The 72,089-nt window shown below is 42.4% G+C and overlaps 1 protein-coding gene across 2 annotated transcripts; it reads left to right on the forward strand.

Moving 5' to 3' along the window:
- The first annotated feature begins 585 nt into the window (after positions 1–585).
- epb41a (erythrocyte membrane protein band 4.1a) lies at positions 586–56,109 on the forward strand. Of its 2 annotated transcripts, none has more exons than XM_053862661.1 (20): positions 586–727; positions 18,326–18,645; positions 18,723–18,983; positions 19,726–19,830; positions 19,934–19,976; positions 21,211–21,286; positions 21,344–21,562; positions 29,577–29,664; positions 31,210–31,362; positions 32,955–33,052; positions 37,464–37,639; positions 41,125–41,372; positions 41,479–41,553; positions 42,224–42,286; positions 47,335–47,505; positions 52,701–52,829; positions 52,893–52,991; positions 53,513–53,593; positions 53,673–53,783; positions 55,203–56,109. In XM_053862661.1, exons 2-19 carry the CDS (start codon positions 18,331–18,333, stop codon positions 53,769–53,771), a joined length of 2,499 nt encoding a protein of 832 aa, XP_053718636.1. In that variant the 5' UTR covers positions 586–727; positions 18,326–18,330; the 3' UTR covers positions 53,772–53,783; positions 55,203–56,109. The 2 variants fall into 2 exon arrangements, with proteins under 2 accessions (XP_053718636.1, XP_053718635.1); XM_053862660.1 differs by having other exon boundaries at positions 53,673–53,767.
- Positions 56,110–72,089: the final 15,980 nt, after the last annotated feature.

The following is a 72,089-nucleotide window of genomic DNA, read 5'->3' on the forward strand; positions in this document are numbered from 1 at the left end:
GCCACAGGCAGACTGCCTCCATGCCACGTCGCATTGATGCAGTAATCCATGCAAAAGGATTCCCAACCAAGTGCTGAGTGTATTAATGGACATTTTCAAATGATTGATTTTGTTTTGCTTTGATAATTTTTTTTTTTTTACTTGGTCTGAGGAAATGTTGAAATATTTTGAGACAGGGTTTTTGAGTTCTCTTGAGCTGTAAGCCATAATCAGCAATATTACAATAATAAAAGGCTTGCAATCTTTCAGTTGATTTTTTATGAATCCAGAATGTATGACATTTTGTTTTTTTAATTGCATTACAGCAAATAAAGAACTTTATCACAATATTCTAGTTTTGTGAGGCAGTCCTGTATATCATGTCAGACAGTCCTGTATATATATATATATATATATATATATATATATATATATATATATATATATATATATATATATATATATATATATATATATATATATATATATATATATATATATCTTAAATCTTGAATCTATATTCAAGATTCAAGATTTAAGTCTAAATTTGTTAATGTCATAATCAGGGCGCGATGTCCAAAGTTGTGCCTGTCAGACAGAACGGAGGGTATCGTAGACTTGCTGAGCACCGACATATTGTTCAGAGCCCCTCTGCCGCGCTCACGAATCGTCTCTCTGTTATCGTCTGACCCGAATTATCCCCTGTTTCACACGGGAACGTGTCTGTCGTCGATGTGGTGATCCAACGGTGAGTGACATTTCAGAAAGACTCATTAATTCTCCGTTATTCTGTACGTTTTACGGTCCGTTTGGAAAAATCCACCGCCCCCTTTGTTGTCCTGAGGGAGGTTCATATGTACGGTGATGCATCTATCTTTCTGTCTGTCATATAGATATTTAAATGTATGTTTTCAGTGAGGCGAATGCTGCTTTCGAGAACAAACTCAAAGCATGAAAATGAAGTAGTTTATGGTGTTCGTATCAGGAATATTAGCCATCGATTACATCAGGGTCAGGGTGTAATGTCTTGTCAGGATTTTCTGCAAGTGCGCGACTGTTGATGCGTTGGATGAGCATGGTTGAGCGTCTCTGCCCACAATGTCAGTCTGCAGCAGCCCTTAATCCTGGTTAGTGCCAAATTAAATGTATCTGTTCGCCGTCGCTGCCAGCCTTGACACTAGCTATCTGACATGTCGTTTCACTTTCAACTCATTCCTGTATAACAACCTATCATCATAAAGCTATTGTTTTAGAGTTCTCAGATTATTTGGAATGTAGACTGTGTGCTACATGCAGTATCTTATTATTGATTGGACCTTTGCTGTGCATTCGACTCTTCTGCCAATATATTTATGAATAGAAAGTTTCACTTCCTGCTTTATTATGTTGGAATGGGAAAGGTTGTGCTGGAGCCAACGTTCTGAACCGTCTCAACTGGTTGGCGTTTCTGTGCAGACCAGCCAACTGCATGTCAACTCGGGAACAAAACTCATTTTATTGATCATGATGCATGATCTGTGAATGCTGATCACTGCCTGTCCGTGCCGGTCACAAAGTCTGGTTAAGTGCAGGTTCTGACTGCTCCTTCAAAATAAAAGTATTCAACCAATGAAGTGGTGCTAATTAAACTAGCAGAAATGCACTTCATGTGAAATCCTCGACTGGTAATAATGAGTGCGTTCGGGCACAGCCAGGTGGACGCAGCACCGATCGGCACAGATTGGTGTGCTATGCACTGTGGGAAGTCAGGCTGTTGGCTCTGTCGGCTCTGACCGATGCTGCCACCTAAATCTCGAGAGAGAGAGCACAGGCGGCCTGAGCCAGGCGCTGTCCAATCACCTCCCCTCTCCTTGGGTCGCGTAATTTGTGACATCACCGCATTTACTTCATTGACTCACCGGTCCAGCGGAAGTTCCGGGACTGGAACTGGATGTTAGTAACACGCATGTGCAGGTTCTACGAATTGTGTTTACTGGTTATATCGCGTAAAGTAGTTAAAAAAAAAGACAGGCTGGGTATCGATTCTAATTTCAAGAATTGATTCGATTCAGATTCTCATGACTTAGAATCGATTATCACGATTCAATTCGTATATAGAATCGTGATATATATATATACACATTCTTAATCACATTTTCTGTTGACTAAGGGACAAATTTTTTTTTAAATGTGTTTGTTGTATTCTCAAAGCATACGCTATTTTTTCTAATTTATGGATTTCTTGAACTATTGAATACCAATTTTCCACTGTTGGTGGTTCAGCCTTCCGCCATTTTTTTGTTATGGCCTTTTTACTAGCCGCAAGGAGTATTTGTAGAAGTTTGATATCTTTCTTGGACTTCAAAAATGTAACTTCGCCCAAATATAAAATCTTGAAATGTAATGGAAAATGAACTCCAAATACCGTATTGAGTGTGTCAACCCTTTGCCACGTTTTTATTGTTACTTGCAGACAGGGGTTTTCAGTCTCCTCTAATTGCTTTGCCAGATTTTTATCTCCTATAGTTGCTTGAAGAGGAAATTTTGATGACATACCAAATTCTATCTCTTTCCATCTTGCTTTGTATTCTTCACAGCACCAATATAATAAAGGAGTGAGTTGAGCCGCTTAGTAATACTTTTTAAGGTAGGGTAAAGATATCCTTCCGTTTTTTTTTGCCTAATTGAAGAATTCTGTACTTGATTCTAGGTTTTTTCCCGTTCCATATAAAAAGCGATATCCATTTGTCCCATTCTTTAACTTGGTTATCGTTTAAATCAACTGGTAATGTCCTGAACAGATACAGCAGATGTGGAAATATATTCATTTTTATAGCACAAATTCTTGAATTTCTTGATAAATAGGGGAAAAGACATTTGTGTAAGTCTTCTTTCACCTTTGTTGACAGTGGCTCATAATTAGATATGGCTAATTTTGTTGGGTCACTAGTCAGAGTTACTCTGAGTTACTTAAGTAGGTTTTTGTCCCATTTCAGATTATATTTACTCCTAATGCTCTCTGAGGCAATATAGTTTAAGGTCAAAATCTGTGTTTTTGGTATATTTAGTTCGTATCCACACAATCCGTCAAATTGTTTAATTAATGCCATCAAATTTTCAAATGACCTCTCGGGATCCTCCAAATAAACCAAAACATCATCTGCAAAAAGAGCTACTCGATGTTCCACCCCTCCAATTGAAATACCCTTCACCTCCTCACTCTGTCTAATGATTTAGGCTAGAGGTTCAATAAATAATGCAAAAAGTAGCGGAGATATGGGGCAGCCCTGTCTGGTTCCTCTCTTTAGATCAAAAGAATCTGAGAGGTCCCCGTTTATTTTTACTCTTGCAGTTGGCTTACTGTAAATTATTTTTATTGTGCTAATGAATTTTTCATGAAAACCAAATTTTTTGAGAACTTCATATGGAAATATCCAGCTCACCGAATCAAAAGCCTTTTCTACGTCTAATCCCACAATCATTGCTTTAGTCTTATTTTTTGTAATCTGGGATAAAATATGAATTGTCCTCCTTACGCTATCTGATGTTTGTCTGTTTGTTATGAAACCAGTCTGGTCAATATGAATGATATCAGGTAGAAGTTTTTCTAGGCAAAGTTGTAATCCAAGTTGAGTACACTAATTGGCCTGTAGTTGCAGCATTCCAATCTATCTCTATCTTCTTTTGGTATTACTGAAATAATAGCCTTCCACCAGGAAGGTGGAATTTCACCATTATCAAGTATTGAATTGAACGTACTCAATAATAACAGGGCTAATTGCAGCTTGAAAATTTTATACCATTCAGCACCGTAACCATCCCAACCCGGGGACTTCTCTGATTTTAGTCTTGAAATTGCATAATTCAGTTTCATGAGTGTTATGGGCTTTATCAAATTTGTATTCTGTACATCAGTCATCACAGGAAGATGTAATTACTTTAAAAATTATTTTACATGTAGTTTGCCGAGGTGGTGGTTCAGTGTATAATTCCTGATAGAATAGTTCAAAAGTCTTTTGAATTTCTTCCATTTTTTTTTCAATAACTTTAGTTTTCGAGTTTTTTTGTACGACATCTTTAATTCTCTCGTTGTTGACGTAACTAGTACGATGGATATTTTGCAGATTTCCCCCCGGCCTCATAGAATTTTTGTTTAAAGAAAATCATTTCCCTTTGTGTTTCTAATGTGTAGATATCATTTATTTCATTTTGTATTTCTCTAATTTCTTGTTTTAATTCTAGGTTTGGATTAATACTCTCTGCAAGCTGAAGCCTTTTTAATTTTCTATTTAAGTCTGTCAGTCTCTGTGTTCTAATCTTTTTTCTATAGGCTCTGATGGATATAATTCTTCCCTTATAACTGCTTTCATTGTGTCCCACACCATTATTTTTGGTACATCGCCTGTGTCATTGAGTTCCCTATAATCCCTGATATCCACTATTTCTGTATCGTTACGTATGTTTGAGTTCAGTTTCCATTGTGTCCTCTTAACTTTCCTCTCTAAATTTACTCTTAAAGAAATAGGGCTGTGGCCAGATAAATCGATCGTTCCAATCTTCCATTCTGTTATCTTTGATCGATCGACCCTAAAAGTAAAAAAAAAAAAAAAATCTATTCTTGAGTAAACTGAATGTGGGAATGGATAATGTGTATCATCCCTACTATTTTGATGTAATTCCCTCCATATATCCACAATCTCCAACTCCTCCATATATTTCTTCATCTTCTTAGTTAGTGGTTTATGTTGCCAAGTTGTTCCGGATGAGTCCAAATTTGGGTTAAGTCTTATATTCAGGTCACCTCCACAAATAACTACCCTCTGAGACTTCACCATTAAATCAAATATTTGTCTGTAAAATATCCTTGTCCCGACTTATTAAAATAATTTATATTATAAATGAAATGACAAAAACTTTATCAAGAATCATGCAAACGATCATTGTCTGCCTACTTTACATTAGTGATGTCCGAGTGCTTTCTGTTTTAAATACTATTTGTCTGTTTGATCCCTTCTGTAAACCTGGAGCTTCTCCTTGTATCCTTGGCCAGCTTGTGTTGAATTCTTTCATGCTCCGTCTGATTCTCCCCATCAATGATTCCAGCTGCGCCATCACCTTCGCAATCCTCTTTTCTCCAGAGCCGACGTAGTTTCCTCCACAGTGTTGAATATAATAGTTCCACTTTCAAAAAACACCTTCAGCTGAGCTGAATACAGAGTTTGAAAGCAAATGTTATTTTCTTTTAGGACCGGCGTACTCCCTCCTCTTAGCAAGAATTTCTGGCGGGTAGTCATTGTCCAAAGTAATCCTTTCCCCTTGGATTTCAAAACTCTTTTTTTGCCATGCCGTTCTCAATACCTCTTCTTTCGTTCTGACGCTGAGAAACTTAACGGGGATGGATTGGGGTTTTGCCGAACTTGTTGGCCCGCATACCAGGTGCTCGATGCACTCTTTCGATTTGTAAATCCTTTGTCTCAGGAATGCCAAGGTGATCTTTCAGAATGTTTTCCATAAAAACCTCCATAGACCTGGCGTTGTCTTCCATTCCTTCCGGGACTCCATAAACTCCATAAACATATTTTCCCTTGCTGCCATCTACTCTATAACCCGGAAGCTCTCCTCGACCATGAATTTCTAATCAAAACGATGAGTCCTTCTGTGTGCATGATTGGAACCATTAAATCATTTAAATTCAGACACGTTTTTATATACCTATTCAAGGAGGGAAAAAAAACTGAAAAATGCACACATCAGCTCAGAATCGAAATCACTTTATTTATCCGGAGGGAAATTGCTTTTCGTTAAAACCACAACTCCTGCTCAAAATAAAAGAGTAATGGAGAAATGGAGAGAGTGGATAACATGGAATGTTAGTCAACAAACATGCAAGATATAGATATGATATATACTACTAAGCGCAAAGAATAATCTAAACTGTATTTACAGTGTATTCACATATACAAATAAAGGCATAATATATCCTAAGTTCGAATAAACACAGTATTAACAGTGTATTCACATACTGTTAGCGGGTTATTGCACTGAAATGGTTATTGCACATTGCAAATAAATGTAAATGTGCATGTGCGTGCGTGCGTGCGTGTGTTTCAAAAGTTTCAATCAGTTCAGACAGCGGTGCTTACTTGAAGTTACAGTATATCCGATATATTGTACCGTATGTCTAGTTATTGTACATATTGTGTATTAGCCTACTGCCATTAGCAGTATAGGTTCATTTAAATATCAGTTTGTGCTGTTTTGAGATCTGGGGAAAGAGATGCAAGTTGCTCAGTGAACAGTGTGTTAAATATTTGTATTCCTGTTATGTTCTTATATTGTGAAACACTTTATGTTGCGCTCACTGACTGTATAGTTGACATGGCTAAGTAGGCAGATCCAAACGCAGTGGTTGCTGGCCGACAGATGACTCGGAGGACGAGGTTAAATTAACAATTTAATGACAGACGAACAATATATATTACACAGACGAACTGAAGAGAACAAAAGGCGCCGGAACCCAAAAAGTGGACCGGGAACTACACGTAGGGACTGGGAAAAAATCTGAAACGAAAGAGAGGCGAATTAGAATCGAGCCTATTAAAGAGGAGAACACAAAAACGCTCGGAGATCAACTCACGAGACTGACTAAACAAAAAGCGCTCGGTGGTGGCCAAAACACACACTCACACGAGGATATAACGATCTCTACGATAAATGAGAAATGAGCTTAGCAGAAAACGCTCACACGCGGGTAGGTATAGCGGAGGAGAGAGAGAGGAGTGAACAGAAAGCGGAGCGAGGAGGAACGCGGAACAAAGGAAGCGGCTGAGACGGAACTCGAGCGCGCACAGGAATTTAGAAGGTTCAGAAAGTCAACGAGAGAAATTGAGTCTTGAGAGAATTTACCATTGGTACGAGACGAAACGAAACCACCTGGTAACTCGAGCTGGCGTTGACGGGAAGATATCCATGAGAGCGCTGATGAGACGATGAGCGCCAGCTGAGTTGCCAGTGAAGCTGGGGAAATACAGGGAAACGGAAACAAGACACAACCGGGAATCACCAAAATAAAAGTGTGACGAATGTGCGCATGACAGTACCCCCCCTTTAAGGAGGGCCTCGAGGCACTCTACCAGGTCTATCAGGGTGACTAGTGTGGAACTCAGAAATGAGGGTAGGGTCTAAAATGAGTGACCGAGAAACCCATGAACGCTCTTCAGGGCCATAGCCCTCCCAGTCTACCAAATACTGGACCCCCCGGCCACGACGTCTGCTATCCAGAATCTTGTGGACCGTGTAAGCAGGGTGATTATCAATGGTGAAAGGAGGGGGAGGAGGAGTTTCAGAGGCTGCATGGAGTGGGGATGAGGAGACTGGCTTAAGCAAGGAAACATGGAAGGTTGGGTGGATGCGAAGAGAGTCTGGAAGTTTCAACTTGACTGCAGAGTTGTTGATTGTCTTCTCGATCTTGAAAGGGCCAATGTATCTGGGAGAGAGTTTTCGTGACTCACCCGGAAGCTGTAGATCACGCGTAGAAAGCCAGACCTTGTCGCCGGGTTGGTATGAGGGCGCAGGGATTCGGCTCCGGTCTGCTAGTCTTTTATTGCGTTCCGAGGTGAGAGATAGAGCTGCTCTGGCGCGGGACCAGGTCTCTCGGCAGCGTTGTAGGTGGTGGGTCACTGACGGAACGGTGGTCGCAGCTTCTTGGGAGGGAAACAAAGGAGGCTGATAACCAAAAGCGACCATGAAGGGAGACATGCCCGTAGCAGATGAGATGAGGGTGTTATGGGCGTATTCTACCCATGGAAGGTGAGATGACCAGGAGGAAGGGTCTTGAGCAGAGACGCATCTCAGTGCAGACTCAAGATCCTGGTTAGTCCTTTCCGTTTGTCCATTGGTCTGAGGATGATGGCCGGAGGAAAGGCTTGGTGATGCTCCCAGAGCCTTTAGGAAGGAGCGCCAGACCTGGGAGGAGAATTGTGGTCCCCTGTCTGAGACCACGTCACTGGGGATCCCGTGAAGGCGGAAGACGTGTAGAACCAGCAGATCAGCAGTCTCAAGAGCGGATGGCAGTTTCGGCAGGGGGATGAAGTGTGCCATCTTAGAGAAGCGGTCCACCACTGTCATGATAGTGGTCATGCCTGCTGAAGGAGGAAGACCAGTTACAAAGTCCACGGCTATGTGGGACCAAGGACGACCAGGAAGTGGTAGTGGTTGAAGGAGACCAGCTGGAGGACGGTGGGAGGACTTGGCTCTGTTGCAGGTGGTACAAGCCCTGCAAAAGTCCTTGATGTCCCGAGTCATGCCTGGCCACCAGAAACGTTGGCTGATGAGATTCAGTGTGCGGAACATACCAGGATGGCAGGCGAGTTTGGAAGAATGACCCCACTGGAGGATCTGTGGTCTTGTCGGTTCGGGGACGAACAAGCGATTAGGGGGACCAGAGCTGGGAGCTGGGTGATGTTTCTGGGCTTCCAGGACAGCCCTCTCCACGTCCCAGCTGGCGGCTCGGATGAAACAGGACGCTGGAAGAATGGTCTCCGTCTTCTCAACAGGATCAGCGGGATCATGTAGGCGAGAGAGAGAGTCGGGCTTGAGGTTTTGGCTCCCTGGACGGTAAGTGATGGAAAAATTGAATCTTCCCAGGAAAAGAGCCCACCGGGCCTGACGAGAGTTAAGGCGTTTAGCGTTCTGCAGATAGGTCAGGTTCTTGTGGTCGGTAAGTACCATGAAGGGGGTTTCGGTGCCCTCTAGCCAGTGCCTCCACTCTTGTAGGGCAGCCACCATCGCCAGTAACTCACGATTGCCAATGTCATAGTTCCGTTCAGCAGGAGTCAGTCTTCTAGAGAAGAATGCGCAGGGATGTACCTTTTGGTCGTTGGGGTCCCGCTGGGAAAGCACCGCACCCACCCCAGAGTTTGAAGCGTCCACTTCCACGATGAATTGGAGTCTTGGGTCTGGATGACGAAGGATGGGGGCGGAGGAGAATAGAGTTCGTAGGTTAGTGAAGGCTTGTTCAGCTTCAGGAGTCCAGGAAAATTCCTTCTTGGTCGAAGTAAGTGAGGTCAGTGGGGCGGCAACCTTGCTATAGTTCCGAATGAATCGGCGGTAAAAGTTAGCAAATCCAAGGAACTGCTGGAGCTGTTTGCGGTTGGTGGGAGTTTTCCAGTTTGAGATTGCTTCAGTCTTAGCTGGATCTGGAATAAGACGTCCCTCTCCCAGAATAAAACCCAGGAAACTGACCTGTTTGGCGTGGAATTCACACTTCTCAGCTTTGCAGAATAACTTATTCTCCAGCAACCTCTGAAGTACGAGGCGGACATGTTCCTGATGTTCCTCCTCCCCTCTCGAGAAAATCAGGATGTCATCCAAGTACACATACACAAAGTGATTAATCATGTCCCTGAGAACATCATTAACTAAAGCTTGAAAAACAGCTGGGGCGTTGGTTAAACCAAAAGGCATGACTCGATATTCAAAGTGTCCCAGGGGGGTCTTAAAAGCAGTCTTCCACTCGTCTCCCTCTCGTATGCGAACCAAGTGATAGGCGTTACGGAGATCGAGTTTGGAGAAGATTGTGGCCTGATTCAGAGGTTCAAAAGCGGGGTCGATGAGAGGAAGGGGATACTGATTTCTGATGGTGATTGAATTTAGGCCACGATAGTCAACGCAAGGGCGTAAGGTCTTGTCTCTTTTACTCACGAAGAAGAATCCCGCCCCCAGGGGGGAGGAGGAGGGACGGATCAGGCCTGCCGCAAGAGATTCGTTGATATAGTTTTCGAGTGCTTCTCTCTCAGGTCGAGAGACATTATAGAGTCTGCTAGCGGGAAAAGGAGCCCCAGGAACCAGATCAATGGCGCAATCGTAGGGACGATGCGGGGGGAGAGACAGGGCCTGATCTTTGCTAAAAACCTGCCCCAGATCGTGGTAGCAAGAGGGAACACGTGAGAGGTCGGGAGGGGAGGGAGGAAGTGGATGAGGGAGAGCGGAGTGCGCAGAACGGAGGCAGTGAGAGTGACAAAAAGTGCTCCAACCTGAAACCTTGGATGTAGACCAATCGATGTGAGGATTGTGAAGAGAGAGCCAGGGAAAACCAAGGACCAATGGGGATGAGGAGGCCGGAAGAACCAGGAAGGAGATCACCTCAGTGTGGTTGCCAGACAGGGTGAGAGTCAAAGGTGAGGTGCGGTGCGTGACACACGGAAGAGGACTGCCGTCAATTGCTGAGAGGGAACGAGGAGTGTCCAGCCTGATGAGAGAGAGGGACATAGAATCAGCAAAGGCGGCGTCTATAAAATTGTCATCAGCACCGGAGTCAATAAAGGCTTCAACGGAGGTGCATGAATCATTTTCACGTAGTGAAGCGGAGAAGATGATTCTACCTACTCTGGTGGTTAAAGGAATACTGACCTCTTTATCGGAGACGAGAGGAAGACGGGGGCCCCTGGGACGGGTTGGACAGGCACGGATTATGTGGCCAGGTCGACCACAGTACAAACAAAGTCCGCGAGAAATTCGAAGCTGGCGTTCTTCTGGTGTAAGTCTCGTTCTCCCCACCTGCATAGGCTCAGATTGATCTACTGGGGAATCTGACTGGGAACAAGGTTCTGGTGGTGAGAACGGGACTGAAGGCACCAGGTGAGGGATGGACCGTCTCCGCCGGGCATGCTCTCTTATGCGGTTGTCGATTCGAATAGCGAGGAGAATTAGCTCCTCCAGGGAGTTAGGCTCATCGCGTAAGGACAACTGGTCCTGGACATTACTGGATAGGCCGTTAGAAAAAGCGGACATGAGAGCCGACTCGTTCCAGTCGGCCTCTGCGGCTGCTATGCGGAAGCGAACAGAGTATTCGGACACAGACTCGCTCGGCGTGTTCTGAGCCATGGAGATGAGACGCTGAGAGGCACTGGGTCCACTCTTAAATGGGGCGTCAAAAACCCTTCGCATCTCCAAAGAAAAGCTCTTAAAGCTGTAGAGAATGGGAGAGTCTGATTCCCATAAGGAGACAGCCCACTGACTGGCCTTGTCACGCAGGAGGTTCATGCAGTAAGCTACTCTGGCTCGGTCCGTCTTAAAGTAGGATGGTTGTAAATCAAAAACTAGTGAACATTGGATTAAAAAATTTTTACAAAAGCCTGGCTTACCTGCATAAACCTCCGGCGTGGGAATGATCGGTTCACGTCCGCTGGTAACAGGTCGTTCTGGATCAGCTGCAGAGGCTGTTGCTGAGACCGGCGCGGAGGCGCCTGATTCAGCAGAAGAGGCAGACATGCGCTGCAGCTGGTCCAGGACGCTCTGGGTCGCTCTCTCAAGAGTCGTGAGTCTCGAGTCCTGAATGCCTATAGCCCTCTGTAGGTCAGCAACAACTGCTGGATCTGGGGACTGACCAGGTGGTTCTGACATGGCTAAGTAGGCAGATCCAAACGCAGTGGTTGCTGGCCGACAGATGACTCGGAGGACGAGGTTAAATTAACAATTTAATGACAGACGAACAATATATATTACACAGACGAACTGAAGAGAACAAAAGGCGCCGGAACCCAAAAAGTGGACCGGGAACTACACGTAGGGACTGGGAAAAAATCTGAAACGAAAGAGAGGCGAATTAGAATCGAGCCTATTAAAGAGGAGAACACAAAAACGCTCGGAGATCAACTCACGAGACTGACTAAACAAAAAGCGCTCGGTGGTGGCCAAAACACACACTCACACGAGGATATAACGATCTCTACGATAAATGAGAAATGAGCTTAGCAGAAAACGCTCACACGCGGGTAGGTATAGCGGAGGAGAGAGAGAGGAGTGAACAGAAAGCGGAGCGAGGAGGAACGCGGAACAAAGGAAGCGGCTGAGACGGAACTCGAGCGCGCACAGGAATTTAGAAGGTTCAGAAAGTCAACGAGAGAAATTGAGTCTTGAGAGAATTTACCATTGGTACGAGACGAAACGAAACCACCTGGTAACTCGAGCTGGCGTTGACGGGAAGATATCCATGAGAGCGCTGATGAGACGATGAGCGCCAGCTGAGTTGCCAGTGAAGCTGGGGAAATACAGGGAAACGGAAACAAGACACAACCGGGAATCACCAAAATAAAAGTGTGACGAATGTGCGCATGACAATAGTGTCAATACCGTTACATTTGGATTTTCAAATGTTAAGAATTAACATCGTTAAATTTTTACAATTTGCGTGACAATGTATCAGTTGGACATGGGCATGAAAAAGCATTACTGTATTTTCCGGACGATAAGCCGCGACCTTTTTCTCACGCTTTGAGCCCTGCGGCTTATCCAACGGTGCGGCATATGTATAGATTTTTACGGCGTGCTTCATACCGCCAATACGTTTTTGCCTGATTGCAGCGGACCAATGAAATTACAGGTGTGACAGGTGTGCTCAATCGTCTGGAAATTAATGGTAAAGGCAATTTGTTGATCGCAACAGAAACCCTGCACAGAGCAGTAAATAGAACCTGACGCTGACCCAAATCCTCCCCTCTCTTTACTGTCATCCCTCCAGGGATGACCCTTCAAAAGACATCTCCACAGTTCACTTCAAGTTTGATTATGATTCTGTGTTGATTGAATGAGTACAAATGAAAGAGTCAATTATTAGTCTGGCCATGAACGTCTTTCTTTTTGTGGAAAATGGCTTCGCAGAAAAAAATCAACAAAACTGAGTTAAACACGGTATCATTATATTGCAGAGATGAATTATAATATGCAAGGACCTTTTCTCTGTTAAAATAGCTGGTTGACGCTTGAATGAGCAGTTATGGTGCACTGGTAACTGTCCACGAGGAAGAAGCATCATCTGTGACAAAACGTATGTGGTCGAGGCTGTGCTCCTGGAAGTGGACGGTCAGGCCAACACGAATGCATTTGGTGATGAATGAGTCGTCTGTTACCGTATTTCAACATAATACTAAACATACATGGCTATGTAAATATATATGCGTTGATAATCATTTAACAAAGTATTTATCATACAACAGTACATTTACCTCACAGGATAAGTAGTTGCATTGAACTGACACAATGCATTTAAATGTAGGATTAATGTTTTACCACAGAGTGGCGCTCACTGACAAGACTCAGATAAAACATAACTATTGTAAATACACTAGTTTTCCGAGCACAAATTGACAATGACGGATTATGTATCTCTGAAAATTACTTACATACAGCAAATACGACTGCAGAGTTCAAGAATTGTCGACCGAAAGACTTCACAATCACGACACAATTCGGTGTACATAACTACACATTGAGTTGCTTACCGAAGACAGATGTTTGCCAGAGCACAGGCTGCGGCGTCCAACTGGCGGCGGTTTCCTCTGAAGTACCGCCTGAAGCTGGCCGACGCCGCTGGAGGAGGTGGTTAAATTCAACAGTGTGAGCGCCTTTGGCGAATGCTGCCAAACGAGAGACATCTCTTTTTGCATGTTTTTATTTAAGTAGCAATAGTTTGAGCGATAGTTTCAACAACTTGGGACCATGCTCCCCAGCGATTTAGCTACTTTGTCGATGTGTTCATACTGGGCAGGTGAGAATGAATCACAACTTGAGCAAGCAATCAGTGACTGACGACTGGCGCGACCACTACTAAAAAGTAGCTGCCAGTGGGAACGTACCTTTACTTTTCCCTCTGCCCCTTTTCGACTTGCTGTTGTACGCTTGTTGCAAAGTGGGATTGAAATAAACTTCTGCTGTCCTACTCTGCCATAGAGCATGAGTGACCGTGGGTTGCGTTCCATGGATAAGAAAAAAAAAAAAAAATATGCAGAAATAAAACACAAAACGCCAATCTAATAAGAAGTCAGTGATAAACAAAAATAACACTGGCATGGCATTCAAAGATCCCTGGCAAGAAAGAAAAAATTGGAACCATATATTTTGCTGTATGGTAAGCAAGTCTCCTTCTTCTTTTTCTTCTTCTTCCTCTTCTTCTTATTTTCCTTTTGGCTTCACCTTTCAGGGGTCGCCACATCAGATCCTTTTCGTCCATCTCACCCTATCTTGTGCTTCTTCTTCTTTCAAATCTACAAACCTCATGTCCTCCTTCACCACATCCATAAATCTCCTCTTTGGCCTTCCTCTTGACCTTCTGCCTGGCAGTTCAAACCTCATCATCTTCCTACCAATGTACTGGCTATCACTCCTCTGTATATGTCCGAACCATCTCAATCTAGCCTCTCTAACATTGTCTCCTAAACACCTGACATGTGCTGTCCCTCTGATATACCTGATCATCATCCTATCCATCCAGGTCGTCCATCCATCCAGAGAACCTCAACATCTTCATCTCTGCGACCTCCTGCTCTGCTTCCTGTCTTTTCCTCAGTGCCACTATTTCCAAACCGTACAACATTGCTGGCCTGACCACTGTTTTGTACACCTTCCCTTTCATCCTTGCTGACACCCTTTTGTCACCCATCACACCTGACACTTTTCTCCAATGGGTCCATCCTGCCTGCACCTGCTCCTTCACCTCTTTCTCACACTGTCCATTGCCCTGGACAGTTGAGCCTGACTTAAAATCATCCACCTTCTTTATCTCTGTTTTCAGTAACTTCACCTGTCCACTTGTGTCCCTCTCATTCACACATGTATTCTGTCTTGCTGCGGCTAACCTTCATTCCTCTCCTTTCTAAGGCATACCTGCACCTCCCTAGCTTATCTTCCACTTGCTCCCTGTTCTCACCCCAGATCACAATGCCATCTGCAAACATCATTGTCCATGGGGCTTCTTGTCTAACCTCATCTGTTAATCCCCATCACAATCAAAAAGCGGCTCAGAGTTTAGCCTTAGTGCAGTCCCACTTCCACCTTGAACTCCTCTGTTACACCTGCAGCACACCTCACCACTGTCTTACACCTGACAAACATGTTCTGCGCCTCTTGAACATACTTCTCTGGCGCATATTTCCTCATGCAATACCACAACTCTTCTCATGGCACTCTGTAGTACGCTTTCTTCAGGTCCACATAGACACAATGGAGCTCCTTCTGACCTTCTCTGTACTTCTCCATGAACATCCTCAAAGCAAACATTGCATCTGTGGTCCTGTTTTTTGGCATGAAGCCAAACTGTTGTTCACATATGATAACTTCTGCCCTTAGTCTACTTTCCACTACTCTTTCCCACAACTTCATTACATGGCTCATCAGCTTTATCTCGCTATAGCTGCCACAACACCGGACATCTCCCTTGTTCTTAAAGATGGGCACCAACACACTTCTCCTCCATTCCTCAGGAATCTTCTCACTCTCAAAGACCTTGTTAAATGTTCTAGTCAGAAAGTCTACTGCGACCTCTCCTAAACACTTCAACACCTCCACAGGTATATCATCAGGGCCCACAGCCTTTCCACTCTTCATCCTCTTCAATGCCCTTCTCACTTCAGCCTTACAAATCTTTGCCACATCATGATCTACGATGGCCACTCCTTCTACTTTTTGTTCTCTCTCATTTTCCTCATTCATCAGCTCTTCAAAATACTATTTCCATCTCAGCAACACACTTCTGTTATCAGTCAAAGCATTCCCCTGTCTAACCTTGATCACCCTAACCCTAACCTGCGCGTTCTTCCCATCTCTATGTCTCTGCTTTGCCTGTGCAAATCTCTCTCACCCTTTTTACTGTCCAACCTCGCTTACAAATCGTCGTAGTCCCTCTGTTTGGCCATTCACACCACAACCTTGGTCTTTTGCTGGGCCTCCCTGTACTCCTGTCTACACTCCTCTGTTCCCTAAACATAGCACTTTTTCTTAGCTAACCCCTTCCTCTGTACACACTCCTGCACTTCTTCGTCCCACCACCAAATCTCCTCATCCACTTTTCTTCCAGATGACACACCAAGAACTTTTCTATCTGTCTGCCTGATCACCACAGCCGAAGTTGTATAATCATCTGGAAGTCCTTCTTGGTAACCCAAAGTCTGCTTCAGTCCCTCCCTGAAAGCAACACAAGACTCCTCTTTCAGCTTCCACCACTTTGTCTTCTTCTCTGCTTTTGCCCTCTTTACCTTCCTCACCACCATGCTCATCCTGCACACCACATGTCATGAGTGAAACGCGTAACTTCAAGGCGCTTTGTCATTGGCTGAAGGTGAAGTCATGGGTATCGTGGAACTCAGAAAGTAGTGGCTTGCTGTGCTGCTTAGGAGTGTAAAAATTAAAGGAAAGTAGCATTTGTGATGCAAATCCAGTCGGTTTGTAAATGAAATACAAATCAAAAAAGGTGAATCAAAATCACTTTTTTTTTTTAGCGATTTATCGTGCAGGACTAATCCACTGGTTTTCATTTCTGATGAACCACCAATGGCAACGAATTGACTTTCGTTGGGCGTAAACAACATTCAGAGCAGGGAGAGGTGAGCAGTTCAAAGAAAGGTGTGAAACAGAAACTAACAACATTTCTGACTGTCATGTGACAAAGAATAAATTAAAATGGCAAAGAAGATTCTACATATTTGGCGTTAGGCTGTCAGCTAGGAGTGCTAGACAGGAAAAAAATGGACATCCTGTTTTCCAGCAGGATGCCCTTCATTTCCAGGTATTTGTGTCTGTAGAATGCCCTACTTGTGTTTTGCAGTTTTTAAACCCTTATGCAGCCGTAGCTTGGCCGTCATGGTTGCCCTGTTTGTTCACTGGTGTAATGGTACTGTATCCACACCTTGCGAATCGGCATGGCATTGGATCTCGTGTTTCAAAATCCTTGCTAAAAGCCTGTCGGTGTAATTCACCTGCCGTGTCTGTGTCCATGCATTGATTTGAGACCATCGCCACTGACGGTGATGGGAATGTGAACTAAATGTGAAGGTTTCCGACCTGATTTGACAAGACAACAAGTTATCAATGAAAATCAAATGTATCAAACATGGACATCTGGATTTGGAGCTACACCCAAAATTAAAGTGGAAAAAGACACTACAGGCTGGTCCAACTTTGACGCAATGTCCTTTAAACAAGTCAAAATGAGGCTCAGTCATGTATGTGGCCTCTGCATGCCTGTATGACCTCCCTACAACACCTGGGCATGCTCCTGATGAGGCAGCAGATGTCCTCCTGAGGCATCTCCTCCCAGACCTGGACTAAAGCATCCGCCAACTCCTACACAGTCTTTGGTGCAACTTGCCGTTGGTGGATGGAGCAAGACATGATGTCCCAGATGTGCTCATATGGATTCTGGTCTGGGGAACGGACGGGCCAATCCATAACATCAATGCCTGTGTGTTGCAGGAACTGCTGACAAACTGCAGCCACATGAGGTCTAGAATTGCCTTGCATTAAGAGGAATCCAGGGCCAACCGCAACAGAATATGGTCTCACTAGGAGTCTGACGATTTCATCTCGTTACCTAATGGCAGTCAGACTACCTCTGGCGAGCACATGGAGGGTTGTGCGGCCCTCCAAAGAAATGCCACACCACACCATTACTGACCCACAGCCAAACCGGTCATGCTGGAGGATTTGTTGGCAGCAGAACGTTCTTCACGGCGTCTCCAGACTCACGTCCAGAGTCACATCACGTCTGTCACCTGTGCTCAGTGTGAACCTGGGCGCCAGTGGCAAATTTGCCAATCTTGGTGTTCTATGGCCAAACGTCCTGCACAGTGTTGGGCTGTAAGCACAACCCCCACCTGTGCATGTCGGGCCTTCATACCACCCTCATGGAGTCTGTTTCTGACTGTTTTAGCAGACACATGCACATTTGTGGCCTGCTGATGCTCATTTTGCAGGGCTCTGGCAGTGCTCCTCCTGTTCCTCCTTGCACAAAGAAGGAGGAAGTGGTCCTGCTGCTAGGTTGTTGCCCTCCCACGACCTCCTTCACGTCTCTTGATGTTCTGGCCTGTCTCCTGGTAGCGCCTCCATGCTCTGGACACTACGTTGACAGACACAGCAAACCTTCTTGCCACAGCATGCATTGATGTGCCATCCTGGATGAGGTGCACTGTCTGAGCCACTTGTGTGTTGTAGACTGTCTCATGCTACCACGAGAGGGAAAGCACTGCCAGCATTCAAAAGTGACCAAAACGTCAGCCAGAAAGCATTGGAACTGCGAAGTGGTCTATGGTCACCACCTGCAGAACCACTCCTTTATTGGGTGTGTCTTGCCAGTTGCATATAATTCCCACCTGTTTTCTATTATCTATCTATCGATCCTTATATGTGCATTTTACATTTTATTCACTTGACGATATAGAAAATATGTTGGCACACATTTTGACTCATGGATTTTGACCATGATTTAAGGAGGTTTGACGACAGGCTATGTCTGCAAATCCATCTTGATCATTATGTGGAAGTGTGGTATAAGAATGTTTTTAGTTTTTATAACTCATTTTCATCCTTGTCTCTGCAGAAACCATGACTACAGACGACACACAGAGTCACCAGAACAAGCCAAGTCAGCAGGAACGTGGAGTCCAAAATGCTAGTCTGTCTTCCCCGGAGGAAAATGAACTCTGTCCACACAACAGCAACTCCACTGGCCGAGGCTTGTCCCGCCTTCTTTCCGCCTTCCTGAAACGACGATCACAATGTGAATGCAATGCTGCAGACAATTTTTTGAAGAATGGAGAGGAAGATGCTAAGGCTCCCATTGCTGACCTTGATCCAGATCTGAACGCAGAAGGAGAAGTAGCGCTTGACTGGCATTCAGTCCATGGTGGAGATGCAAAGGTCTGTGTGAGTCTCACCTAAAAACTAAAGTCAAACTATTCAAATCACACTGTTCACTCACATTCTGTTTTATATAGCCTTTAAAAGAAGACATGCAAGATGTGGAACAGTTGGAGAAGAGAACAGAGAACGATGTAGAGAGGACTAAACCTGAAGAATTTGAGAAGAAAGATGTGGAAAAGAAGCAAGAGGAGAAAGTGGACACACCAGATGCTACCAAGGGAGAAAAGGGAGAAGAAATGATGGATGGCAAAACTCCCACTGCTCCACGTCGACCCAAAACAGTGCAGATCAAAGTGACACTGCTGGACAACACTCTGTATGAGTGTGAGCTGGAAGTAAGAAAAGTGAAGCATAAGCATTTCAGATATTTACTACTTCATAAATACTGTAAATTACACTACTGGGCACACTTAAATATAAGCCGTACAAACTAAACTTCCAAGGAAAAAGGATTTTGTACACACAAAAACCTGCACTTGTTTATAAGCCACAGTTGTAGTCTGTGATGTGCGTTGAGGTTCATGGCAAGGGGTGCTCTGTCATCATTGTGATCAGATTTACAAACCTGTCTGGAACTGTTTTTATTCAGCCCACTCCCACCCGTTTCCTCTAAATTTCTGACCGTTACTGCCATACGGAATGTTTGCCTACTCCCACCGTCTCCTGCAAAACCCCGAATATATATCAGAAGCAACCCCTCTAACATGAGGCGGGAGAAGTGTGTGCCTCGCCCTGTGCTTTTTCGCATCTGTTTTATGATTGCTCAACACAAGAAACACGTAACACATATACAGTTGTTGACAAAAAAAAGCAGCCAAATTCTGGAAATTTTGTTCATATCACAAGACATGGTATGATCATTTTAAAGCAACATACGGGGAGACAGAAATAGTGTCACACTACCAATTACTGTAGGGAGTCACAAGAAGAATCTTGCGCCCTACCATGAGAACTTCGTGCCTCCCCTGGTCCCAGCTCCACTATAGGCCTGGGCCTCATGGTTAAGAATCACTGTACTGCCATAATGACCTTGTGAATGTCGTGCTTATCCATAATTGTCCTTCCTTTGCTCCAAAGAAACATGCCAAAGGACAGGAGCTGTTTTTGAAGGTTTGTGACCATCTCAATCTGTTGGAAAATGATTATTATGGTCTAGTCTACTGGGAGTCATCCAGCATAATGGTGAGGGGGTGTTCACTTTGTCTAATCACACATTTGTTATTAGTTCTTTCTCACTTTTCTCACTTTTCTCTGATTTCTATTTCAATACGTAATTATTGGCCAGACTTGGATGGATGTGACCAAGGAAATCCGCAGACAGGTGCAGGGTGAGTACAGCTATGTCAAATCTGGGCAGCAGAATGTAAATGTATTTTTTATTAAATGTCTTTATGCGGGTTTGCTGTAATGTGGGAAATTCATTGTAATTGTTTATTCCCCACCAAGGCATTGGCTTGTCTGTTTGTCTGCATTCAAAATAACTTGAATAATTAAGGATGGATTTGTATGAAATTTTCAGGAATTATGTGAAATGGCACAAGGAAAATGATTCTGTTTCAGTTAATTAATTCAAAGTGTGAAGCTAAATATTTTAATGCTTTCCTGGGAGCTATGATCTCGGGCAAGTCACTAATTTTCAAGGTTTATTACTTTGCAATATTCAAGTAACTGGACACAGGCAAGGATAAAGAAGCCTGAACCATGCCATGATCACTTTATTGTCAAATTTTGTCTTGTTTGAAATGTCAGGATGTTTTAAAGAAAATACGTTTTGGCAACAAAAAACTGTCTGGGGGAGCCAAGATAGACGGGACAGTGATGTCATCGTTTAAGTTACGTTGCTGATCAGCTGTCCACTATTGGACAGTGACTGAAAACACTGGAGCCCTGTGGGTTAAAGGTCTATGCGACTCTACAGACATTTAGGATCCCAACAGGGCCAAAGTGACAAAGGAGCTGGGCCCCAAGATCCTACACAGAGCCCAAGTTGCATCCCGTTTAGGAGACTGACTTGTCAGAATGCCTTTTGCGATGTGTGATGAACTTGACATGGTTGATACAGCATCTTGGAGTCTGCAGTTGGCCACTCTGGTATTCACTCCTATAGTTACTGTCACTACAAGAAGGGTACTGCAGCATCTTGTTACATAGCCTCTGTTGGCTTGTGTTGGATGCGCTATTGGTGGCAGCAGAGTACGCATACATAGGCGAGCAGGAGAGCAGAATGGTTGACAAACCTGAACATTATGCACAAGTCTGAGTCGAGTCTTTTGCCCTCCACGCCAAGTCAAGTCTCAGGCACTAATAGGTGCGGCTCAAATCCAAGTCTCAGACTCGAATCCCCATTTCTGGATACAAAGTCGCGACAATTAAACTTAAATTAGAGCCCTTTGTGACGTACGCAGGGATAAGGGGGGAAATTCATCATCAAGTCAATAAAAAAAAATTGCAGAGCCACTCACAGCTACTTTCAAGCTCTATTATCAATTTCTGTTTTCGGGGTCGCCTGCCTTTTCCACACCTTTGCAGTTGCTTGACCTGAGTGTTTATTTTCTTTTTCAGGAGCCAACTACAATTTCACCTTTAAAGTCAAATTTTATCCCCCTGACCCAGCACAGCTATCTGAAGACATTACTAGGTAATTCTTGATTTTCTTAGATTTGGTTTGGATGCATCTGACATGTGTATCCTTCAGGTACTACTTATGTCTGCAACTGCGTAAGGACATCCTGCAAAGCCGATTGCCCTGCTCCTTTGCCACTTTGGCCTTGTTGGGATCCTATGCTCTGCAGTCTGAAGTGGGAGAGTATGACCCTGAGGTTCATGGGCCAGAATATGCTAGAGAGCTCAAAATGGCTCCCGGTCCGACGAAGGAGCTGGAGGAAAAAATGATTGAACTGCACCGCACATACAGGTCAGTTTTGTTGTATGTCTCTATCATGTTCTGATTTAATTTCAACTCTGTCCATTTTTTTTAAACATTCTTTTTATAGTACAGTGGTACCTCGGTTCTCGACCACAATCCGTTCCAGACGGCCGTTCGAGAAGCGAATTGTTCGAAATCTGAATCGATTTTTCCCATTACAATGAATGGAAAAAGAGAATGCGTTCCAAGCCTTAAAATAGGCTTTTGTAGGAGTGAATGTAGAGTGTCTGCTGCAGGTGCGCTGTTCCTCTATGTGTGTGGCCGCTGCCACTGAATTTTCGTTCGAAATCCGAAACAAAAAAATCTCGAAATTCATTCAAACATCAGATTCATTGGATTGCATGAAGGGGCAGAAGGACCTCGCCTGACTGATTTCATCTGCAGTTTACGACACGAGCTGCTTGGGCTGGAGACGAAGCCGCTTTTAGACCGGGTTCACCGCACATTGCATGCTAAGCCGAAAAATGACGAACCTCCTCGCCAGCTTATTCTTCGAATGATCCGATTCCAAGACAGGAATCTGATTCTGCAAAGTGCAAGTAAAGCTTCACCTTCAATGTTCAGCTGGAAGAGGATTCATATTTTGCCGGACTTTACGTCGGCGGTGGCCATACGGCGAGCGGCTTTTAGTCCTATGAAGCATGACCTTTGTGGACACCCAGATGTGCGGTTTGGTCTCCGGTACCCGGAGATTCTACATATCACACTACCTGACGGTCAGGTGAAGAAGTTCGACAACCCAAACTCTGCCATGGACTTCGTCAACACCAAACTCAGAACCAAATCTCCAGGTCCGAGCTCTCCTACTACACGTTAGCAGCTCTTTCGAATTGTTATTGTTCCTGATAATCAAATACGACACCTGTTTGTTTTCTTTTCTTTTGTTATCATTTTGCACAGTTTCACTATATCGTATTTGCATATACTCCGCAGTTAAGGTTCTACGAGGTATTGTAGACATTTATTTCATCCTCAAGGTTACGCATAAGTTGGTTTTGATCCACTCTTGAATATGTGTTTAGGTTTTGTTAAGTGGGTTTAGTCGGTACGTATCTTTCAGGATGCTTCTGCCAAGGGAGGGGGGATGCAGGGATTTTGTTTGAGTTTTGTTTTTTTGTGTTAGGCTTAGGAAGGGTACATTTTACTTGGCTCATTTTTGAATGTTGGGGCACAATACAAATATTATTAATGCCATTTTGGTGTTTAATGGTTATTCAATGATCTCAGGTTATGATATTAAGTTCACAAGTTTGGATTGCAGGGGCTTAAACAACCCAATCAAACGTAGCAAAGTTTTACATTATTTACAGCATGTAAATGCAAATATTGTCAAGACATTGCAAGAAACCCACCTAAGGGACTTGGATATGGTCAAGTTGCGGAGAGGCTGGGTGGGACAGGTTTTTCTTTCATCCTTTTAAAGTCGAGCTCAGGGTGTAGCGATAATGTTACACAAGTGTATTCACTTCATTCATTCCAAAACTGTTACAGATCCCTCTGGTAGATATTTAATTGTTATTGGGAAAATATATGACATTAAACTTATCTTAGCAAATGTTTATGCACCAAACTGGACAAAAATTTTTTTAGACATTTTTTTTTTCACTATTGCCTGATCTCAACTCATTCAGTTTCATTTTAGGATGTTATTTTAACTGTTCGATTGATCCTTGTCTGGATAGATCATCCAATGCTTAAACTTCAATCTCTAAATCAGCCAAAATATTTCGAAGTTTCATGGAAGAATTTGGAATGATTTATTCTTGGCATACTTTGAATCCTTTAAACCTCTCACCAGTCCATCATACATATACCCGAATATATTTTTTCTTAGTCCATAAGTGTCTCTTAAATTTAATATCAGAATGCTAATATGGAGACTTCCGGTGGCGCCGCATGGAGTAGACTAGACGGAGGTGAGAGCGCTCCAGTACTTTTTAAAATACTTCACTCCAATATCCACGCAAACTTTGACCAACCACATTAGATGACTATTTAACTTAAAATGACATCCTAGGGCGGTAAGTCTGCTCGGAAGGAATACACAAGTGGCGGAGTAACGATGGAAGCAATCTCCGCACTTTTCGAACAACAGCGTGAGGCGCTTGCGGCCGACTTTAGGGCGGCACTCGCTGTACTCGAAACAAAGTTTGACCAAGTCCAGACGACAGTAGAAGACCACGGTCAGCGGCTCTCGTCGTTGGAACTCGCCACGGATGATCTGAGTCAGCGTGTCAGCGACTTAGAAAGCACTTGCTCTGCTTTTAAAGAGGTCAACGCGAAGCTACAAGCTAAAGTCGTGGATTTGGAAGGTTGGAGTCAACGTCAGAATGTACGCATCCTGGGTCTGGCAGACTGCAGATGGGACTGAGACAAACCATATTTTATATTTCAACACCAATACCCATCAATACATGCATCAAGTAAGGGAGATGGATAGTCCACTGACTTTTTTAAGCTGGAATGTCAAAGGGTTAAATCATCCTGTAAAGAGGAGGAGAGTGTTCTCACACATCAAACATTTGAAGTCCTCACTTGTTTTTCTACAAGAAACACACATACGAGGTTCTGATAATACACGTCTTATGTCCAAATGGGCGGGTCAGCATTATCACTCAACCTTCCAGGCTAAGGCCAGAGGAGTTTCTATTTTGATAAGTCAGACTACTTCATTTGAGCAGCATAATATAATTGCAGATAAAAATGGCCGCAATATTATAGTTACAGGGAGACTGTTTAACTCACTGGTTGTACTCGTCAATGTGTATGCACCTAATGTAGACGATGTAGGCTTTTTTGAGCGTCTTTTTTCTTGCCTGCCAGATCTTACTGTGTATTTGCTGATACTAGGTGGTGACCTTAACTGTTGGCTTGACCCTCACTTGGATAGATCTTCTCATTTGCCACCGTGGGCAAATGTGCCTTATTCATCAAGACCTTTCTCTCCGATTATGGAGTTTCTGATGTATGGCGTTCTCTCTATCCAACTATAAAGGAATACTCTTTCTTCTCACATGTTCACCAGACTTATTCTCGAATTGACTATTTTCTTGTTGACAAGCGGCTCATTAATTCTGTGACGTCTTGTAACTACCATAGTATAGTGATATCAGACCATGATCCTGTCACAATGTCAGTACACCTCCCTGGTTGTCCACAAATTAGAAAACATTGGCGATTTAATCCAACATTACTGTCTGATGATCATTTTAACGAGTTCCTGGAGACTCATATCAACATATTCTTTGAAACAAATGTCACACCTGAAATATCCAGAAGCACAATTTGGGACACCCTTAAAGCTTATCTTCGCAGGCAAATCATTTCTTATTCGGCGAGCATGAAAAATAAGACGCGAAAAGCACGTTCAGAAATAGAAAAACAAATAAAACTGATTGACCAGCGATATGCCCAAGACAAAAACTCAGAATTATACAAATCTCGTATCGAACTTCAAACAAAGTATGATCTTCTCACAACACACCCCATCGAAAAGCAACTATTGAAGCTAAAGAGTCTATTCTACACACATGGGGAAAAGTCGGGGAAACTCTTGGCAAATCAATTGAGACGTACAAATGTAAAACAGCTGATCTCAAAAATAAAAAAGGAGGATGGAACTATCACTTCAGATTACATGGAAATCAATGATACATTCAGACATTTTTATAGTCAACTCTACTCCTCAAATCTACTAAATAATGATACTTCTTTGCATAGTTTTCTGCATGACCTAAACATCCCTACTCTTTCAGCTGGAAACATGAGCAGACTAGAGGAGCCTATAACACAGGAGGAAATAACCACAGCAATTTCCACTCTGCAGTCAGGAAAATCTCCTGGTCACACTACTCGTTCCACAACTACATTTGGTACTGTCTGAGTCCTTTAATAATGGCAAATTACCAGCATCATTGTATGAGGCATTTATCACCCTCATTGCCAAAAAGGGCAAAGATCCAATTGAGTCCACCGCTTACAGGCCAATATCCCTGTTGAATGTTGATGTCAAGATACTAGCTAAGGTTCTGGTCCGTAGGTTGTAGTACCCACAATTGTTTGTGAGGATCAAACAGGCTTCATTAAAAACCAGACGTCTTTTTAACATCCTGTATTCTCCTGCTGTACATGCGTCAGAGTGCGTGCTCTCCTTAGATGCAGAGAAAGCGTTCGATCGTGTTGAATGGAAATACCTTTTTGTAATATTAGAGAAATTTGGTTTTGGAGGAAACTTTATTTCTTGGATTAAGATACTTCACTTGTGCCCAACCCAACCATCTATCTTAACTAATGGCCAACAGTCGGCACCCTTTCAATTACAGCGGGGAACACGACAGGGTTGCCCACTCAGCCCATTATTATTTGATCTAGCTCTGGAACCATTAGCCATCGCCCTACGTAGCTGCAAAGACATATCAGGGATATGGAGGAATAGTGTTGAACACAAGGTCTCATTATATGCGGATGACTTACTGGTCTACATTTCTGACCTAGATTGTTCTATTCAGCCCTTTATGTTACTACTCCAAAAATTTAGTCAATTTTCTGGTTATAAGTTAAACATAAATAAAAGTGAGCTTCTTCCAATTAACGGTGATGAAGTAATAAATAATTTAACTCTTCCATTCAAGATTGTTAAAAACCAGTTTACTTATCTTGGCACTACAGTAACATAAAGAGCTTTTTGAAGTGAACTTCCTTAAGTTGCTATACCAAGTAAAGACGAGCCTCACTCACTGGTCGCCTCTATCTACCACTCTCATTGGCTGAGCAAACTCTATTAAAATGAACATACTTCCCAAATTTCTGTATCTCTTTCAAACCATACCTACTTTCATCCCCAAATCCTTTTTTGACTCAGTAGACTCCATCATATCAAAAAACACAAACAGTAAGAGTAAATTATTGGACCATAGACTCCCTCAAATAACATCCTCACAATTAATTCCTCAAATTCAATGAATATCAGGGGTAACTTCGGACACCATGGAAATTAATAATAGTTTTAGAAAATTTCCCAAGACCGGATGGCCTTCCAGCTGAATTTTATACAATATTTTGGGACAAACTGCAATTACTAATGTTAAAGGTTTTTATAGAGACGTTTGATCATGGTTCCATTCCACATATTATATCTTTATTATTAAATGGGAAAAAAATCTGTTATTCTGTGGATCATAGCGTCATCATAAAATGTCAAAATCAAAAAATCCAACTGCTGGCACGACGGCTGGAAGACGCATTACCTTCAATCATATCAATGGACCAAACTGGTTTTATTCGTGGTAGGCATTCTTTCTGTAATCTGAGGCGGGTGCTTGGAATTGGACGTCTAAATGGAATTATTTATTCTTCATTCTGAAGAAATTTAACTTTGGTTCTAACTTTATTACTTGGGTTAAACAACTCTATTCCTCACCACAAGCTACTATAAAGACCAGTGGCTTACACTCAGCCTCTTTTCTACTTCAACGATCCACAGGACAGGGATGTCTACTCAGTCCCCTTTTATTTGCCTTTGTCCACTGCAATCCGTTTTCACCCTGAAATTCACAGGAATTTCCAGAAATGGAGTATAATCTAAGATCTCTCTATATGCCGATGACCTGCTGTTATTTAGTTCTAATATAGCTCAATCTCTTCCAGTGGCTCTTATGATTCTTGATTCCTTTGGTAACACCTCAGGATATTAGGTGAATTTTAGGAAAAGTGAGTTATTTCTTCTCACTAGATTGTCAGAAGATGATCCCCCTCCAAATTTACCTATTTAAGCTTGCCACGACAGGCTTTATTATCAATGCATTCACATCACAGATGCATATAATAAATTATTTAAAAGAAATTTCAATGCACTATTGGCTCAAATCAGACATGATTTTGATCAATGGTCTCTTTTACAATTATCGGTTGCGGCCAAAATCAATACAATATAAATGAACATCTTGCCTCGTCTTATGTATTTGCTCCAATGCATACTAATATTTATTCCCCGTCCCTTCTTTTGAAAACTTGACAGCATTATTTTAGAATTTTTTTGGGACAAAAAGCCAGGTAGATTAAAGCTGCAGTGTCTTCAAAGAGCTTGAGAGTTGGTAGGCATGGCGCTTCCAAATATGCTATTCTACTATTGGACGGTTAATCTAAAAAACTTCTAAAAAAATTTTTGGAGTCAGTGTGAATCTCTTGAAGATCCACCGTTGTGGCTTACTGTAGAAGCACACTCCACACACCCAGCCTCACTACAATTCTTGTTGCACTCACAGATTTTTTCATCTGTTTCCAGGTATACGAGTAATGTCATCATCTGGTCATCCTTGAAAATATGGGTCCAGTTTTGTTGCTACTTTGGCTTTCAAGCATTCTCCACTAAATGCCCACTCAATAATAATAATTTATTTACTCCTTCATTAATGGATAATGCCTTTTCAAAATGGGCCGAACCAGGAGTGGAACTTGTTCATAGATGGGACATTTGCCACCTTTCAACAATTAATCAATATATTTTCTGTGCCTCAGAGTGACTTTTTTTGTACTTACAAGTACAGAGTTTTGTCTCAGAAACATATGCTTGCTTCCTGACTTTACCCACTGACTGTGAAATTGACATATTTTTGAGTGCTTTTTCATCCTTGGAAGGTGCTATATCGTCGGTCAATTCTAATGTACAGGGACTCAGATCCATCTCATTGGGCATTTATAAAACAGCTTGGGGAGCCAGCTTAGGAATGGAAGTATTTGAAGACATTTGGAGTGAAATATTACAGAGTGCATAACTCTGGCGGCTAATGAAAGTCACAGAGCCACACTACGCTATGGTGTCTCGCAAACGTCTGTTATCCCAAACACGCACCAGTCAGTCAAAGAAAACGTGAAAAGTAAGCTTCAGTCAGCAGTCAGGGTGACATTACAAGTGACACGTGGACATCTTCGCTATCTTACACGTATCTGACAACTCACTATATTGATGAGGAGTGGGACCTCTTGTCGTATGTACGACAGACCACAGAGAACTGTTCACATACTGCACAATGACTGTCAGGTTGCTGTGAAGTCAGTAACCAGCACTCTGTTTACATTTTCACTGGCTGAGAATATCTTTCTTTCATTTTGATAATAACATAAAAATGCATTAGTATCAAACAGCAGCATCTTTTGGGTGAATTTTTCATGTCATATTTCTAATAATGCACCAGTCCCATGAGCAGTCACATCTGGCCTTCTGTGTCTGGATCTTTATTATCATTTAACTACCAATCCTTCATTAACTTCCTGTTGAATGTCAATATGATACTAGTATTAATACGTTGCGTAACTTGCCCTGTGATCATGGCAACAGCTCAGAAAATGGTTTAAATACTAACCTGAATCGAGATCGGATCGAATCGAATCGAATCGAATTGAATCGTGATAATCGATTCTAAGTCATGAGAATCGGAATCGAATCGATTCTTGAAATTAGAATCGATACCCAGCCCTATAAATGTCTATCCTTTTAGTACTTTACACAATATCTTTCTGTCTGAGCACATTAAGCTAATTGGTCTGTAAACCGAGGTTTCAGTAGCAGAATTACGAGGTTTTAAATTTGGTAAATCACTAATCTCAATGGGGAAGGATGCATCCCATTCTCAAATGATTAATAGAACATGTTAAAAAGTGGATTCAATATCTTGTCCCGAAGATTTCCCTTCCCTTATCGTAGCGACTTTATCTCTGTGAGCACCTGCAAGAGCTCTGTCATGTCTTCCTCATGTTCTTCCGGTGACTATGTACTTGCTCTTGGCTTCTGAGAGCCGCATTTTTGGGTAAAAATTGTTGGCATTGTTGTTCAGAGCGAGTAATCTATACAGCCATCCCCTCACCATATGTCCAATTGTAATTTGAATCGCGTGAATGTACTTGGTGAGTGTCTGCTGGTTACTCATTGACATGTCCCAGTAGTTTCAGTATAAATTTGCAATTATTCTCACTGTTCATTAACTAACTTTCTTTGTCCATCTAGGTCTATGAGTCCTGCCCAGGCTGACCTGATGTTCTTGGAGAACGCAAAGAAGCTGTCAATGTATGGAGTGGACTTGCATCAAGCCAAGGTCAGTTATTGTGAAGAATTATTTGCTAGGTCCTAAAAATGGCAGGCTTTTCCAGGAAATTAACCTAGTGTTCCACTGACTTGCAGTGCTTGTTGTTGGTTAATGCAAATTATTTAGACCAGGGGCTCGTTTCATGAAGCCGGTTAACCGAGCCCGAGCTTAATTTAATCACACTTGCTTATAACAGCCTGTGATTGTGGCCATCAAAAGCCTTCATCAATGGAACACAGATTACATGATTCACAATGGCAACACGTGAAACAAAATGTTGCTCCTCCAACTTCTACCTCAGCAGAGAATGGAATAATTTGTTAATATTTATGAACATTAACCACCTTTCTGAAAAGTAACCATACTGTTCCAGAAAGGGCCACAGTGGGTGAGGGGGGAACACACCCTTTAACCAATCAAATGACAGCTGAAACAAGCAGCACCAAACTGACAATCAACTGTCTTCAGACACCTGATTGGTGGATGCCTGATTTAGAACAATTGTAATACCTGTCGTTATTAACTTCTGCTTTTAATTTGGTACTCCCACTTCAGTCACCTTGGTCAGAAGCTCAAGAGCATCAGTTTGTAAATGTATTATTATTATTATTATTTACTTTCTTAGGTGGTAGACTTAATTACATAATTGCAAATACATACATAACTAATTAGAGGTTCTATAATTAGAGTTTTTTAAATTAATAAATCATGATTTTGCATTTTGATATTTGAAGTATGATAACATTTTGACTGCATTTTTACACTTAAGCGTAATAAATAGGGTGGAAGTGATGAGTGATTGATGAGTTTTTCTTTTTTTCTTTTCTTCTTTTTTTTTCATTCTCACTTCATTTTTCATTATGCCCAAAGACGCAGTTGTAAAAAGCGAATGGTAATATTTTGCTTCCCGACAATGGCAACAATAGTAACGCACGGTGACTTAGATATAAGTAACATCAATTTAATTACCTTGTTTGAAATAGTAAAGTGTTAGATTACTCGTTACTCGTTGTGATATAAGAGTCATCACTACTTTTGACATTGATAACATCATGTTCTGGGTTCTTACTTTGGCTTCCAAGTGGGCAATTCACTCCACATAACTGTTCTATGAGATCTTTTTGGGTGTGTTTTTTTTGTCAACACGCTCACTCAACGCTGCATTCTCCCTCTTTGGATCTTCTGTCACCACTGATCATTTTTGTAGCTGTTTTAGCTGCCTGTAACTTGACTATTTCCTGCCTGTGTTCCATCTCTGAATTTTTCAGCTAGTCTATGTCATCTTAATTTTACCAATACCTCTGTAACCTTTGCCAGTATCGCAGACTAATTTTGAGCAGTATGTCCCCCGAATGAACGTGTTATCTTTCTGGGTAACTTTCATTTATATGTCTAAACCTGAAATGATTAAGCTATGTGCGTCTGCTCAAATTTCAAATTTAAAAGAGAAAAAATGAAAGCAATGTTCTCTGTACTTCGTTTTTTTTTTTTTTTTTTTCCCCCAACATGTTTGTTCTTCAACAACAACTGTAGTGTCCCCTTGGTGTGTGTCAGGATCTGGATGGTGTGGAAATCATGCTGGGTGTCTGCTCCAGTGGACTTATGGTGTACAAAGATAAACTGCGGATCAACCGATTCCCTTGGCCAAAAGTCCTCAAAGTGTCATACAAAAGGAGCGGCTTCTTTATCAAAATACGACCCTCACAGGTAAATTTGTTAGTTCCTTTGTTTGGTCCCTGTTATTGTTGATTTGTCAAAACCATTTTCAAGGTATCCAAAGGCAGTAGTCCCCATGACTTGTAGATTTTTGGTTTGTTTTAAAGATGTTTTAGTTTTTTCAGTACGCTGTATGTCTGTGCTGATGTCAGACACACTCATTTCTTTTTCTGTCCATGTTCATTGTGTGAATGCTTGAATTCCTAGAGTTTTGATCACATCAATACCGCATAAACACAAAATCGTATTGCTTGGATCTTCGAAGGGATGAGGACAAAAAATGAAATTTAGATTCAAGTTTAGAATGTGTCATTGATCCCCTTGTAGAGGAGACAAAAAAATATGTAAAAATAGTTTTTCTTCGCTCACTGTGCCTCACAGACAAATGATTTTCTTCAGTTTTCTAGACACTAGTCAGGTTTCCATCCAAATGTTTCGACATTTTCAGCAAATTTAGTGAAAATGTGCACTAACAAAACAGAACAAACCACACTTGGCTGATATCCATCTGCTGTTTCTCATCCAGATGAGCATTAGGCTGCAACCACAGGGAGCCGCACATTTTCGTGACCGATTATTTTCCTCACTGTTTTCAAAAAAGTGCTCTGTAAAAACAAAAGCAGTTTTTGCCGTCCACATGGATTCATGTTTACCGACCAAGCAGTTCACCTTTTGTCATGAGTCAGAGACATGAGAGAGAGTCCGGAGTTGTGTTTCCAGCAGCTCTGTGGTCATCTGCTTCCTGCCCCATCAACACCAATGGGAGTATCAGTTTCATGAGTTCATGTTTAATTTTGGTTTGAGAAAATTCACATTCGCTTGAAATATTAAACTTGTCACTGTTTGTGACTGGCTTCTCTAACTCCAAAATGTGTTTCCTTTGCAAAGAGTCATAATTTGTTTTTATTGCTACGCAGAAAATCCACCTCCTCCAAGCATGAAAACTTGAAAAGTTTCTGTATTGCCAACTTTTCTAGCATTTCATTTAATGTTTTTTTTTTGCTATTCATGAAATTTTGAATTGTAATTGGTGGATGGAAACCCCATTACTGTCGCCTGTCTCATATGACAGGGCAGAAGTTATGGAAGAAAGCCTTAGGATTCTCACAGTGTGCACATTTTTGCCTTATCTTTTTTTTTAAGATTGTTCAGGAGCTACAACTGTGTCATTCTGGGCCTTAGTGACTTAGCATAGTCAGCGCAAGAGCAGATGTACAGCGCGAGGGCGGAGGAGTAGCATTGCTATGACAACCGGTCATCAAACTAAAAGAAAGTTCGCAGCATGGAGAAGGAGCAACATCATTTAATCACAGACACACACAGCTAATCACTGCCACACAGAGATACATTAGCATCTATGCCTGCAATATGTTCTTAAATTATATTGTCTAGTTTCCATTTTTATTTCTCGTTTCCATGTTTCTTTCTGCAGTTTTGGTTTGTTCTTTTTCTATATCATAACTATATAACTCCATCATATCAGTTCGTTTATTTATTTATTTATTTTTAACTTTCATATCCAGTTCAGCCCCTGTGCTTCCCCTGCTTTCACCTGCTCACATACCCCGCCCTTTCTTTGACAGGTGGAAGAGTACGAATGTGCGATTGGATTCAAACTCCCAAATTATAAAGCAGCCAAGAAGCTGTGGAAAGTGTGTGTGGAGCATCATACATTCTTCAGGTACATGCAATCAGTTGTCAAAAAGCATTTATTCAGCTTATTGTCATGATTATGCAGTCTTATGTCATTATGTGCTTGGTTTATCCATTCTGAGGCTACGCCTTGCCCCTGAGAATTTATTTGTTTGACTCTCCACCTAGGTAGGCTCCACCTCTCCCAATAAAACCCGCTGTTCCGTTCGTTTTCTTGTGGATTAATGTCACCCTCCGATGCAGTGAGGTTTCTTGCGTTACTTGTAGGGTTTTTTGGAAGATAGAGCTCATGAACCAGGTTCTCAGCTGTTTGGGTCCCGAGCACATTTTGGAGCATGACTCTGGTGCTGCTTGCGCCAACCTGGAGGTGGGAGAGTGTCGCAGACTGAAGGCTAGAGTACGGTGTACATTTTAGGATTTCATGAGAGTAAAGTATCAAGTTTCAGGAAAACATCTGTCAGACCAATCTGCCTCAGATGTAACTCTGTCAGACCAAACTGCCTTCAAAATAAAGTCATCAGACAAGTCATCAGTTGACTTACCGTTGTGTCCACAGCAGCAGATCTGCGCGCTGTGTTCTACAGTTTTGCACATGACTGTTGATGATGACATACTGCAAATAACAATATATTATGTTGTAGTATATGGTGTCGATAAATTATTTTCTCTGCCATTTAATAAGCGCCTGCACTTGATGGAGCACGGAGAGTTTCCCAGCTCATGAAAGTGCGTCCGCTGGGTCCTCTGCGGCAGGCTGTTAGCGGGGCTAATTCTTAGCAACACCCGCCGGTAAAAGCGTGACATTCATAACGCTAAGCAAATTTCCCAAGAAATAACTATTAATAGCTTGCTAGATCACCAGTCTTCTTCAGGTGTTGAGGGGGAAACGATCGGATCCGTCGCCGTTTTGGAGTTGGGTGCAGTGTTATATAGGAATAGGAAAGTCTCGAGAGATTCACGTCTCAACGTCATTCAACGTCTCATATTGAATGACATTTTTTTTCCATGTTGATTACAAATTTATTGTCAATCCATGTAATCTGTATCAGTGATCGGTGGTGATCAGCACTCTGGCTGATCGGTATCGGTGATGGGCAGCTGTTGTTCATATTTACATTTTATTGTCGCGTTGCATGTTTGTTTGTTGTATATTATATATTGAATTTAATGTTGCAATTATTTTTGCACAGTTTCTTTCCTTGTAGTTTCCAAACATCTGAGCTCTTCACATGCTGTATCAGATAACGGAACATATTCACTTGTGTTCTGTATCAATCTTGTTTTACTTTTACTTTTGCACAATGACTGTCTCTGTACTGTGTCGTCACCGGACAAGCAAACTTCTAAATATTTAAAAGTTTGACCGCCACCACATTAGGAGGAGCTAGCGGCTTGTTTACATCTGCTCTGCCTAATTAGGGCTTTGGCGATCTATGTGGCTTGCACTAGAGCGGTGTGTAAATTGGAGAGACTATTTGTGTATTATGGTGGTCTGGCGACTGAAAGGGCGATGACCACGCATTTGGCTCATTAGATCTGTGAAGGTATTTCTAAAACATCAGAGGCCACCGGAGCTGAACCTCCATGAGATTTCCTTGTGTGCTGCCTTATTTAGAGATGTGTCTATGTTGGACATTTGCAAGGCCGTGTCTTGGACTTAAGCTTCTACCTTCACCCGAGTTTATCTCACTTCTCACTTATGACGTACAGCCCTGTAGCTCATCATTTGGTCTTCTTGTGAGGGCCATGCTGGGAGAGAACTTATCCCTACGGGCTTTGCAAATAGCGAAGCCCCTTGGAGGGCGAAGCACAAAAGACCCAGACATCGACCCACTCACCTAAGCAGTTATGCAATTCTTACCTTAAAACAGATCTGTAAAAATTGCTCCAATGTCTGTCTGTAACTGTGTGGGATCCTGTCAGACGTGACGATTTTTGGCCAACTTGCACGTTATAGCTGCCAAAATATCTACATTGTCTTTCTTTGTCATTTAGGCAAAAAACTAAATTCCAGATGTCTCCCTAATGAAAGGCGGTTAATCTGAATTTCAGTAGCCTGCACTGTTGCTTCAAAGGTTCAATTTGAGGGTTGTGGAGCGCCCCAGGCTGTGGTTTTTCATAGGCGTTCACTTTAGAGTACAGCCGCAAACCTTTGCCTGGTTATACCAACTCTATATTGAAGCCTGTTAGACTTAGACTTAGACTTAGACTTTCTTCATTGTCATTGCACAAAACATATTACTATATGATGGCAACGAAATTTCGGTCCGAGGCCTCCAGTTTCCAAAAACAAAACAAAATGTCCAAAAATAAATTGATAGATAAATAATAATAAAATAATAACAGATAAGTGCCAGTCCAGAGGATGTACAATTGAACAAATAAACAGTATTGCAGCTACTGTCCAATGTTCAGCAACCTGACAGCACCAGGAACAAAACTGTTCCTAAATCTGGTGGTTCTGCATCGGATGCTGCGGAACCGTCTGCCAGATGGCAGGAGGGAGAACAGTGCATAGTTTGGATGAGTAGAGTCCGCGATGATCCTTTGTGCCCTGGATAAGCAGCGAACATCTTCTATATTCTTGATGGAAGGGAGCGGGGTCCCGGTGATTTTCTCCGCTCTCCTCACCACCCTCTGCAGAGACTTCCACTTCCCATTTGGTTGTACTCACCACTTCCACAGCCCTGTCGTTGATGTAAAGAGGGGCATGGCTGTGTCTTGATCTCCCGAAGTCCACGACAGTCTCCTTCGTCTTGTCGAGATTCAGGGCCAGATTGTTCGTCTCACACCAGTCCACCAGATGTTGCACCTCCTCCCTGTAGGCCAGTTCATCATTGTCCTGGATGAGACCCACAACCATTGTGTCATCCGCGTACTTCAGGATGTGGTTGCTGCTATACTTGGGGCGACAGTCGTGGGTCAGCAGAGTGAACAGCAGTGGGCTGAGGACACATCCCTGAGGGGAGCCGATGTTCTGGGAGATAACACTTGACGTGTCACTTCCTACTCGGACAGACTGGGTTCTGTTGATGAGAAAGTCCAGCAGCCAGTTGCACATAGAGGTCTCCACTCCTAGTTGCTCCAATTTATGTACCAGGTCCTTTGGGATGATGGTATTAAAAGCTGAGCTGAAGTCCAGGAACAGCATCCGAACCAGAGTGTTCTTCTTCTCTAGGTGCTCCAAGCTCAGGTGGAGAGCAGTGGAGATGGCGTCCTCAGTGGAGCGGTTCGGCTGGTACGCAAACTGGAACGGGTTGAATGATGCGGGGAGTATGGAGACGATGTGGTCCTTCACCACCCTCTCGAAGCACTTCATGATGGTGGATGTTAGTGCAACGGGGCGAAAGTCGTTCAGACACGTGGTGGCCGGTTTCTTGGGCACAGGAATAATTATGGCCGACTTGAAACATGGAGGGACGACCGCCTGGGTCAGAGAGGTGTTGAAGATGTCCGTGAGCACTTGGGACAGCTGGTCAGCACATTCCTTAATCAGTCGTCCAGGAATGTTGTCAGGGCCTGCAGCTTTACTTGCGTTCACCTTCCTCAGAGTTCTCTGCACCGTAGCGGTGTCCAGTCTGAGCGTCTGTTCATCAGAGTGGGGGGCAGCTTTCCTCGCAGGGTTGGTATTGAGAGCTTCAAACCTTCCAAAGAAGTTATTCAGCTCATTGAGCAAGCTGATGTCGTCACGGCAGGGAGGGGGAGAGGCTTTATAGCCTGTGACCGTCTGGATGCCCTGCCACAGTTGCCTGGTGTTGCTGGCATTCTGAAAGAAGCCTTGGACCTTCCGACTGTGGGCGCGCTTCGCTGCCCGGATTTCACGGTTCAGATTCGCCCTCGCTGATCTGAGTGCCGCTCCATCTCCAGATTTGAACGCAGCATTTCGCTCCCTCAGTCTATCACGCACCTCTTTCGTCATCCAAGGCTTCTGATTGGCGGAGGACGAATGTAGTAGAAAACCTCTGTACTGCCTCGTTGGGCGGCAAAAACATGAATATTTGTCAGTGCCAAGGCAGTGCCTTGGAAGTAAATGCCGTCGCACGCATTCATTGAAACCATGCATTTTGTGTCTGTGTGGCTGAGAAAGATGTTTGAGGAAGTAAAGATCACATACAAATCCCTTTGTTGATCCGCACCCATTTCAGTGCTAGGTGGGATGCAAACTCTAAATTGCATATTCAACAGTTTTTGTTTAGTCACTTGTAACCACGCTCTTAGAAGATCATCATATTGTATTTATTTATGTATTTTTATCAATTATTAGTCTTCATGTGTATTTTATGAAGGGATGCAAATCTTGTGTTACGGATGTGGGAACTACCTTTTACCTGAGTAATTATTTCCTCTTAATGAACTAAACCAGTTGATATGGATGAATATGGCTTTTAAATTTTTCTTCCAAGGATGCCACTAGTATAAAGCACACTGTTTCTTTGCAGACTGAATTCCACAGAGATAGCAACCACTCCCCGGAGATTCTTGGCTTTGGGCTCAAAGTTTCGCTATAGTGGACGAACCCAAACTCAGACCCGACAGGCGAGTTCTCTGATTGACAGACCTGCACCAATGTTTCACCGTACTTCCGCCAAGAGAGACTCAAACAGCCTTGATGGAGGTAAAATAAAATCCAGCTACTTGTACCTACAGTTCAAAGGAAATACATTTTTCAGAGTGTTTTCTTTTCTCGCATTCTTTTCTCACCGGGTCCGGTCCTTCATTCAAAATATTTACGACCAATGCATGTTCAAAAAGCAAGCAGAAGAATCTTAACATGGACCGTCACCTTATCGTGGTGGGGGGGTTTGAGTACCTCAATGATTCAGGGAGCTATATTGTCGGGAGCCTGGTGCTCCTGGTAGGATCATCCTTGACAAACAGGTCCCTGATGAGAGGCCAGACTAAGTACGGTCCATACGACTTTATGGAGGAGGGAAAATGAATGAGGAGTACCCGGCCCGGAGGGACACCGGGGCCCACACCTGGAGCCAGGCCTGGGTGTTGGGCCTGTCAGCGAGCGCCCAGAGACCCTGGGCTGCATCGGTTAGCTCTGGGGACGTGGAATGTCACCTCTCTGTGGGTTAAGGAACCTGAGTTAGTGCGGGAGATGGAGCGTTACCAGTTAGATCTGGTGGGGCTCACCTCCACGCACAGCTTGGGCTCTGGAACCCAGCTCCTTGATAGGGGCTGGACTCTGTCCTTCTCGGGTGTTGCTCATGGTGTGAGGCGCCAGGCAGGAGTGGGGATACTCACAAGCCCCCGGTTGAGCACCTGTTTGTTGGAGTTCTCTCCAGTGGACCAGAGGGTCGCCTCCCTGAGGCTTAGGCTTCGGGGAGGGAAAACTCTGACTGCTGTTTGTGCGTATGCACCGAATAGCAGTTCGGAGTATCCGGCCTTCTTGGGGGTCCTGGATGGGGTCCTATGTGAGACCCCACCCGGTGACTCCTTTGTCCTCCTGGGAGACTTCAATGCTCACGTGGGCAATGACGGAGAAACTTGGAGAGGCGTGATTGGGAGGAACGGTCTGCCTGATCTTAACCCGAATGGTTGTTTGTTGTTGGACTTCTGTGCTAGGCATGGTTTGTCCATCACAAACACTATGTTCGAACATCGGGAGGCTCATAAGTGTACTTGGTACCAGAGCTCCCAAGGTCGTAGGTCAATGATCGATTTTGTGATCATTTCATCTGACCTGCGGCCACATGTTCTGGACACTCGGGTTAGGAGAGGACTCTGATCACCATCTGGTGGTGAGCTGGCTCCGATGGCGGGGGAAGCCTTTAGACCGACCAGGTAAACCCAAACGGATAGTGCGGGTGAACTGGGAACGTCTGGAGGATGAAGCCGTCAGAGGAGCATTTAACTCACACCTCCGGGAAGCTTTTTTACGCATCCCTGTGGAGGTTGGGGACATCGACCATGAGTGGTCGGTACTCAAAACCGCCATGGCTGAAGCTTCAGTTGCGAGTTGTGGCCTGAAGACCATCGGTGCCTCAAGGGGCGGCAACCCAAGGACATCTTGGTGGATACCAGAGGTCAGGGAAGCCGTCCGACTGAAGAAGGAGTCGTATCGAGACATAATGTCTTGTGCGACTCCTGAGGCAGTTGCAAGGTACCGTCTGGCTAGAAGGGCTGCGGCTTCGGCTGTTGCTGAGGCCAAGCAGCGGGTATGGGAGAAGTTTGGAGAGTCCATGGAGGAAGACTTTCGATCGGCACCAAGGCGCTTCTGGAAAACGGTCAAGCACCTCACGAGGGGGAGGCAGCGGAACAGTCAAGCTGTTTACAGCAAGGATGGTTTGCTGCTGACTTCAAGAGAGGATGTAATTGGCCGTTGGAAAGAGTACTTTGAGGAACTCCTGAATCCGGATATTCCGCCCTCTGTAAGGGAGACAGAGCTGGAGGCTGATGGGCAGTCTTTGTTCATTTCTCGGGCTGAAGTCACTGTGGTAGTCAAAAAACTGCACAGTGGCAAGGCTGCGGGAGTTGACGAGATTCGTCCTGAAATGCTGAAAGCTCTGGGTGTTGATGGGCTGTCTTGGTTGACACGCCTCTTCAACATTGCGTGGAGATCTGGGTCGGTACCGGACAAGTGGCAGACGGGGGTGGTGGTCCCTCTATTTAAAAAGGGGGACCAGAGAGTGTGTGCAAATTACAGAGGCATCACACTCCTCAGCCTCCCTGGTAAGGTCTACTCCAAGGTGCTGGAAAGGAGGGTTCGATCGATAGTCAAACCTCGGATTCAAGAGGAACAATGCAGGTTCCGTCCTGGCCGTGGAACTACGGACCAACTCTTTACTCTTGCGACTGTTCTCGAGGGTTCCTGGGAGTATGACCAACCCGTCTACATGTGCTTTGTAGACTTGGAGAAGGCGTATGACCGGGTGCCCAGTGATCGGTTGTGGGAGGTGCTTCGGGAGTATGGGGTGAGTGGTTCTCTACTGAGGGCTGTTCAGTCTCTGTATTCCCGGGGTGGGAGTTGTGTTCGTATATTTGGATGCAAGTCCGATGTATTCCCAGTGAGGGTTGGTCTTTGCCAGGGTTGTGCTTTGTCCCCAATCCTGTTCTTGGTCTACATGGACAGGATTTCGAGGCGCAGCTCTGGTGAGGAGGGTTTGCGGTTTGGTGGCCTGAAGATCCAGTCTCTACTCTTTGCAGATGATTTGGTTCTGATGGCTTCATCATCGCGTGACCTACAGCTCACGCTGGATCGGTTTGCGTCTGAAGTGCGAGTGTGAAGCGGCTGGCATGAGGATCAGCACCTCTAAGTCCGAGACCATGGTTCTCAATCGGAAACGGATGGATTGCTCTCTCCGGGTAGGGACTGAGATCTTGCCTCAAGTGGAGAAGTTTAAGTATCTCGGTGAGGGGATTAGGTAATTGGAGATTGGTCGGCAAATTGGGGCAGCAGGGGCGGTATTGCAATCCCTTTGCCGCACTGTTGTCCATAAGAGAGAGCTGAGCCAGAAGGCAAAGCTCTCTATATACCGATCAATCTTCATCCCGACCCTCACCTACGGTCATGAGCTTTGGGTCATGACCGAGAGAGCAAGGTCCCGGATACAAGCGGCTGAAATGGGTTTTCTCCGAAGGGTGGCAGGCGTCTCCCTTAGAGATAGGGTGAGAAGTTCTGTCACTCGGGAGAGGCTCGGAGTAGAGCCGCTGCTTCTCCACATTGAGAGGAGTCAGTTGAGGTGGTTCGGGCATCTCATCAGTATGCCCTCTGGACGCCTCCCTTTGGAGGTGTTCCAGACACGTCCAGCTGGGAGGAGACAGAGGGGTCGACCCAGGACCAGGTGGAGAGATTTTATCTCTACGCTGGCCTGGGAGCGTCTCGGGATCCCCCAGTCGGAGCTGGTGGATGTTGCTCGGGAGAAGGGCGTTTGGCGTGACCTCCTGAAGCTGCTACCCCCGCGACCCGGCAACGGATAAGCGGACGACGATGGATGGATGGATGGAAGAATCTTAACAGCTTACGAACAGTGAATTTCTGTCTGTGTGGCTCAATTCATAACCATGTCTTACAGAAGCACCATCCTCAGTTCTGATGGTAACTGTACAGCTGTTCTAAACTGGAGCTCTCATTTGTATGTCTTTGCCAAATAGATATGATTTCAACTCCAGACAACAAATCCAGTCGCCCCGTTAGTGCCCCGCTTATATCACCGGTGTCTCCAGTTGATATGACTCCACCTGCTTTACTAAGGAGTCTTCTACGTCCTCGCCAACATGACCTCACTGCAACGAAACGTCTGTCTTCAAGCAACATAAGGAACGAGTCAAAAGAAGAGAGACGGCCAATCCTGTCACCCAAAAAGCATAGCCCACAACTATCATCCACTCCAGATATGAGGGTAAGTACATTTTAACGACCATTGCTGCGTTCTCCTCACTAAAAGCATTTAGATTTAAAAATGTTGTTCTCTGAACCTGATGAATGAGCTGTATCTATGCTGGCAGACACAGGTCAGGAAAGAAAGCAGGCACACTCCCCTCACCAGCACCAACAAGGGTGAACGTGAGAAAAAAGACAAGGTTTGTCTACTTTGTGCATGACTCGGATGGAGCTTCTTGTGCATTATGAATCAGTGATTCTTAACTGATGCCTTCTTATGTAGCAGCCAAGGTGTCATTAAGATATTGCTTTGGTGGATGCATCAAAGAAAATAATTATTTCTGAATAGTGACTGTGGTCTTTTATGAGGCACATCTAAGAACCACTTATATTTCAAAAATAAGCTTGATTCCACATTGTACCCCATTTAAATTGTTTTTTCCTCTGATGGGGGCAACACAGTCTAGCTGGCAATGAGAGTGGGGACGGTCATTCTCCTGCATCCTTCTGTGATTGTGATCTTTGATTCTTGTTTATTATTATTATTACACCGTTCTTTTTAAGCCCTCACTTTTTTCCTTTATTGACCCAGGCTGGAAATATATTGTAAAAAAGTGTTTGATACAGCAGTGTATCTAATACTTGTTCTCCCCTGCATATATATATATATATATATATATATATATATATATATATATATATATATATATATATATATATATATATATATATATATATATATATATATATATGCATGTGTTGCTTCTATGCTCAGTTCATGAAATAACAATAAAACTAATATTAAGATAAAAAAATGTTTTGCATTGATTCCAACATGGCTTCCACCCCACCCCTCCTCATTTTCCACAGAACAAAGCTAGCAAACTTGAAGGAGAAACTATTTATATCAGACATAGCAATTTAATGTTGGAGGTTTGTATAGATATTTATTTTTTATAGATTTGCTATACTTGTGAGTACCGAGTATTGACAAGCCACATTCTTGTGAGGACATTTTGGCCTGTCCTCACAGGCCAAATGGGGTTGTTTTTTTATTACTGTTAACTCTGTTTAAGAAAAAGTGAGAATTAACAGTCAGACATTTTAAACTTAAACATAAAAGTAACTTAAACAAGTTATTTGAGCTGAAAACAAGCCAGTATTAGAGGCCTAGTCTTTCTACCTGCCGGGGCATCGGACTTAGACTTTGCCAAACTAAAAGATGCGGATCAGTCAAATGTATCTGATACCCAATCGGTCGGGGCCCCGGTCAACAACGACAGCCATCAGTGTTCTTAACCAGCAGGGTGCTGATGGAAATTGGATTACTGTAGGTTGAAGACAGAGAAGGAGTGGGGGGAGGCGTGCCAATAGACAGAGGGAGAAGAGGAAAAACAAGAGAATGGGATTGCGAGTAGGGACTCTGAATGTGGGAACTACGACAGAGAAAGCTAGAGAGTTGGCTGACATGATGCAGAGGAGGAAGGTGGATATTCTATGTGTTCAGGTGACCTAGTGGAAAGGTAGCAAAGCTAGAAGCTTAGGAGCAGGGTTTAAACGTTGTTTTTCATGGTGGAGAGGAATGGAGTGGGAGACATCTTGAAGGAGGAGTTTGTCAGGAAAGTTCTCGAAGTGAAACGAGTATCGGACAGAGTGATTGGCCTCAAGTTAGAAATTGAAGGGGTCATCTTCATTGTAATTAGTGCTTATGCCCCGCAGGTAGGGTGTGACCTTGAGGAGAGACCTTTTGGAGTGCATTGGGTGAACTGCAGGAGAGTATTCCCAGAGGTGACAGAGTGGTCATTGGGGCACATTTCAATGGACATGTTGGTGCATGAAACAAAGGTGATGAGGAAGTGAAGGGAAAGTTTGGTATCCAGGATAGGGACACTGAAGGTCAGATGGTTGTGGACTTTGCAAAAAGGATGGAAGTGGCTGTGGTCAATACCTTCTTCCAGAAGACAGAGGAGCATTGGGTCACTTACAGAAGTGTGTACAAAGGAAGAGGTTAGCTAAGAAAAAATGGTGCGTTGAATGAACAGAAGAGAGTAGACAGGAGTACAGGGAGGCCCAGCAAAAGACAAAGGTAGTGGTGTCAATGGCCAAACAGAGGGCTGTATGTGACGTTGAACAGTCAGGAGGGTGAGAGAGATTTGTACAGGATTACAAGGCAGAGAGATAGAGATGGGAAGGACGTGCAGCAGGTTAGGGTGATCAAGGATATAGAGGGAAATGTTTTGACTGATAACAGAAGTGTAAAGAAAGTAGACTAAGGGCAGAAGTTAACATATGTCAGCCACAGTTTGGCTTCCTGCCAAAAAAGAGTTTGCTGTGAGGATGTTCATGGAGAAGTACAGAGAAGGTCAGAAGGAGCACCATTGTGTCTTTGTGGACCTGGAGAAAGCATACGACATAGGCATACGACGAGTGCCAAGAAAAGAGTTGTGGTATTGTATGAGGAAGTCTGGAGTACCATGTTCGAGTGGTGCAGTGTATGGTGAGGTGTGCTGCAGGTGGTGTAACACAGGAGTTCAAGGTGGAGGTGGGACTGCACCAAGGCTCAGCTCTGAGCCCCGTCTTGTTTGCGATGGTGATGGACAGGTTGACAGACGAGGTTAGACAAGAAGCCCCTTGGACGATGATGTTTGCAGATGACATTGTGGTCTGTGGCGAGCAAGTGGAAGATAAGCGAGAGAGGTGAAGGTTTACCTTAGAAAGGAGAGGAATGAAGGTTAGCTGCAGTAAGACAGAATATATGTGTGTGAATGAGAGGAACTCAAGTGGACAGGTGAAGTTACAGGATGCAAAGGTAAAGAAGTTGGAGGATTTTAAGTACTTAGGCTCAGGGAAAGTGTGATAAATAGGTGAAAAAGCAGGTGCAGGCAGAATGGAATAATTGGAGAAAAGTGTCTGGTGTGATGTGTGACAAAAGTGTGTTGGCAAGGATAAAAGGGAAAGTGTACAAAATGGCGGTCAGACCAGCAATGTTATATGGTTTGGAAACAGTGGCACTGAGGAATAGACAGGAGGCAGAGCTGGAGGTAGCAGAGATGAAAATGTGAGGTTCTCTCTGGGAGTGACCAGGATGAATAGGATCAGGAACCAGTATATCAGAGGGACATCAAATGTCAGGTGTTTAGGAGACAAAGTCAGAGAGGCTAGATTGAGATGGTTTGGACATGTACAGGGATAGCGAGTACATTGGTAGGAAGATGTTGAGGTGGGAACTGAAGTGGAGGCAGAGGACAGGGTGAGATGGAGTAAGATGATCTGATGTGGCGACCCCTGAAGGGAGAAGGCCACCTTATGTACTGTAAAAATCCTGGCTGCACCTCAATTATCAACAATCATCATCGGGGTGCTGACATAGTATGCTGGGATTTCACATTTCAAGCGTTTTAGTCATTTTTCATGACAGTCTTTAGTGTGGAAATCTCTCCTTTTGTTATAAAACATCAGCAGTCTTTCTTCAGCCTCCCAGAGGCAAATTTGCCAATCCCAGAATGGTAAAGGAAGGTAGTGCCTTCCTCACTCTGTAATTGGCTGAAATTGGTTTCCTCTGATTAGCGCTTGATTTAATTTGGCCATCTCACGTTCAGAGTAGGCTTAACATCTGAGGGAAATAGGTGAGCCGTCATTTCACCCGGAGCTGGAAAAATGAGGTACCTTACTCTACCTGACTGGTATTTGCAAACTCACTTGCCGGAGCTTGGAGCAGTTGATGCAAAACACAAGGAGCACATGAAATATTCAGCACCTTCAAATAGAATAGAATAGATAAATTATTTTGTTCTAAATATTGTTCTTAGGCACTTATCCACCACCAAATAATCATTGGTTTTCGAAACATCTCCAACAAGCAACGGTCTCTGCTGTTGTGATCCCGAACCCTGCATGAGCGTCTATCCCTGGAGACTGAAAATGTGACTTGGTGTCGGCCACAATGGGACTTACGAGAGCTGCTGACCAGTACTTTGCGCTTTGCTTACATCTTTAAATGAGGCGGCCCAGTGCCTTCCAGATTGGCTTCCCTCCTTGCAATTTTCAGGAAAACATGTCTCTCTTCCAAACAACAGTTTATTACCCACATTATGGCTAATCTTGCAATATTCCACGTTCAAACAGTAGATCACAGTTTAATTAATTCTGTGATTGCAGAAAAAAATCACTTTCCACCTACTATACAAAGTTCCAACAACATGTGTGACGTGAGTCACCCCGACTGATATGCGTCACACTCTGTGCCAGTGTTAATCACCGTGTTGGTCAACATTCTTACAAGAGCCGTCTCAGCATGCACTGCACGGCTGAGCGGCTCTTTCTTCCTATATTGATGTCGCAGCACATTGTCAAAATCACATTTTGTGATATTTTCAGTGTTTTGATGCCATTTGAGTGATTTGCTGAATTTGCACCATGTATAAAAACTCAAACTTTCTATGTAAGACCTGTCCAGTCTGCATTCAACAGTATAGGATTGTGGAAGGGCTCAACCTGACAGTACTCATGTGGAAGTGTGCATGAACTAAGTGTCCTACGAGGAAAAAGTAACTGTCATCAATTAGGTGGACTCATGCACTTATTTCACTTACAAAGCAAGAGGCGCTGGACCCCATTTAATGTTCTTAAATTGTTAATTTTAATTTAATTAACAGACAACACTCTGGGGGCCACACCTATGCTTTCGTTGGTCGTCTAGTGGTGGGCCATTTGATTGAGACCCAGGCCATGAGTTTGAGACCCCTGGTTTAGAGAGTAAAAGTTTATTATAATGGGCCGTAAGTTTGGTTCGGAGTCCTGGTTAAGGTTAGCCGTTTGTTTTGGGTGGTTAGGTTGAGGCTGAGAGACTGGTGAAAGCATTATGTCAATGAGAGGTCCTCACAAAAATAGCAAAACAAATGTGCGTGTTTGTGTGTCAGCATGCTGTGTCTTGACTCATATGTTGCTCAACTCACTCCCTTGTTTTCAGCATCACAATGAAACTTTGGCATGCCTATTTTTTTACTCTGTCACACAAGTACAGTACTTTCATTATTCTATTCCATTCCAGTCATTCCCTTCTTTCTGTTGTTCAACTTGCATTTTCTCATTTTACCATCGTACCCTAGTCTCTCTAGACCTGTGTTTTTCAACAGTTGTGCCACAGCACACTGGTGCGCCGTGAGAGAATGTCAGTAGTGCCGTGGGAAATGATCCACCCATTTTGTCCAGAGATGAAGGTGGATGATATGATGACATTAAATCATGAACAATTAGAAGATACCAAAGCGAGGAGATTACATGGATATGGGTGCATTCTTTCTATACACTTTAGATGTATGTTGACGCTACTCGTAATGCTCCTCACACGTACGGCAAAGAAGCTGGACAAATGCTCAACTTGGAGTTGTTTTTAAACCTGATGTGCCTCTAATGTGACCAAACAACTTGAACCTTGATGACAGCATGGATTGTTCCTTGGTGGACCAGTGACACCAAAGACAGCTAACAGAGCGAATGGCTAATGTCACGTAGTGGTTTATAAATGAGCTAAAAATTAGATGCAGAACCAAATTAATACACTAAAAAATGTGAATAGAGAAAGACTCATTGCTGTTATGAAGCAAGATGAGGCAACAGATGCTAAAGATTTGTTTGGAAATTTCCAAACTAGAATAAAATCATGCAAAACACATTGTAATAAAATTGAAAAAAGTTATTGAAATAAGGAGGAGGAGGCTACATTTTTTTCATAAATTAAATGGGATTTTCTACAGAACTAATAGCACTTTGTCTGGGGTACGTTTTGCGGTGTGCCTTGGAATCTTTTCAATAAAAGAAGTGTGCTGTGGCTTAAAAAAGGTTGAAGAACACTGCTCTAGACTACATCAAATGAATGAGCTTGATCATGAAATATTGTTTTGTTTGTTGTGACTCATCTATGATCTGTACAAACCTACCAATGTCACGTCTCCACCTAACTGTCTCTGCACTTTTTAAAGGACATGGACAAGACCCAGACGGAGATCTTGCGTCACCACACCAGCATCAGTGAGCTTAAGAGGAGCTTTATGGAATCATTACCTGAACCTCAACCCAATGAGTGGGATAAACGTCTTTCCACCAGCTCACCATTCCGCACAGCTAACATCAATGGTCAGCTGCAGCAAGTGGTGAGTCTACCGTCATGTACTTAAATAATCCAAGTCATGGTAGTCTTCAACTATCTATGATTTAAGGTGTGTGGTGTGCAGAATTTAGTTACATATGTTTGACGTGTTCAACAATTTTCTAACATGAGCAAGTACACATAAATACACAAAAATATATCCACTACCAATAGCAGCATGATAATGGGTCCATCAGATTTGTGTGTTCTTTATGTGAGTCAGTCATAATTATAATGTCTGTCAATACATTCATATCTTCTTATTAGTGTAAATATGTGGACTGAGCATATGGTAAGTTCATCCCATTTTTTTCTCTCCCTCACTGCCAAAACACACTTTTTGAACCCCCTTCAAGCCTCTTGGCGTCTTGAAGCTTACAGATCAATGAATTGTGTAAACATAACTCAAACTCAATCAAGTGAATTACCAGGAAATGGATGAACATAATTGTTTCACATTCCACCATATGTTAAGATGACATTTCAATTCACTAAAGTGGTTCGGCCAGCAGATTATACACTTCGCGGGGCGTGGAGTCGGGAGCAGAAAGAACCACAGAAGTAGTGGGATGCAAGCCTCAGTTTATTCCACATGGATTCTCCAAACTTGAGAGAAGTTTAGCCATAGCAACAGACGAAGCAGCAACTCTTTGGGCCAACTGGTACCTGGTAACTGTTTCAAGATTCCCACTAGACACAAGGTCTTGATAAGACTCCTTCTTCAGTCGGACGGGTTCCCTGACAACTGGTGTCCACCAAGATGTCGTTGGGTTAGCACCCCTTGAGGCACCACTGAAGCGTACAGTGAATGTGGCATCAGCTTTGAGTACCGACCACTCATTCTTGATGTCCCCAATCTCCACAGCAATGCAGGAGTAAGCCTTACCGAGGTGTGACCCCTCTGACAGTTTCGTCCTGCAGACGTTCCCAGTTCACCATCAATACTGGGTTTGGGTTTATCTGGTCGGTCTCGAGGCTTCTCTTCTCTCAAACCTACAAATTTCATGCCCTCTTTCACCACGTCCATAGATCTCCTCTTTGGCCTTCCTCTTCCTTCTGCCCGGCAGTTTCAACCTCAATATCTTCCTACCAATGTACCCGTTATCTCTCCTCTGTCCAAACCATCTCAATCTAGCCTCTCTGACTTTGTCTCCTAAACACTTGACATGTGCTGTCCCTCGGATATACTCGTTCCTGATCCTATCCATCCTGGCCAGTCCCTGAGAGAACCTCAACATCTTCATCTCTGCTACCTCCAGCTCTGCCTCCTGTCTTTTCCTCAGTGCCACTGTTTCCAAACTGTACAGCATTGCTGGCCTGACCACCATTTCCTACACTTTCCCTTTCATCACACCTGACACTGCCGTGGACAGTTGAGCCTAAGTACTAAAAATCCTCCATCTCTTTATCCCCGTCCTGTAACTTCACCTGTCCACTTGGGTCCTTCTCATTCACACACATGTATTCAGTCTGTGACTAATCTTTGTTCCTTTCTTTGTGGACATACCTCCACCTGTCTAGCTTATTTTCCATTTGCACCCTGCTCTCACCACAAATCTCAACAGCACTGGACGTCTCCATCATCAGGTCCCACTGCCATTCCATTCTTCATCCTCTTCAATGCCCTTAAATGCTCTGCCTTTGCCCTCTTCACCTTCCTCAGAACCATAGACCACTCCGTCACCTCTGGGTATTCTCGCTTGCAGTTTATCTAATTCACTCCATAAGGTCTCCTTCTCCTATAGGTCACACCCTACCTGTGAGGCATAACCACTAACTACATTGAAGATGACCCCTTCAATTTCTAACTTGAGACTAATCACTCGTTTCACTTCTAGAACATTCCTGACTAACCTCCTCCTTCAAGATGACCATTCCTCTTGCCATCTACACCATGATAAAACAGTTTAAACCCTGCTCCGAAGGTTGTTGTTAACCCGGGCCTCGACCGATCTGGAATGACATTCATTCGTCTGATCCGCATCTTTATTTTGGCAAGTTTTTACGTCAGATGCCCTTCCTGACACAACCCTCTGCATTTATCTGGGCTTGGGTGTAAGAAGATACTGGCTTGCCACCCCTCACACCTTCATTGGCAGCAAGTCATACAGACATACGACCTAGGGAGCTCTGGTACCAAGTACACTTCTGAGCTTCCCAATGTTCTAACATGGTGTTTGTGATGGACAAACCACGACTAGCACAGAAGTCCTACAATAAAAAGCCATTCAGCTTCCGATTAGGCACACCGTTCTTCCTAATCACGGTTTGCCATGGGTGACCTTACAAGGAGCACTAGGCTCGGGACAACCCCCCGTGATAAGGTGATGGCCATGCTGCTTCGGTTGTTGCTAAAGCTAAACAGTGGTTGTTGGGTGAGTTTGGAGAATCCATGGAGGAAGGCTTTCGGTGGGCGCCAAAGTGCCTCTGGAAAACAAGCTGTTTAGTAAGGATGAAACACTGTACACTGAACACTTCAAATTGGGTTGTAATTGGTTGCTGGAAAGAGCAGTTTGAAGAACTCCTTAACACGGACATTCCACCCTGTGTAAGGGAGACAGAGCTGGAGGATGATGGGCAGTCTTTCTTGATTTCTCGGGCTGAAGTGTCTGTGGTAGTCAAAAAGCTCCACAGTGGCAAGGGAGTTGATGAGACTTGTCCAGAAATGCAGAAGGCGTTGTCTGGCTGACACGCATCTTCAACATTGCATGGATGTCTGGGTCAGTACCAGATTAGTGGCAGACTGGGGTGGTGGTTCCCCTAGTTTAAAAGGGGGACCAGAGGATGTGTTCAACTACAGAGGAATCACAGTCCTCAGCCTCCCTGATGAGGTTTAAGGTTTTCGATCGATTGTTGAACCTGAGGTTCAAGAGAAGCAATGCAGGTTCCGTCCTGGATGTGGAACTACGGACCAAGTCTTTACTCTCTCAACAGTTCACACGGGTGCATGGGAGTATGACCTGCCAGTCTACATGTGCTTTGTGGAGAAGGCGTATGGTCAGTTTTGTCCGGATCCTTGGTTGCAAGTGTGATGTCTTTCCGGTGGGGGTTGGTCTTCGCCATGGTTGTGCATTGTCTCCATTCCATGTCCAATTACATGGACAGGATTTTGACGGACAGCTCTGGTGGGGAGGTTTTGCGTTTTTGTGGCATGAGGATCCAGTCACTGCTATTTGCAGATGAATTGGTTCTCATGGCTTCATCACAGTGCGACCTTCAACTCTCACTGGATCGGTTAGCATCTGAGTGTGAAGCAGCTGGAATGAGGATCAGCGATTCAAGGCCATGGTTCTCAGCTGGAAAAGAGTGGATTGCTCTCTCCGGGTAAGGATTGTGTCTGTGCCTCAAGTGGAGAAGTTTAAGTGTCTTGGGGTCTTGCTCTCGAGTCGGGTGTAAGGCAGTTGGAGATTGGTCGATGAATTGGCAGAGCAGGGGTGTTATTGCAGTCGCTCTACCACAATGTTGTGTGTAAAGAGAGATCACTCCTGTGATTAATGTGAATAATTGTGTTGTATTAAATTATTGAATTGTGCCCTGCCTTGTTGTTGCTCCATCGACATTTTGCTGTTGGGTTCCACCCTGCTCAGAAACCCTCACAATAATATTGGTCTCAATATTAGCCAAGGCATATTGTTACATCCCTAGTTCTGTGTGCCTCTCTGGAACAAGATGGACAAATCACTCAGGAGTATCTGTTATGTTCATAGTTGATACCTTTGTGTGGGTCGTTTTCTTGACGTTCCGTCGCGGCGTTCTGTTAAACTTGGTCGTTATGGCAACCGGACGTCTTTGCATGCCAGCGTGATGACGAACTGTCTAGACGATGTCCTGTCACACTGAAGTGATGACGTCGGACAGCGAGTTTCAGGACAGTGGTGTTTGCCGTGACTTGTTGACAGACGGACGTAGCCACTTTTTCTTCATTTTTGTTCCCACACTGAGGCAGCATCTTGTAAGTATTGTTTTCCTTTGTGTTAGCGGTACGAGCGTCAGTTACGCGAAAGTTGTAGTCGGAGACTCACGTTTTTGTCTGCGTTGAGTGTTAGCATGCTACGTGGCTAAATTAAGTCATTTATGCTGTAGATGCTCTTGTGTGTCATTCCTGTGGGATTGTGACCAATGTTTTATTTGTTATTTCAGTTCACAAAAGTCCCATAAAGCCTTTGGAATAATCCTACTGTTTCCCTGAGTTTTTTGGGAGTGTTTAACTGATCGGAATTCAAGTCCGTGAAAGTATCATTCCGCGTTGTATCATTACCCAATTGTGCTGAGGAATTAGCACACAACGTGCTAATTAACGTCATAATGTGAAGTGCGAAATTAACTCATGACAGACAACAGGCTCTGGTTTCAAAAGTTGGCATAGACTCTGGTGTCATGTAAATGCTGCAGCAACGACTGGTGCATGTAACTAAACAGAAATCCATCTCTACATGCATCACAATTATCACAACAAATACAAAGCCAGCTGTTGTGAGACTCTATCTTTTACATTGTTTGAATTTATCCATCCATGCTCAAAAGTGTTTGCAGAGTTTGTTTTATTAAGACATCACCTGCATATGCAGTGCCTAGCTTTTCAAACACCAATGGTTGATTCCAACGGTAAGGTCGGGGCAGTTCCATTTACACGTTTAGCCATTCAATGGAAATTCAGCTGTGACAGAGTAACAGCATGACTCAGTCAGAAGCAGGCCTCACAAGTGAGAAATAATTGCCTCACAGAGTATAAAGAGACATGAGGAAAGTGAATCAGGTCCTGACAAAATACCTGGCTCCCTTGTAAATAGTAGCTCAATTTCAATTGTAATTTTTTGTGTCATTCAATAAAACATTGTGACAATGGTTTGATTTGTGATAATAAGTAATAACTTGTGTGTTGATCTGATCTGAGGCATACATGTCTCTGCTACACGCCTCCACCTATTAAGGAGGTGGGTGTTCAGAGCTGCGCTGGAGGCAAGCACAATCTGATGCCACATTAATTGTATAAAAGAACTAGTTTAAAGGTTTTTTAATAATAGGAGAGGTAACCTTCATACACATCTGTTGTTTCTGTTTGTTCTCTCTATTCTGATCATTGGGGGAATTGTGGAGGGAAATACTGACCCAAGAAATTATCTATTGCGATCAAAAAGTAGTCATTGCAGTACGTCGTCTATCAATCTGTGCATCTAAATGGCCCTCATCTACCCGTAGTCTCCTGCTCTGAAGACCCAGAGAATCACCATCTCAGACATCACCAACTCTTTGAGGGGGACGGTTGCATCCAAAGAAGCACCCTTACTTCACACTGAAACCAAGACCATCACTTACGAGTCTGCACAGGTATAAATAATTTTAGAAGGAATGCTGCAACCAGTTTACAAACTAAATTGTGTCTTCAAACAGCCTATCGACAACCAAGAAGACAAGGAATCCGGAGTGCTCTGTGCACAAACAATCACCTCTGAGACCATCAGCACCACCACCACCACTCAAATCACAAAGGTTGGACTTAAATTGGTTAGAAATTAAATTTCATTGTGAATGTGTGTGTGTGTGTGTGTGTGTGTGTGTGTGTGTGTGTGTGTGTGTGTGTGTGTGTGTGTGTGTGTGTGTGTGTGTGTGTGTGTGTGTGTGTGTGTGTGTGTGTGTGTGTGTATATATATATATATATATATATATATATATATAGTTCGTCTGCTCACTTATGCTGCAAAGTGCTGTCACTCTCTCATACAAACTTCACTGACAGAAAGTGTTGCATATAATGTGTTGCCTACCTTGAATAACTGTGAGTGAAACATGGCATCATAGACTTACTTACTACCTAACCTAACTTCCTCTTAGTTTTTTTTGAGCACTTTGGCTGTCAAACAAATCTTTAACACAACACAACCTCAACTGTGTGAGTAATTTTTGTAATTTTACCCTACTTTATACAACAAGCAGACTTGTCTGTGTCATCATTTGGTATGAATGCAGGTGGGTTTGTACATTCATATTCCTTTTTATTAATGCTCTTGCAGACAGTGAAAGGGGGAATCTCGGAGACCCGAATTGAGAAAAGAATCATCATTACTGGAGACACTGAGATTGATCATGACAAGGTAAATACATCCCTGTAAGTCCTTCAAATATGCTTTGTGCATTTGTATTAAAGATACAATTTGCTTTTGACCCGTTCAGGCTTTGGCACAAGCAATTAAAGAGGCCAAAGAGCAGCATCCTGACATGTCTGTCACCAAAGTTGTTGTGCACCAGGAAACGGAAATTTCTCCAGAGTAAGATCTTTGGAAGGTTGGTTTTGCGCACACATTCTATTGCTTCTCTCGAATTAGTACAAAAAAATAGTGTAGTTTTGTCGAATGAATTAACCTAAGAAACATTTCAAATTTAATTCAGAAACAAGATAAAATGATTACCAAAAGATAGTATCATAAAATGATTATTCTGCATTTGTTTGTTGATAAGTAATCTTCATCCCCTGCTTCAATTCCAAACTTCAGTCTGAAATAAAACAGGGATAATGAAATTCTTGCCGTGCCTCCTGTCTGCCCTTCCAACATGATTGATTCACTTATTTAAGCCTCCTTTATAAAATTTCTCTCTATTCGTATATGCAAAAATATGGAAACTAAACCAAAACAGATCACCACCTCTGTGGCAACCCCGTCCTTCCACTCTGCAACAATTCATTGTGCATATGTTCCAGTTGTGCACACATAAGCTTGCATCCACAGTACATGCATCATGTAGGTCTCTGTGATTGTCATGTTGCATCGTGACAATCAGTTGGAGACGAAATAATGACTGGAGCTTGGAATAACTTGGAACACTAACCAGGTTTAATGTAGTTCTTCTTAACTTAAAAAAGTAAATGGGTTTCCAATGTTGGAAATTTGTAACCATATGTTAAAGTTAGGGTGTTAAAAATGGCAGACAATACTAATTTAAAGATGGGCAAGAACATGTGGAAAAAGTTAGCTGGAGACGGTTGATATAGATCACATCCAGTGTGCGTTTCCATGCTTTTTTTGCCAGTATTTATGGAGTGCAGTGACTTTCATTAACAATTTTGATTGAAGCCAAATCTTGAACATATTGATGAACTATATCCCCACTTTAAGACCTCTTTACAGAAACCCCCAGAAATGTGTCCTCTGAGGTCAGCCTCTCGTTTGTTTGTTTGTTTGTTTGTTTGTTTTCCGAATTTCAGAACTCTGGGAAGAGGTGAATTTTGAAAATGTTTTTAGTGAGGAGTGACGACCAAAAAGTATAATACCATGAATTCAATGTCTTTCATTGTTATAGCTCTGGGGCTCTCACTGTTCAAGAGAGCCTCTGTTGCTCCAACTAGTACAGTTTGTTGTGGAATTTCCTGACTACAATAAAGACCTTGTAGATAGAATTGTCTTTTATGAATATTTGTTGAAGAATCTTTGCAAAGAGAGTGAGAGCACAAGTTCACAGTATTAAGTTGACACTCTCACTGAGGAATTCTCAGTGAACACACTGTAATCACTGGACGGGACGGGTGGAACAACAAGGAAGATAACAAAAAAGAATGTAGCAACAACCTTGAGCAACTGTGAGAAACTCAGTCTGCACTCAGTTCTGAAGACATGGAGAAATGGTACCAACAAAAACATAGAAGCAGCCTTCACCAGTATTTATTCATGTCACGTCACTTCTCCTTTCTCTTGTGTGTCATTTCAGACAATTATTCTCCCTCTGACATCATGAACTACATGACTCCAGGTTAACTCCAGGTGCCAGAATTATTAGCTACGGTAACTGGTGAAAAAAAGAATTGGACAGATGAAACTTCATTCATTTCCTACATTTTGTCTCTTGCTTTTTTTTGTTTTGTTTTAAAATATTTTTATTTATTTACTTGTAAACGTAGAGACAACTACCCGTGAGATGTACTTGTGCTTGTACATGTTAATGTTACACTTATGGTTTTCCTCCCAGCGTACCAAGTTTTTTTCTTGCATCAGCCAAGGGGCATATGTTTTTTGACGCTGTAAGTTTGAGTGTCTCTCCGTGTACAGAATAATTTGAAAAGTTTTGAATGGATTTCCATAAAATATTTAGGAAATGAGTGAAATGGCACAAGGAACACAGGACACAAGTCATACACACTCCTTGTGAGTATCGAGTGGTCAAGGGATTTTTTTAGAATTCAGCACTCTTTCTGCCATTGTCTGGGTTCAATTCCTGCTTTGGGAATTTAGTTTAATTTCTTTAAGCAGTTCGTTGTTGGTGGATGTGTGTGCACTCTGAGTGATATTCTATCATGCTAATGTTCTTGTGTTTTTTAGACACAACTTAGTGTGTATTTTTTGTTGCATTGAATACTCATTTCACCTTTCAGAGTTGTATTTTGTTTGTTTGTTTGTTGTATATATATATATATATATATATATATATATATATATATATATATGTATGTATGTATATGTATACACACACACACATTCCCGGGTATTTATGTTTATATACTTGAAGTGTCTGTTTTCTATGAGTTTGGATGTTGTGAGGCAACAAACTGAATACCATAATAGGTGAAAAAGATCACTTTTTAGACAATTTTTATTCTGTTTTTTTTTTTTTTTTTTTTCACTGTAACTTAGAACTTTGTTTAGCTGTCTGGTTATAAAAGAGGGTGTCTTAAACTTTTTCATTTGCTTGTCATCTCTCACTGATATGTATTCAAAACACAAATTTGTGAGGTCGTATAAAACCTGAAATAAAAAATATAAAACCTTTCTCAAACCAAATGTTTCCAACTTGGTCTCAAAGCAATTTGTTCTGTGGTCACGAAATTTTATTTATTCTATTTTGTCATCCATGCTATCACGTAAAACAGCTTTCTCCTGGAACTGGAACCAGACACAAGGTGTTTTGACTGATGTTTCCTGACAACCAAAATGAGTGCATTCTCTTTATGTGTTCATGGTCTTTATAGGTTTATATCCATCTGAAAGTTGAATGCAATCTTGGCGACATAAGTGTTTTTGACTTGATATACACATATTGTTCTCCTTCAAGCTTCCACGGATCACAGTGAAACTGTGTTGGAAGTTTTTGATTTTAAAACGTTCTAGTACTTTGTGATATCCACGCAGCTATGAAGTCTATAACTGCATCCTTTGCGTTAAAAAATCTTTACAAGCTTCGCCGAAGGCACCTGAACTTAAACACAAGTGTCTTCATTTTCTGCAGTGCATTGTGGGACAAAGTAAAAGAAGACTCCTGCACACTTCAGTGGCAGGACCATTCATTTATGTTGTTTTCAACTGAACGTTTTGCGGAACAAATGCATTTTTTTTTTTTTTTAATCTCAAGATAACACAAAATTGGTGTTGTATCTGACAACATGCATAAAATAATAGACTACATGTGCGTGACCGTACAACAAATTACCTTGAGACCAGGGTTTCATTGTTTGAATAAAAATGATTATGCTGTTTTTGTTCGATGGATTTTCATGTTTGTTCTCCCATGATCATTCATATAACATGGTCATGATCACATATTCATTGTGTGAATGGTGTTCTTGATCGTGATCATCTATGATCAAGAATGATCTAGATGATAATAATCAAGAACGCAATGCACACAATATCTTTCAAAAGATGGATTGAATTAACTGAACTCTTAATTGAAACCAGGGCATAATACTCATGCAATTGAGTCATACTTTTAATTGTCATTGGTATTTATTAAATATATTTGATCATTTAGTATTACTGGAAAATGTGTGTTCTTATTGTCTTGCATTGTAGAATGAGTGAAAATGAACACTTGTGAATGTATCACAACATCCTAAAATACTGTCTATCATGGCACATAAGAATACTAAAAACAAATCAATAATTAAGTGTGGTTTACACCATGCATCATCCCATCTCAAGTCCAACTTACCCAAAGGCAGAGAACAATTAATTTATATTATTTCATGTGTATTTTCATGCTATAAATTTTCACTTATACTGGCATTACATGGAGTTCTTTAATGAAGTCATGAAAACTGTGAACACAGTCAACAACAAAAACAAAAAAACATGGGCATACAGTTTATAAGGCTGTTAGCTTGTTTTTTGTTGCCCCAGGAAATACAAAACATAATTTACATTCTGTATGTGTGCTGACACACACACACACACACACACACACACACACACACACACAAACGTTTGTTTTTCAATCATTCGTGGGGAATTGTGAGGTATATCGTTTCATTAATGCTTTCACCAGCCTCTTACCCTAAACCTAACCATCCAAAACAAATGGCTAACCTTATCAATGACCGAACCAAACTTAAAAAGAAATCATCAAGAAATCATGATGGAGTTATTTTGAAGTCTCATCCTCAAATCGAGGCTTAACCTTGGGGTTCAGCCAAATCACCCCACAATGTCATACGGTTCTCACAAGGATAATATTTCTCTAGAATTGGTCCCCACAAAGTACGATAAACAAGCCCACTTTCATGTGTATATGCCCAAAAATCAAAGTAGAAAATAGAAACTCAGTTTATATTACTTAGCGAGCTCCACATAGAAAGCATGCAAATGATATTAGATTAGTGTATATGCCTTCTTCATTGGAAGTTGAAGTTGTGCAGTGAGTGGATTTTTTGTTTACAGAGCTTTTGTCATGTAATAAATAAAAATAAATAAATAAAAAGAATAAAACGTGTTCTTGCATGATCAGTATTGTTGGGTCGCATAATTTGTGGAAATGCTTCCCAGACACAACACAAATATTCAACAATTAAAATTCTTCAATGTAATGTGCAAATGTTATGAATCGTCATAAAGCATGTGATGATGCTTTATTTTGCTCCCTCTGCCCAAAAATGCCCTGTTTCTGCTTTTTGTCTTGTCTGCTCTGCGTTTGATTTATCTTGGAGCCTCTTAATGCAAGCCTCGCTGAGTCTAAAATCATGGAATTGCCCACTGGACGAAACGTTAGATACAGTTAGATACACTTGCAGTTGGATTATCTGCCTGTTGATCCTTCCCATGGAGGATATTGCAGACATGTTCATGATTTAATTTATGATAACAAGTTACCTGCTGATTGGTCTTGGCGGTTTTAGTTGCTCAAGTTCTGTGATGTATTTTTTTTTCCAAATCCCACTCTGTGCACCCTATCACAGGAACCTAGTTTGGGAGTTGCATTTTTTCTCCCTCTTGTTCTCCATTTCTCATCTACGCTAGCCACTCCATCCGAGAGACATATGTCTCTGTAAAGTGTGTCTACCAGATGGGGCAAATGTAATTTCGTTGTTACTATTGGACACTAACATGTCCCTGTGTGTGCCCTGTGATGGACTGGTGACCTGTGCAGGGTCGCTGGGATAGGGTCCAGTTAACTGACAATGTATGTACTTGCGGATCAATGAGGCATCCTTTCATCATCATCATCACGTAGGTAAAACATACCAAATTCACTATGTATTCATTTCAAGGTCCTTTATGAAGTTCCACAGAAAAGCACATTCTGATGTCTTCATACTTCGCAAATATTTGAAACAAGGAGAATTACAAACATGATGAATCATCATGCGTCTCACAAAACGCACAGTGCTAAATATATATCACATATAAAAAATATGATTTTACCATTCTGACTCACGTGGTTCAGCCAAATCTCCGCACAATGTCATACAGTCCTCACAAGGACAGTATTTCTCAAGAATTGGTCCCCCATAAATACGTTTGTACCATATCTGTAAATATGGTACAAACCATATTTGTAAATATGGTACAAACATATTGGTTTATGATAGATCAGCATAACAAAGTATAAGACAAAGTACAGACACAAAGACTGGATGGAGGGCGTACCTTGTGTCTGGTACACAATATCACACACAATTGTCCATATTTAGTATTGTAGGCTGTTTGACGACTGGAAATGTTGCATGTTTTTCCAGAATTCGAGACTCTTGGCTGGGTCACCATGACACAGACTTTTGCTGGACAAAACAGATATTTCGGTCAACTCCATATAAGAACCAGAGACTTGGCTGAACATTCTGTTTGTGCAGGGTGGTTCTTATCCTTAAACCTGACCAAATACTGTGCATGCAGATCTTTATCCAACATTCCACTGGTGCTGGAAAACAAGTTAAGTCCATGTCCCTAAGGAAACTATTTAAATTATTCTCCAATATATTCTCTCCTTGGTGGGTCTTTCGGCCCACACACCAAAACTTCAAACAAACAATCCCTTTTAATTTTTATTGTAAATGATTTAATCATGTTACAGAGTGTTGAGAGCATATTAAATGAAAATATATAGGAAAATGTTAACAGAATGATTATATAAATGGATTTTAAACTTGAGTGATTAATAAAAATGCTCAATATGTTTACTGTTGTCTGATTAATAAAAATCTTGCCCGCACACATTGTTAGTACCTGTCGCAGGAAAATGTTTTTAGTTCTCTTCCGGAAAGGTCAAAAGATGATGACGTGCTGAACACTTGAGTAACTTTTAGCTTCAGCTAAGGTCTTAGCTCGATCTGGAACAGGGTTGAAATGTGATTGCCACTTGAGCTTGTTGTTCAGCAGTCATTGTTGCGCGTCAGAGACATTCATGATGTTCATTTGTTGCCAACCATTCTCAGGTACAGTTTTCTCATCAGTGGTGTGATACAACATGCCAAAAGAAAAAGCACAGCTTGTTGTGTTCACGACGTGGAGCAGAATCCAATTGCAGCAATGCAAGAGTCACAGGAGGCTGACAGCGGTTCAAATACAATAGTTTAATATAACAATAAAAAAATCACAACAAAAGGCGTCACAGAACTGGGAGAACAGATACAGGCGGAGTCTATAAAAAGAGAGAACAAACACAATGAACAATAAAACACAAAAACGTCAGAACGAACGCACAAGCAGGTGAGAGCAACAACAAAGCGAAAACCAGGAAGCCACATGGAGGAAATAGACTAAGAAAGGCAGAACACAGGGTTCTGGATCTGGCAGCCACCTAGAGGACGTGTTCTTGTGTGCTCCGATTTTGTTTACTTAATATCTGCTACAATAACCTCTTTTGCTGCAACATTTTACCCCAGAAGTGTGACTTTACCGCAGAGATGCCGAAACAAGGGGAAAAGAATCTAGAAAAGAGTAAACATTCAACCCAATAGAAACTAACAAATTACTAGCTGAGCGGCAGCGAAGAGATGGCGGAGGAAGCACCTACGGGAGAAAACCTTGGGAACACGAAAGCGGATGCCATACTGGTTGCTTTCACCGCTATGAAAAGTGATTTTTCTTTAAGATTTGATGGCATAATGTCAGCCATTGATGGTATGAGAAAGGAGGTAAATTATTGTGTGGAACGTGCCAACGCCGCTGAGGCGCGAGTGTCGAACACTGAAGACGAGGTAAACAAGCTGTGCAACAAAGTCAGTACACTGGAGGATAATTGGAAGAGCATGGAGGGAAAACTGCTGGACTTGGAGTCGGACTACCCGAAGTTGTCGAAGGGAAAGACCCAAGTGTATTTTTGGAAAAATGGATCCCCGAAGTGCACAAACTCTCCACGTCTGTCACGGTGGTTATCGAACGGGCACACCGGATTGGACCGATGCGGAGCTTAGACGAACAGCCGCGAACACTTATAATGAGGTTTCTCAATCACCGGGACAAATTAACGGTTACCACTGCCCTGGGGATCCAGCGAGACATCTGCTACAAAGAGAAAAAAGTCAGTGTTTTTTCCGGACTACGCTAACGGAATACACCAACAAAGGAAGAAGTTCTGTTCGAGCCAAACTGCGCAACCTGAGAATTTGACACAGATTAACGGTTCCAGCGAGGCTTCAGGTCACCTACCAGGACAAAACCAGAACCTACAACACACCGTCTGACATGGAAGAATTCATCAAGAATATTGACAGTTAAATGAGTGATATGCAATGTCTTTCGTAACTGATATTGCATTAAGTTGGCATCACAAACAGGTTTAAGTTTTCCTGGGTTGGTGTTAATTGTGAGATGTTGTTTTAAATTACTTTTACTGGTTATCTTGGTGCTTAGTTCTGTTTAATAAGGATATACAGTTAAGTTTAACATACAGGTTATTGGAGGTTATTGGAAAAGTTACGAATATTAATGTAGACGAGCGTGAAGAAGGGATGAGGGTGGACAGATTGATCCTTGTTTGTCGTGGAACAATCATTAGCTATATCAGATGCCAAAGAGTCTGTGGGTGCGGCTCCTTTGAAAAGGGAAGTGGGTTTGTTCAGGGTGAGTGGGGATTTGAGTGTTGTTTGTGGGGCTGTTGCTTCTATGTTTGCTTTTTATTGTATTTGCACAAGACAAAGTTTAATAACTTTTAAATGTGAGAATGCCTCAAGAAATACAGATTCATTTTATGTCATAGAACTGCAGAGGGACTTCCGGATTGAATACCGAGGCGATGGAAGTGTGGTAGAGAAGCTCCCGATAGAGCCAGGGCAATTTAAGAAATACCCCGATAAAAGCTGAAGAAAGAGAAGAGAGGGTAACATATCATCCATGAATTTGACCGGTTAATTGTGTTAGATGACAGCAGCAACACCTACAACGACGGGAGTAGCTGGTGGCTAAAGCAAAGATGGCCGGTTTGGAAATAATTCTTCACGAAGTGAGAGGGTTTTGTCATTATGATTACAGGACAAATTCAAGATAGTTTGGTGAGTTTTCTTAACGTGTATGTGCCTCCTGGATGTGACTGGTCCTTTTACAAACGCGTGCTTGAAATAATGTCCACAAAGAGCCAAGGGACTTTGTTGTGTGGTGGAGAAAATCCTAAAATTGATTAATCTAATGGCAAATCAGACTCAAAAAATATCAACAAAGTTAAATGATTTCATGTAGGAAGTGGGGATAGTGGACGCATTTAGAGAGATGAATCCAACAAGCCATGATTATACACATTACTCAGCATTACTCTATCTCTGTCTACTCTATCTACTCGATCCTGTGGATCCTGGACATCCTGACCAACAGGACCCAGAAGGTTCAAGTAAACAACATTCTCTCCGTGCTACGCGCCACTTCCACTGGCTCACCCCAGGGCTGCGTGCTCTTCCCCCTGCTCTTCATCCGCTACACCGATGACTGCAGGTCCATGCAGTCCAACTGCCACCTGGTGAAATATGCTGACGATACGGCCCTCTTGACAGTGCTGTTTGGCCCGTCGCACCATCATGGCCCCGTTCTGCAGTGGTTTGTGGAATGGTGTGACAGCTCCAAACTGGAGTTTGAACGTCAGCAAAACCAAGGAGATGGTGGTGACCTTCTCCAACAGGCAGAGGGAGCTGGCTGCTGCTGTCACCACCACCATCCATGGGAAGCCAGTGGAGGTGGTTGAGGAGTACAGATATCTGGGCACCATCTTCGACAACCTTCTGAAGTTCTCAGCCAGCTGCTGACACATCCCCTCACTCAGAGGCTCCCCGCCTCGCTTGAGTAAAGTTATCTCCAAATTGTACAAAAGGATTCAACAATCAAAACAAGAAAGCACAGAATATATTAAAAAGAGATGGGAAAAAGAAGAAGGCATGTTGCTGGCAAAGGAAAGCTGGGAGAAAATCTGTCGGTTACAGTGGTTGTCAACGGGGTCAAATATGTGGTGAGAATTTTACTGGAAAATGATGGCGATTCATGTTGGAGGCAATGTGGGGCTAAAGAAGCGAGTCATTGGCATATTTTTTGGGACTGCTAAAGAATCAGATCATTTTGTTCAGAGATCCATAATCATATAAATAATATTTTTCATGTAAAAATTCCTCTCAAATGTGAACTCCTGTACTTGGGTGACGTGTGTATAAAAGATTGGAATGCAACAGATAGAAAATTACTCTGTATATTGATGGCAGCCACTAAATAATGTATAACGAGGAAATAGGAAAATAGAATCCCCTACCACAGAAGAATGGCAAGATCGAAACTGTGGTGTGTACAATATCTACATCACGGAAAAATTGACGTATGCACTCAGAATAGAAAAAGAAAAAAATTATAAGATATAGTCAAAATGGACTGAATATGTCAAACCTGTAAGAAGTGATTTCACCTGAGGAAAGATGTAAAGCAAAACTGTTATAGATTGTATTGTTTCTTTGAAAATGTATGCTCCCTTACTTGTTGCTTTATTGTCATGTAAGAAAAAATCAAAAACAAAACGGCAATGTTGATAGAGAAACCCAGACTTCTGATCTATGGATGCAAACCTAGTGTAAGCAATATGTAAAATCCAAGAGACTGGAAATCATAATAGAAACGTATATTACAATGTGTGTATGTGATATTCTATGCCTTTTGTTAATAAAAAGATAATTTAAAAAAAAAAGAACCGCAGAGGACTACAGAAATCTAAAAAAAGAGATGAATAGAATTAAAGATATGGGATCTAAAATTGTGTTTTTACAAGAAACACATCTTTTAGATGAGGATTTAAAGAAGATTAAAAGAAGGTGGCAAGGTGGGGTATAATCATGTTCCATTTCATCCCAGGCTAGAGGAGTGCTGACTCTTATTCACCACTCAGTCCCCTTTCATGTAAAAATGTAACTTAAGACAAAAATGGTAGATACTTAATTACTCAGGGATCCCAAATAACACATAACTTGATTTTGGTAAAGTTATACGGTCCAAATACAGATGATGATTTAGTTTTTGTTTTGTTTTTTTTTTTTAAGGATCTGTTTCTAACTCTGGCAATGATGGCTGGTGATTACTTTATAGCAGGAGACTTTAACTGTACTTTGAACCCAATCCTGGATAGATCAACAAGACAGGATAAAACACATAGTAGGAGCAGTACCACCATTCATAGATTTATCAAGGAATTCCAACCAATAGATATAATGCCAAGAAATGAAACCTGACACTAAATATTACTCATGTTACTCCAGTACATTTGAAATCTACTCAAGAATGGACTATTTTTTAATATCCTCACAGCTAAGAGTTAACATTATAAGCTGCTTTTATGATGGCATAGTTACATCGGATCATGCACCCTGTTGCCCAATGTACACTGATAATAACTTCATAAGGGATAGACCAAGATGGCATTTTCAGCATAAATGGCTACAAGATGAGGAATTTACAAAATACATTGGAAAACAAATAGATTATTTTTTTGAGCTGAATACTACACAAACATCTGCAGGAACTAAGTGGGAAGCTTTTAAATCTTTCCTAAGAGGACATATTATTAGCTATACCGCAACAAAATCAAAAAAGTCACAAACAGAATGGAAAATATTAGAAGTCAAAATAAAACAAAATCAAGAAAGCAATCCACTATTAGAAAAAGAATTACTTGTTTTGAGAGCAGAATATGATAAATTGTCTGCAACCAGAGCTGCAACTGATTTACTGAGATTACAAGAAACATTCTATGAACAAGGAGATAAGGCTGGAAAAATACTAGCATGGCAAACTAAACAATTAGAAACCAGAACACCAATAACAAAAATTCTGTTCCAACAAAAATAAATAGATCCCGTAGAAATCAATGAGTTATTTAAAAACTAAAAAACTGGATAATCTGTCAATTCCCAGTATTGAAATCATTGATAGGAGAGATTTGGACAAACTGATTTCTGAGCAAGAAATTTATCAGGCTATTGATAGTATAGCATCTGGAAAAATGTGTGGACCTGATGGTTTACCAGCAGACGTATACAAGAAATATAAACTTAAACTCATATCGCCACTGCTAGAAATGTTTTGGAGGCTTTCGAAAAAAAATCTCTTTATTTTAAAGAAACACAAAGATTATCACAATACAGCCCAATAGGGAGAGGATTTTTTTATACCAGGCTGAAATGACACATTCAAACAGTGGCATTTAAAAGGACTTAAAATGATTTTTTTTAAAAAATGTATGCCAATCTGATTCAAATACCATGATGACCTTTGAAGAATTGAGAGTTAAATATAGTCTGGAAAAGAAACATCTTTTTAAATATCTTCAACTTAGAAAACATTACAGCCACCCCAGTCACTAAATTCACCAGTTTGACCAGTTCTTATTCACACACCCGTTCTTGAGTGCCCTCTGCTGTTTCCTGACAAATTCACAGATAAAAAACAAATGAAGACTCATATGTACATGCATAAAATTGGTTTAAATTCTTCTGAATCAGTTTACTGAATGCGCCACTAAATAATAAATAATAAATGTAACTTTGTGTGTCTGCCAGCTGATCTGGACCTGGACACCAGCATTGTCGTCCAAGCCACTTCCACTGCCACGTTATTTTTTGTCACTACCCCTTCACTGTCTATCAGGTATGGATGTGGACTACAAGGTTGTCTTCACCTTAAAGGATGTCCATAACAACACTGCTCTGCCATCAACAAGGCATGCCCACTGATAAAACACGCACATTATCAGTCACTTTTTGTTACAGTCAGTCACTTTTTGTTTATTTCCGTGAGTGATTGTGCGTTACAATCCATGTATGTGTGTATTATTATTGAGTAGAAACTAATGCTGAAGTAATTTTGTACTGCTTGCACGTTTGATTGTTTTACCCTCAAAACACAGATTCAACCAAGAAGTAGGAGATGCAGTGAGGGTAACCCCAAAACTGATCTGATTCAGGATCACCTACATAGCCAGGTTCTATGGGCTTGGGGACATCTGCATCCCATTGGGTGATGTGTCTGCAAGAAAACGATCTGAGCTACAGTGTTACGATCACAAAATGGTGGATCGGTGATGAATGTCTACGGATGTATGCAATATAATGTGTTATCCTTTGTGTTGTCTTAAGCTCTCAAAATGGTTGACTGGGGAAGAGACATCTGCAAAGACATGAATCCGCAAAGATGTCCCTGGAACTGGAGATACCATTGGTACCCCAAATCAAAGGATCATTTGCTTGAGACCCTGAGAAAGTAGATTGGAGAACTTTAAAATGAGAATTCTGACCACTTTCTCAAAATTCAGACTCTTTTCTCAGAATTCAGACTTTAAAGTAAGGATTCTGACTTTAATCTCATACTTCTGTTTTTACAGTGAGCATTCTGACTTTAATCTCAGAATTCTCAGTTTGTGACGTTGAGCAATGAATTGTGGGGCGGGAAATGTCAGATTGTTGTGTAGCTGTGAAGAGACAACATGTCATCAACCAGACTTTTTGCACTGTCGAGGACTTTCAGAGGACATCATCTCACTTATGGAGGAGCAGAGGGTGAGTAAACATATGGCCTTCATTTGCTGACTGTTGAGTACTTAAAGGAAATGCTTCATGTAGCTTTGTTGCTAATTCATATCACATTGTCAGGATCTGCCCCATTTACACGTGTGAATATGCAGACTAGGAGTCGTTGGTTCCTTCAGTGACACCTTTATAAACAAAAAGGATTCAAGTGACAGTCCAGATAACAGTAACACCTGTGTGAATGTGTCAAAGTTCTTCTCCGCTGCGTTTCAGCAACCTACTTCGAGGTCCGGTACAAAATTGTCCTAGCTCTGTGTGGTAATTTGGTTGTCCTCTTGCACGCGATTTGATGTGTCAAGTTGCTGTTTGAGCTCCGGAAACGTTTAAGTTATTTACTTGTTAATTGAGATCATAGACACTCAATGCGTGATGATTCATTGACAGAAATACAACATTGTTCTGTCTTTAGGTTTTTGATTTTCATTTTATTATACATCATTACTGCTGCTTTTCCTTCATCCTGTTATTGTACCCACACCAATGTGGAAATATAGTCTAATTTTAGATTAATTAAGCTTATTTAAATCTAAATAGTTTTGAAAGAATATTTTTTATGCATATGTGCACCATCACAAATTAACATATTTCAACATGTAATAGTTGCAAGATTTGTCAGTTTGTATTTCATTTGCAATTTTATAATACTTACAATACTTTGTGATTCTGTTATACTTTAATTGTCTTTTTTTGCTGTTTTTCTTGTGCAGATTGATAGCGAAACTCTTGCCATCACACCCCCTGCTATGGAGACTGAATTGCCCTCTTCAATTTTTGCAAGACAAAACAGCTCCCATTAAAAAGAAAAAAAAAAGGACTTTTGGAAAAACTCAGGAATGTAAGTGCGAAAGGGGACACTTCCTCGAAAACAAACAAAAAAAAAAAAACAGAATGAGAGGCAGAAAACCACAAGAAATGTTGCGATTGGATGGATACACAGTGAAAAATGGCCAAACAGGCAAGGGAGAAGCAGGAAGGAGGTACCAGAAAGCTTAAAATATCCACAGAAGCTGGATTGAAGGACATTCCTGTCATGGCTACGGCTATGTATGACCCAACTGCAGCTGGTGTGGTTTACAGATGGCACGGAGACTTAAGATTAAATTAAGAAATTTAATCACAGATGGAAAAATTATACAGACAAATAACTAAGGGCGCCGGAAGCCAAAATGCGGACCGGGATGAACACACAAGGAATGGGTAGAAAATCTGCTAAACAAAAGAGAGGCGGATTAGGAAATCAATGACCTACTCTAAACTGGGAGAACAGAAAAGCACACCGGGAGTTAAGATCTACATGGTGGCGACAAACTTAAAGCGCTCGGTAGTGGTGATTACACGCACACAAGGGTTAAACTTTACGGAACAAATGAGTGAGCGGTATAAATTACTCACACGCGAGTTTTACTAGGAGAGAGAGAGAGAGGAGAGAGAGAGTTACAACCGAAATAGGGATTCGAGCGCGCAAATAATTTAGAATTTAAACAGGGTGATGGGCAAGAACGTAGAAGTCTTGAGTAACTGATTTACCTGGACAAACGAGACATATATCCACGGAGGGAGCATCAGCGTGAATGAGCGCCAGCTGCGTATGCCTGTCAAGTGGGAAACGAAGCGGGGAAACGAGGAGGAAACAACAAAGTGAAAGCATGTGGAAGGACGCGCAGAAGGAAATACAACAATAAAGAAAGGGACAGAAAAGGAACATGACAATTCTTGAGGAGGGAAAAAAAACTGTTTTCCCTGGTGGAATTTCTCCTGTAGGATCTCAATTGGACTTCGAGTTTGAGGTGTGGGATTTCAAACAGAACTGCCTCACTGATGACACCTGCCAGTCCATTGGCAATATGTACGAGGCAGCAAAACTAACGTTGTGTTTTTACATTGCAACAAGGCCAAAAGATGAGCATGATGATGCCAGCACAACGACAGAGGAAGTCTTTGCTTTGTCACACAATGGCAGTGAAAACTATATATATTGTGTTGTTGCTGTAGGTATGAAGAAGCGTGACTACGTGTGTTCGAGTATAATAAAACGCAAGTACCAGCGAACTGTTGTCTTCCCTGAAGCTCCCAATATATCACAATTGGCGACGAGGATTTTAAGGACAAGTAACGGACGTTAACGGAGGAACCGGGCTCATCAGACTGTGGAGAAAGTTGCGTAGACAGAGCAAAGATGGCGATGCAAGTGGGACGAGTGGATGAATATGTGGCACCCCTAAATGGATGACCACAATTAGCCAAAAAATGTTATATGTTATTAATGTTGATTATTTGGCTATTTAGTGTTCTTTTGGAGCAGAGCTATGGGAATACATTTCATCAGACGCCACTTGGACTTAGACGAGACACCTGTTGATATTTTGTTTCTTCTTTCGTCTGCACGCAGGTCAGTAATTAGGTGGATGTGTTGTGAAACAGATTTAGTATATTTGGTTATGGATATTGATTTGTGTGAATGTGTGAAGATGCGGTTCAAAGCGATTATTTATGTTTCATTGTTCCCGTTAGACTCTGGTTTCCTGCACGTGACGAACGCTACACTGGTAATTGCGACTCGCAGGTTTGATTTTACGATGGTCCAAACATTTCGATTTGTTTTGTTTATCATACATTCGCAGTCTAATGGCTGATGTTTAATCATACTGAAATATAGTATTCAATGTAGATGACTCAATGTCTGAATGTCAATTGTTGATACATGTGATTGTGAGTATCTCTGTGGAAGTTGGTCATTAATATGTGTGAAGATGGTGTGTGAATTGAATGTGTTTGATCTGTGATCATCTGTTATAAATAAATCAGACGCCACTTGGACTCCACACGAGACACCTGTTGATATTGTGTTGTCTTCTTTTGTCTGCATGCAGTATTTGCTATGGTTGACCGTCCTGGGACCCGTAACAAATATAATGAACACAAGGAAGATTTTGAATCATATCTGGAAAGGTTGGAACAGTGGATGTTGGCTAATGATGTCAGTGATGACAAGTAGGTATGCGTCTTCCTCTTTGTGATTGGAGCGGACACTTACAAACTTCTAAAGAACCTTGTGTCACCAGCAGTGCCAGCACCTTACATTATGACCGTTTGATGCCTTGCACCAGCATTACAAGCCAGAACGTTTTCGTCTCCAGAAACGTAACCCAAAGGATGGTGAATCGGTTTCTGATTATGTGGTGGCTTTAAAACAATTGTCATCTACCTGTGATTTTGGGCGACACTTAGATGAGGCCCTCAGAGATCGTTTTGTGAGCGGTCTCCGTTCGGATGCTATACAAACGCAGGTTATTATCAGAAAGTGATCTGGGTTCTTCCCCGAGCATGTGAGATTGCTGTGTCGATGGAGTTGGCATCAAAGAACACGTTCTGGCCATGGTGCTCAAGAACAGTTTAATGCTGTGACCAAAGTTTCTGGTCGTACTGAAAAGGGAAGGAAAGGCACATTTAATCGAGAAAGCTTCAACAAACCAGTACTGAGAGGATTCAAGAGAGACAGCAATGCTCAGCAGGCATGTTATCGATGCAATGGAAAACATCTACCAAGAGACTGTTGATTTAAAAATGAGATGTGCCACGCATGTTCCAAAGTTGGACATATTGTTCGGGCATGCAGGAAAACTAGAGGCAGCGCTCAAACTCAGTTTGTAGAGACAGAAGGAAATGTGACAAAAAAGCACCACGACGAGGCTGAACTTTTGGACTGTATGCAGTGTACAGTTTTTCAGGCTGTGAAAAGGTATACACAGTTGAAGTGACCTTGGGAGTCAAAAAGACAACAATGCTCCTGGACAATGCAGTGGTTCTGCAGTGTCAGTGATTTCAGAGATGATGATACCCACCTGTCCCAGTATCAGCTAAAGCCAGTGACAGAGTTGAAACTGAAGTCATACTCTGGGCAGAACATTGCGGTTCATGGCTACATCATGGTTTCAGTAACGTATGAAACACAAAGTTACTGTACCACTGGTCATTGTGAAAGGAGACAGACCAGCACTTTTTGGAAGGAACTGGTTAAAGAAGCTGAATTCAAACTGGAAGCAGATGTTCACAGTAAACAGCTTGATGAAAAATGTTGAATGTGACAAGCGGGTGCAGGAAATAGTGCATCGCCACCAGTCTGTGTTCTCAACTGACCAAGGATGTATTACAGGGTTTGAAGCAAAGATCAGAGTGAAGTCAGATGCTTCACCTATTTTCTGCAAAGCTCGTCCAGTTCCCTACGCACTTAAGGAGATGTTGGACAACAAGCTTGACGGGCTGGAAAAAGTTGCGGTCATATCCAAAGTGGATAAAAGTGACTGGGCAGCTCCCTTAAAGTACGTTCACACCGAACGCGACTTTTCAGTCGCGGTAGCGTCAGTCGTCAGTAGCAGGTAGCTTGCTCAGGTCGTAATTAGTTGCCACCTGCCCGGTTCCAACACGTTGCCACATTAGGTCAGTCGCCGGGGGGCGTGGTCTCATGTTGTTGTGGACGGTGGATTGAAGATGGCGGAGCCGGTGCTCGCTACTTATTAAATGAAAACATGGAAAAAGAGACATCTTTCGGTTCGTAGAATTCGCCTGAGCCGCTCACACTGGTGAATTTAACTTCGTCCTCCAGCAGCGTCACCGGGATACGGCCGTTTCGAGCGGTACTTCAGGCGGAACCGCCGTGAGTTGGACGACCTGTTGGTCCGATCAGTGGCTGAATACAGGACACAGACCACATATGTTTTTTTGTTGCAGATGAGGCTTCTCCTCATTCAAGAGTCAGCCATGTATTTTAACAAAGCATAGGTCCACATTGTTGCACCTATAATTCATCTCTGCAATAAAACAAAGCTGTGTTTTTTGTCAAACACTTTATTTGCAAAAAGAAAGTAACTCATTCATTTATACTCATTCAATACACACAGAATCACAGTCAAACTTGAAGTGAACTACGTAGGTGTGTTTTGAAGGATCTTCCCCAGAGGGACGAGGGTCAAGAGAGGCGAAGGAAGTGGGGCGGCGTCCAGTTCTTTAATGAGACTGTAGCTACAAAGAAAATAAATGACGGGTCCAAATGATCCAAATTTCAGTCAGCTGTTGTTTTGCTTGGTAAAGTAACATGGACATTTTAAATTCATGTGGCACCTGGAAGGAACAAGGACCTTGAAAACTGTCCCATCTTCTGAGCTGGGTGTGTGGAGGAAGTACATTAATGGATGTTTGAGCTCAGCTTCAGCATCGGGGGACCCCTTCCTCTGTAGGTCTCTTCCTTCGGTGTCCTGCACATAATCAAAGTTGAGTTCAATTGCATGCCATAGTAATGAGTACTAATAAATAAAATCTGTATAGGACAGCAATGGTTAACCTAAAGTCAT

Source organism: Synchiropus splendidus, chromosome 4, assembly GCF_027744825.2.
Source record: "Synchiropus splendidus isolate RoL2022-P1 chromosome 4, RoL_Sspl_1.0, whole genome shotgun sequence".
Classification (NCBI taxonomy): domain Eukaryota; kingdom Metazoa; phylum Chordata; class Actinopteri; order Syngnathiformes; family Callionymidae; genus Synchiropus; species Synchiropus splendidus.

Bases quoted from the DNA above. Each gene is read 5' to 3' on its own strand.
- epb41a (XM_053862660.1), top strand. From the start codon at position 18,331: ATGACTACAGACGACACACAGAGTCACCAGAACAAGCCAAGTCAGCAG. The intron at 29,665-31,209 runs GTCAGTTATTGT...GGTGTGTGTCAG, and splicing joins TGGACTTGCATCAAGCCAAG to GATCTGGATGGTGTGGAAAT. The intron at 53,594-53,672 runs GTAAATACATCC...TGACCCGTTCAG, and splicing joins CTGAGATTGATCATGACAAG to GCTTTGGCACAAGCAATTAA.